The sequence below is a fragment of the Hibiscus syriacus genome, unplaced genomic scaffold (assembly GCF_006381635.1).
Source record: "Hibiscus syriacus cultivar Baekdansim isolate YM2019G1 unplaced genomic scaffold, ASM638163v2 tig00005974_pilon, whole genome shotgun sequence".
Classification (NCBI taxonomy): domain Eukaryota; kingdom Viridiplantae; phylum Streptophyta; class Magnoliopsida; order Malvales; family Malvaceae; genus Hibiscus; species Hibiscus syriacus.
The window spans coordinates 2,520,005-2,592,093 of record NW_024062076.1 but is presented as its reverse complement, the minus strand read 5'-3'; the positions used below and the strand labels follow the sequence as shown (position 1 = coordinate 2,592,093).

The following is a 72,089-nucleotide window of genomic DNA, read 5'->3' as shown; positions in this document are numbered from 1 at the left end:
CCCATCATCTAGGTTCATGAAGTCACTGCCCCATGGGGATAGACTTGGGGCACTTGGAAGGGCCCAGACCAACGAGACTTAAGCTTCCCTGGGAATAGTTTCAGCTTGATGTTGTATAGGAGGACTTGTTGATCAGCATAAAAATGATGCGGTAAAAGTTTTCAATCGTGCCACTTCTTTGTTTTCTCCTTATACAGATGGGTATTCTCGTATTCATATGCACGAAATTCTTTCATCTTATTCAGTTCTAGCAGTTTTTTTTCTTAGCTATCTATTATCAAAGTTGAGTTTCCTGATCGTCCAATAGGCCTTATGCTCGATCTCAACGAGATGATGACATACTTTTCCATAGACAAGATTGAAGGGAGACATCCCCACTGGTGTCTTGAACCATAATGTGATATGCCCATAGTGTTTCATTTAGCTTTTCTTACCAGTCCTTCCTTTTTGGGTTCACTACTTTCTCAAGGATTTGCTTGATCTCATGGTTGGAAACTTTAGCTTGTCCATTTCTCTGTGGATAATATGTTGTGGTAATTTTATGTCATGTCCCATAGCATTGCAATGCTTTAACAATAAATTTATTGTCGAATTGGGTACCTTTATCACTGAAAATAGCTCTCGATGCTCTAAACCTTATGAATATGTTCTTGTGCAAGAATTTGAGCATGGTCTTGGAATCATTTCTCAGAGTTTCCATGGCCTCAACCCATTTAGAGATATAGTCTACCACTAAGAGTATGTAAATATCACCAAAAGAGGATGGGAAGGGTCTCATGAAATCTATTCTCCACACGTCAAAGAGCTCAACTTCTAAAATATTTTACCACAACATTTCATTTCTCTTTGATATGTTCCTAATGCATTGATAGCGATCAATGTCTTCTAGAAGTCGTATGTTCTTTGAACAGGGTGGGCCAGTAAAAACTAACTGCATGACCTTTATAGCAGTCCTAACTCCACCAAAGTGGCCTCTACAAGGGGCATTGTGGCAATGGAATAGAATTTCTCTTTGTTGTCCTTTAGGGACACACCTTCGAATCACTTGGTCAACACATTGCTTGAATAAATAAAGCTCTTCCCAGTAGTAAAATATCACATCTTGTATGAACTTCTTTTTTCCTTGGCTATTTAAATCAGAAGGCAAAACACCACTAACAAGAAAATTAACTATGTTAGTGTACCACAGAATCATCGCGTCAAATAATATTTTCTCATTAGGGAATTCCTCCTTAATTTCTAAGTCATTATCATATGCAACCTTATTTTCTAACCTATATAAAAGATCGACTACTTGATTTTCAATACCCTTCCTATCCCTAACCTCTAAGGATTCTTACAATAAAAGTATCAATCTAATAAGTCTAGGTTTAGAATCATTTTTATTCACTAAGTATTTGATGGTTGAGTGATCAGAATACACAATAACCTTAGTGCCTATGAAGTAGGGCCTAAACTTATCAAAAGCAAATCCCACAACAAATAATTCTTTCTCAACGATTGTGTAGTTTACTTGTGCTTCATTCAATGTGCGACTAACATAATAGATGAGATGAAAAATTTTACCTCTACTTTGCTTTAGCAAAGTGCCGACAACATCATCACTTGCATCACATATTACATCGAATGGTGTTGTCCAGTTTGGAGTCACCACGATCGGTGTTACAATCAATCTTTGCTTAAGCTCCTTAAAAGTGCTATATCATTCTTCATTAAACACAAAGGGAACAGTTTGTTGTAGCAAAGTACATAAAGGATTTAAGATCTTAGAAAAATCTTTTATGAACCTCCTGTAAAAGCTTGCATGTCCTAAGAAACTGTGAATGCCATTTATAGTGGTTGATGAACGTAATTTCTTGCTCACCTCAATTTTTGCGTTATCCACTTTGATGCCATGGAAAGAAATTTTGTGTCCCATCATGATACCTTAAGTCACCATGAAGTGACATTTTTCCCAATTGAGCACCAAGTTTGTTTCTTCGCATCGCTTTAGGACCCTTGTTAATTTTCCAAGGCATTTTTTGAAGTCATCCCCTGAGACGAAGAATTCATCCATGAAGATCTCCAAGAAAACCTCAACATTTTCGGAGAAAATGGCCAACATACACAGCTAAAAAGTTTTTGGGGAATTACAAAATCCAAAAAGGCATCATATTGAATGCGTAAGTACCATAGGGGAACGTGATGGTGGTCTTCTCTTAATCCTCTGGTGCTATGGCAATCTGGTTGTAGCCTGAGTATTCATTGAGGAAGCAATAATAAGCTTTACCTGCCAAACGATCCAGCATTCGATTGATGAAGGGTAGAGGGAAGTGGTCCTTCTTGTTGGCCTTGTTTAGTTTACGGTAATCCATACATATCTTGTATCCAGTCATGGTTCACGTTGATAGGAGCTCTTTTTCGTCATTGCTCACCATGACTGTGCTCCTTTCTTGGGGATACAATGCACCGAGCTAACCCACGAGCTGCTGGAAATGGGGTAGATCACTTGTGTCAAGCCACTTAATTATCTTATTTGTTACCACCTTTATAATAAGGTTGAGTCCTCTTTGTGGTTTCAAAGAATTGTTATGACATTCATCTAGTAGTATCTTTTGTATGCATATCATTGGGTTTATTCCCTTCAAGTCTTCCATAGTCCAACCTAGCACTTTCTTATATTGTGAAAACACATTTAGCAAACTTTGTTCTTGGTCAGGCATAAGAGTTGAAGAGATAATAACCAGCAACGTGTCATTATTACCCAAGTTAGAATAAATTCCTGTATCTTCAAAAGTTAAAGGTTCAAATCGTGTATCTGGTCTAGCTGTAAGGAAGCTAGACTGGTGCACCTCTAGTGGCCCTTTCTTGAGCTACACAGTTTAATCTTCCTTGGGCTATTCATAGTCCTCGGTCTGTAAAAGATTATTGTTGCAAAAAATTTCTACTGTATCTTCCACCATCGATTTTACATTTGTAATGCATTGGCACTCCTCGGAATCATTCACATACTTTAAGGTATTTAACACATTGATGATGACACTCTGATCAGCCTCCCTTATGTTGAATTCACCTTTCTCGCAATCAATCAAGATTCAACCCGTTGCTAAGAATGGTCTCCTCAAAATTATAGGTGTATTGTCATCAACCTCATAATCAAGGATAAAGAAGTTAGGTGGAAACACAAACTTGTCAACTTTTACTACGATATCCTTAACCCCCTTTGGTCAGACATGGGATCGTTCATCTAGTTGGAGAATAACGGTGGTTGATTGTGCATCCCCCATCCCAAGCTTGAGGAAAACTAACTTTGGTATTAAGCTTTCACTCAATCCAATGTCGCACAAGGCTCTACCCACATAGTTGTCACCAATTGAACATGGGATGATAAAGCTCCCTAGATCTTTTTTACTTTGGCAGAAGTTTACTTAGCATAGAAAAACACTCTTTCACAGTAGCAACTGTTTCAACCCTCTCAACCTTCATCTTCTTCATAATGATATCCTTGAGGAATTTTACATACGAATACATCTGATCAATGCCTTTAAAAGTGAGACATTGATGTATAGTTGGTTAATGATACCATTGAAAATTTTGAATTAAAGTTCTTCCTTTTGCTTATCATCCGTTGTGGGAATGGTAGTGTGGGTCTTATCTTTTCTGCAACTTGTGGGGGTGTGATAACTTTTATTGTAGCTGAAATTTTTTGCCCCACAATGGTGTCATTTGTTGACCTTTCACGGTCATCTCTCATTGAAGGTTCCTCCTCATGTGCATTAGAGATGTATTGTGTGCTCTTGGGGGTCAACTTATTTGTCTGATGTCCCCTAAAATTATAATCTTGATTAATCTGAGTACCACTCCTCAACGTGAGAGAACTGTATTGCTCTTTACCATGTGGTTTAGTGACCTCGGTGTCACTAGGTAAACTACCTTGCTGGCAAACAAGTAATGCTGCAATAATTTGTCCAACTTGGATTTCAAAAAACTTCATCGATGAGTTGTGGCTTTGCAACAAAGCTCTTTAGTTCTTGATAGTTATAGAGTGATCTTGCAACAAGGTCTTTGTTGAAGCCATAAAGTCCTTAGTGGTTTCCATGAAATCTTACAAGGAGGCTTCCAATGAGTTGTTGGTTGGTGAAGATGTTGCCCCATGTTAGAGTTTTTCCATGATAGATTTTGTTGGAAGACTGGGGTTGTTCATGTTCTGCTACCGAGTGGAGTTGTTGGCACTGTTATTCCTTTGATTTCCCCACGAGAAGTTTAGATGTCGTCGCCAACCAGGTTTATATGTATTTGAGTAAGGGTTGTTGTTACTTTTATTAAAATTCCTCACATAATTGGTTGCTTCCTAGTTGTCAAGACATTCAGTCACATGATGACTGCTACGACATAAAATACATGCAGAATTGGCCACCTTTACCTCCCTTACTTTGCTAGGACGTCGAAGATTTTTCAACATATTGGTGATGGCAGACAATTGAGCTGACACAGAGTCCTTGGCATCCAAATCAAAGGTCATTTGATCCCTTCACCCTGTTCCTAGCCTTGAAGATATAAACTGATAATCATTGCTTACTATCAAGTCGAGAACATCAAAGGCTTCTTCAGGTGACTTGTCCAACAAAATTCCGTTTGTCGAGGCATCCAACATCATCTGAGTATGATAATTAACACCATTGTATAACATCACAGCTTGGGTCTAGTCGTGGAATCCATGGTTGGTGTACTTTCATAGAAATCCTTTGTATCAGTCCCAACACTCAACATTGACTAGTCATCAGCTTGACGAAAAGATGCTATGTCATTATAGAGTTGAGTGTTCATATTAGGCAGATTATACAGCAGCAAAAAGCTTTTACACATATCAAACCATGAATCTATCGAGCCAGATGAAACTCCACTTAGCCAAGCTCTTGCCCGATCACGTAGTGAATAGGGAAGTAACTTTAGCTTTAGAACATTTTCGTGAACTCCTTGCTGTATAAATGAATCGAATACCTCCAAGAATGAACGGATATGTTGCTTGACATCCTCGTGAGGTGCACCACCAAATTACCCAATAGAGTTCAACATATTGAACATCACAAGTTTTAGTTCAAAGTAGGCTGCCTGGATCTCAGGTGCCACTATACCAGGATTTAGATCATCCAAGATAGGAGCAAGGTGATCTCGAATAGCACATGGGTGTGTGGCAATCCTCGCATTGGGGTTTGGTGCGACATTTGGATCTTCAGGATCCTTCACTTGGTCACCTCCTTCGTTTAAAATTGTATACATATTTTCTTGAATAAGTTGAGCACGTCTATTCTATCTGAAAAACTACTCAATCTTAGGTTCTATAGGTAATAATGGTCCTTCGGTTGCCCTCGGGTCATACACCAATGAAACCTTAAAAGATAAGCTAAATAAAATAACAAGTAAAGATATACAAAATAAGGAAAGAAAAACATTTCTATAGCGTAACTTTTAAAATCACCAATTGCCAATTCCCGATAATGGCACCAAAAACTTTATGTGTGTTGAGAGTGTTATAAGTTGAACAAAAAAATGTATGCAAGTATACACAGTCGATCAAGTAATACAGTAGTGAGTGAGTATCGTCTCCACAAGGATTTGAGGGAATTTAAAAGATGTTAGTAAAAAGGGTGTCACTAGGCATAACTATGTGTAATGATATAAACAATGAAAGAAATTATAGCTATGGAAAAAATGGTATGAACAAGTGAAAAGTAATGTGGTGGCAGGAATTTTTGTGAAGTGTGGACGTAATAGGAAATTTATGATGTAGCAAGATTTTTAATGAATGTTGAATTAAACAAGAAAATATGTGCTGAGGTAAGATAAATCTGAGCTCTGGAATAAGACTTGACAACCTCACACAAACAAGCTTCTATAGGGGTAATTGGATGGATTTGCTATGGAAATAATTTATTTTATGTCTGGAATAATCTAAGTACTTTATGCCTATGCTGCCCAACAAGATTTGCTATCCTAAGCTATCTCTAGTAAGGAACGTAATAAAATTATTGCTATGGCAATACCTCTCAGCGTGAACTGCAGCAGTAGCCTATCGATTAAGTCTTATCCCTTTTAATCGTTTGAAAACTCTCCTTATCTCTAAGATGAATTAGACCTAACCATCCCGATTTAGCTCCCTTGCTTACATAGATCTAACATAACTCTCTCGATATTAGGTATCTATAATTAGAAAATAGCTATCTCTCAAAAGCTCTTAAAAGACTAAGTATTTTAACAAACACACAATTAGCAAACAACATATAAACATGAAAATATTTAATCATCCATTAAGATAAAATAAATATCATCCATAACAAACCCAACGCCAAATAAATTAGTTCATGGAGAGGCTAAGTTTATCCATAATCATCTTTAAGTACAAACCCATTTAAAGTAAAAAAACCATAAAGCACAAGGATAAGAAAACTCCCGAAGGGTTACGGCCGTGAAGCCTAGAGCCACATCAGTGAACCGCTCCAGCAATCTAGCCTCTCAAGGGCCTAGCCGCTACCCCCTTGAAGCTCGGCTATGGAGGACACCACGAAAAAAATGGAGAAAGGAAGAAGAAGATGGAAATGGTGTTGTCGCCTCTCTCCTAAAAGCTCAAAATAAATCCTCCAAAAGCCCCTTTAATTGTAGGGTATCCTTAAGTATTTATAGTATGTAATTTCTATAGTTTTGTGCCCTTAAAATTTCCTCTGTGTCCTAGGTTTCATGCCCTACACATGAATATGAGGCAACTGGCATGTGGTCCAAGAATTATCACCATGGCAAAGCATTCACGTGAGCCTTAGACAGCTGACAGCGTGACATCATCTTTGTTGTCCCTTTCTGCTCCTAGTAATTGTTGCAAAGTTTTGCCGCAACAAAACTTTTTGTCCTTTGCTCTAGAATGCTACAGCGAAAGTTTTCTCGTCACCTACTCCCTTTGATGCACATCACTACAACAAGACCTTCTCCTTAGCAACAACAGTTTAATCAATAAATTTATGTTGCAGCAAGATTTTTCCACCACATGCAACTACATGACTTAAGTGCAACTAAATTATTCTACATGCTATTAAAATGACTATTAGACAATCAATAACTTAAGTAAAATACCTTAAAACATGGTATTTTATGGAGTTATCAATAATGCTAGAGTATCGTTACCAATTTTGCTTATTGGAATTTGGACACTTCGAAAACAACAGGTAGTGTTGATACTATCAATAGAATATCGATACTTCTTTTAACTATGGTATTGATACCTTGAAAATAATATCGATACTGTTCATGTGGTATCAATACTGTAAGCACAATATCGATATTACTTACCCAGAAAAACGATTTTGTGTTCAAATTCACGTTTTTAAGGACTTTGAATTATTTTTGAAAAATTTGAACAAACTCAATTAATTTCAAAATATTTTATCCTTAAATTGTTATATCAAAATAGGTTCAACAACTTAACATCATTTAACACATATTTCTAATAACGTATCACTATCTATACACAGTCATTTTTCAATGAGTTTAGCAAAAAAAAAAAAATCGCTGCATTGACTGAATACATAAAGATGACTTGCAATCACTAGATATATAATTTAGAATTCGATTACGTTGATCAATATTTTGAAAATCATAAAACAAATCATATAGACTTATATAGCTAAGTTTCTTAAAGTACTGAATTTGAATCTCATAATAGTGATAGATAATTTTTTTAAAATAATAATGACTAAATTGATAATACTCTAAAAATTTAGTTAATTACAAATTTTTTCGTGTTAAATTAATAATACCCTAAAAATTAAGTGGTGATTTGAAAAGTTTACCTATAAAACATTGATAAACATAATTTTCTTGATTATTCTACTCCCCCTTCAATCCATGGACAGCCATTTCTCGATAGGCATTTCCCTTTTTATATATGTTTTTTCAAAACCTCTTTATTTTAGACCTTTCGAGGCACCGTATTCAATGAATGTAAACTAATATTGAAATACTTAACAAAATAATATTACTTTACATTAAAAACATACAAAAACAAAATAATAAAAATATTAGATATACAATTTTAAAAACTATCATTTTCTTGAAAATTAGTACATATTAAAAGAAGGGGAAAGAAACCTTATTTCATATCGTAAAACTTAAAATATTTTTCTTAAAAACCAACATAATATAAAATAAAATTCTACAACTTTTAAAAATACTTTAGTTTATGTTGTCGTAATTGTCAAAGTTTTCGGTCCATCAAAATCACGTTATTATTATTTATTATTTATTATTGTAAACTACTTATTTGATGACCTTTTTATTATTTAGTTTATTATTTAATTATTCAATTATTATGTTTTCAAAAAATACATTTAATATTATATTTTAGTTATCCGCTGTTCAAAAATTAATTGTGACATCAATATAACATTTGTTTTATAAAATCAATACATAATTTAACGAATATGGATATTATTAAAATTATAATAATTAATCCCAAAGTAAAATGATTTTTTATAGCGGCTGTAGTTATATGACAAGATTTAGATGGAAATTCTAAAATGAATTAATAAAAGATTACAATCCAAATTCAATTTGAATTTTATATAAATGTAATAATTTTATATATATTCACAAGCATGGACATATGAAAGAAGGTGATAACAAAGAAAGACGAGTAACAAGCTCATAAGTCCTAAATTTGCGTCTCAACTCTTTACTTCAACCATTTGAACTCCTTTTATAACTAAACTATACATTTGATATTAAGCATGATTTTTTAAAAGATAAAGTTTAGGTGCTAAAATAAAATAAAAATAATAATTTAGATACTAAAAGTGTAATTTACCCTTACAACTATTGCAACATCTTTACTTAATTCCTAAGAATATAAAAAATCTTTGAAGGAATAAAAGTACAAATCAACTTTGCCTAGAGCTACCACATTATTAGTTAACACAAATTGACTTGTACAAGAAAAAGGAAAAAAAGAAAACTAATTGATTATAGCATACGTAAATGAGCAAAAAATAAAAGCAATTATTTGGCATTGGAAGTACAGCGTGAAGGAATGTAGGTTCCATTAAAAGGATGGAAATGCAAGTGGCAATCGAGATGACACAAAAACCGAACCGATCCAAGCCGGCCCATTCTCCATCTCGCCCTGGCGCTCCCTTTCAGATCCAACGTAATATAATCACGCTTCAACGCCATATCCACATTCTCTGCTTGTTCTGGATCCAAAGGTATGGGCGATGACTGAACCAAATAATTAAAATCAACCGAACTATTCTTACTCACTTCAAACGGCGGCGCTACCAACCGGGCTATATCTTCCCCGTTCAAGCTGAGCGTGTAATTGGAATGCGAGAAGCTGACGTGCGCCATCTTGTTCCCGTTCTGAGCTCGAACCACTATGGTGGCCTGAATTTGCAGAATGCCTGCGTAATCGATCCGCAAGGGATCGAGGTGAGCGCCTACGACGCTAACGTAGGGCACCCTGGGATGTATGACTAAGTAGCCTATGAAGGTGACGATGCCTGCGATGATTACGGCTAAAGTGATGACGGTGCAGACGATGGCGGCGCACCAGAGCCAGAGGGGCGTCGGGCGTTCACGACCGGATGAGAATTTTGGATTTGTGGGCATTGGCTTTGGGGGTGGATGGATGGCAGCAGCATCCCAAGGGGTTTTTTATTATTCTTCTTGTGAGTTGGGTTTCTGCAAATTGTGAATGGAAAAGGGCAAAGGTGAAGATGAAGGAAAGGTATAAGACTGGGTGTAATTGGTGGGGAAGGGTTTGGTATCTTCCTTTCCTTTTTTTTTTTTTTTTGTTTTGTTTTATGCTTGCTTTTCCTATGTTTTGACATGTACACGCATTTCCATTTTCACCTTCTCACTTCTTTCCTATTTTCTAGAATATGCACTTCAATATCTTATATTTTCTCTTTTTAATTTGCTTTTGCGTTCTTCGTCTTTTTATATCTAATTATTAATCAATTTCTTTTTTATATATTTTTTATAACACATGAACGCGCGCGCATATATATATATATAAGTCTATTGATATCATTTATATTATTTTAATATTTTATTTCTTAATTATTATTTTTTTAATCAAATTATCTGCAAAATCTATAATAAATAATAATTTTCACAACATATAATTTAATATATTTAAGTAATAAGCAAATATATGTTTAGAAAAATTTTAAAAATTTAGAGGAGATAAACTTATAAATTTTTAGTGTGTAAAAATAGTCAAGAGAAAATAAAAATATATTTAGAATATATGATGATATAAAAATTCCACGGAGACGATTCATTCTTGATAAAATATATATAGGGTAAATTATAAATTTGGTAACTGAATTTTACTCTCTATCTTATTCCGCTCATTTTACTTTAGATCTTTTTAATTTTTTCACTGAAATTAATACATTGGATTTTTTTGTCACTCAGTCGTTTTCCCACTAACACCGTTATGACATGGCTTTTCTTTTGTTAACAGAAAAGTGACCAAAAAATATAATACATAAAGTTTAGATTTAAATTGAAAATAATTAAAAATATAGTTAGTGAAAAAAGAGAAAAAGTAAAGTTCAGTGATTAAATTTGTAATTTACCCATTAAAAATTAAATAAAGAGCCTCTTCATAATACCGTTAGTGAAGAAACGAATTAGTGACAAAAATATCTAATATATTAAATTTAGTGAAAATTTTAAAAAATTAAAAATACAATGGGAGAAAATATAAATTTTAGTTACCAAATTTACATTTTACTCATAAATATATTACTACTCAGGATGACTTAAATTGATTAATATGCACGCCTTATGCAACGTGGCAAGTATTGTCCCCATTGTCACATTTTACACTTTCAATCAAATTTAACATTCAATTCATAAGATAATTGCTTTTAAGGAATCATTGATATTTTTTAAAGTTTTGAATTCAAATATTATATATATAATATATAAGTGTTAAATATTAAAAAATTTAAATATATTATTTCATGTTTAATTTAGATTAATAAAAAAACATTCAAATTATACGATAATTGTCTAGATTAAAAAAACCTTTTTAATCACCGTTATATATTAGGTAGGGAAGGCAAAAGGGCGGGTCGGGTGTGGGTACCCCTCCCCCATCCCCATACCCACCTAATATTTTTAAATCCACCTCCTGCCCACTACTTATGATGAGTAAAATTTTTCAAATCCACACCGACTCACGCGGGTACATTCTCAACTCCATCCTCACACCACTACTTAACTTGAAACGTACCCGACTAGACCCGCCTGAAAGCAACCTTAAGTTATACATAAGCAACAAACATAAAACAAATACATCCATTAAGAATGTACATAATAAAATAAACAAAGTATTATCTGAGTTAAGTGTTAACATAGATCTTAAAGTACATAAACACCATAATAAAATATATAATTAAAGTCTAGAAACATAAATGACAAACATATAATATTTTTATTCTTTGACACACATAAATGACAAACCCTAAAATTATACATAAATTCATAATAGTCCAAAATTTAATGGGTATTTAGTGGACAGGCGGATGTGGGGCAGGTAAGGTCTCAAACCCATCACCCGCGCACTACCCGGACGGGTATCACTTTCTAAATCCACACCCGTTTATTATCCACTTAAGTTATCCCCGCCCCAATTGGAGAGGATACGGTGCGGAATCTACGAAATTGTACCAGTTTTCCATCCTAATATTAGGCAAAAGTATTCATTCAATTAAACTAAACTCATTTCCAGCTATTACGATTTTAAAAGTTATAAAATTAACATTAAATGAGAATAATTTTGTTATTTGATTGTTATTAAAGAATGACATAACCTTCCATAAAAAAATGACATAACCTACTACAGTAATGTAAAAATCTTATTAAAATTTTCAATTTAATAAAACATAATTTTAAAACTAAAAAATTCAAAATTTTTAAAAATATATAAAAGAAATTATAATTTATTTTTAAAATTAATTTAAGGTAATCATAAAATAACATCTATTTAGGACTTTTTAACCACTTGATAATTATACATCTTATAAACGCAGCTGTTCAAACTCATAATTTTTCAAAATAATAAAATTATGTTTTATCTTAAATTTTTTTATATGGCATGAAAATAATTATAATCTGAATTGAAATAATTCATAAACGTAAATGCTAACTGGGTTATTTACATATTCGCATGGATAGGGTGAAACTTCACGAGGTTAAGGGGAGTTTTGATCCCACCAATTATTTTTTAAAATATTAATTAATATTTAAAATATATTTTTAAAAAATTAATAATTTTTTTATCAAACTATTAAAAAGACTGGATATATAAAAATAAAAAGTATTTTAATCAGATTATAATAAAATTATAATTCCGACCTGACATAAATGCTAGAAAACTATGAGTATTGTATGTCTCGACGGTCAGATTTTATTGTCAATTGAAATAAGACTTATTTCACACACACACGTGTATATATATATATATACACACACACACACCTTATATTGAATCTGTCTTAACAGTAGCAGAAGGAGTTCAAAGAAATTGAAGTATACACTACAAGGAGTTCAAGCTTATATATCTGCTGGAGAAAGTTGTAATTCTTTTTATTAACTTGGAACAATTATAATATTAGTTTAATTTTTTTTTCAATAATTAAGAATATATATACATATTTTATAAACATTCAACTTAAAATCTTTAAAAATAATAATATTTCTTTTAATTACTGAGATTATTTAATAGATTTTTAAAAATATAACTTAATTATTATTTATCAATTTAATAGATCACAACTATTTTTTTAATATTTTTTAAAAAATTAACAATTAGAAGTTAATTTTATAATAAAATAAAAATTAATCGTTGTTTTATAATTTTTAAAATTTAATAAAAATATTATTTAAAACTACGTTAAGATTATTTGTACATTTTAATTTAATATATTTATTATCTCCTTTCAATCACCGGTCACCACTCAAGAATCTCGATAGAACTCAATTGAACAAATGCATGTGTACGTGGCTGGTTATGTGTGGCTCCCATACTTCCATTTTTGTTTCAAAGTTGGATGCAAAAATCCAAACACCATCTCCACTTGCTTTCTTCACTGCTCCTCCATTTTTCATTTATTTGTATATTTCACCATTATTTCATTCCCTCTTGTTCTTGATGACATTGTCACAGACCATGACGGTGAGTCCAACATCCACCAGCACACATCCGCGCGCACCGAAGCACTCCCAAGCCCAGACGTATCAGGCGGCGCGCTAAGTTTGCCCCAAAATGCACCAAGGGATGCACCAAGCCCGCACCAGAATTGGATAAGGCCGAGCACACCGTGAATCGGGCCCTCTCCCAATGAAAACCATGCCCTCTCAAAGAAAAGGGACAAAGCCACCATCATTGTTTAAGTATGATTCAACCTTTAGACTTTTATCTAAAGTAAGGATATACTTTTAGTTAGAGTATAAATACTTAGTCATTATCTCTTAGAGGATTCTCGTTATAAAAGGGGCCTCCCCACCCCCATTGTATTCATTCATTCTTTCTCTTAGAAATAAGACTAACTCGGCTTTCAAGCCAAATACTCTCTTACATCTCTTATTTCCGTTCATACTCACTTTGTTCTTACTTTCGCAACAAGTTAAGCAACAAAACTTAGGTTTCAAGGCTGAATTAGTGCCCAGCAACCAAGCAAAGCGACTAAAGGCAACACGGACCAGCTAGCCAACAGTCTAGCCCTATGTCAAGTGGTATCAGAGCCAGATTCATGACTAGACGAGATGGCTTCACAATGTGGCGAGGCATCAGCATCCGAGGGCATCGAGACTCGCAACGCATAGAATAAGCGAGGAACGTCGAAAGACATGTTCGCATCGCTCCAAGGTAAGAACACCATACTTGAGGACTCTGTGAGAGAGACCAATGAGGTTTTGGATCTATTACAATCCATCGATCTTGAGAAGCTGAGATCACTAGATCTCGAGAAGCTTGAAGCCTTAGAGAACATCCAGGAAGATGTGCAAGCGACACTCAATAGATTCGATTTGAAGAGTTCTTAATAAAAAGATGTTGTTGAATCCCAAATCCTAGCTCTAAGAAAAGAAGTCAAATAACTTAAGAGTAAGGGTTATGGGACCGAAGTCAAAAACCTGAAGAAGGGATCGAGCAACTCAAGATCGAGGTGGCCTTGTGCAAGCCTGTCGTGGCTGGCAACATGCTGACCAGCGCCCCCTAAAGGTTGGGTCGACGTCCCTAAACCTGAAAAGTTTAAAGGTACCAAATCAACCAAAGATGTGGAAAATTTTATGTGGGACATATATCAATACTTCTGAGCCATGGGCATCGAGAATGATACTGAAAAGGTAAAATTACTTCTATTTACTTAACGGATTTAGCAATCTTATGGTGGCGATGTAAGTACGTAGAGATGAAATGAGACGGCACCATCATTAGTACCTGGGCAGCGTTTCAAACTGATTTCAAAGAATAATTTTACCCTCATCATGCCGATAACAAGGCACGATCAAAACAAAGGTGTCTTAGGCGTGAAGGCCCACTGAGGGAGCACGTGCGACAATTTATCGAGTTAAGCCTTTATGTTCCGAGTCTAAGTAAAAAGGATGGTTCTTCACCTTCATGGATAGGCTGAAGCCATGGGCGAAGAACAAGCTAGAACGTCGAGGAGTCAAGGATCTCACCAAAGCCTTGACTACCGCCAAGTCACTCATAAAACTTGGGGTTCGAAAGTATGACTCCTCCAAATCAAAACGTAAAGCCAAATGTGTAGATAAGGAGAAGCCATTGAAAGGAAAATCAGAAAAAGAATCGAGTGGTCCTGGAAAGCCATCGAATAGAAAAACCCAACAATGGGAAAAGAAAGAAAAACGACCCATCCAATACTACAATTGCAAGGGTATGGGACACTTGACTAGGGAGTTTCCTCAAAAGAATCAACTTTCTACCATTGAAGGAACCGATGAGGAAAAAGAAGAAGCTGAGACTCTTAAACTTGGATCCATCATCAGTACCATAGAAGTCAAGAAAGGTCGAAAGAAAAAAAAGACTAATGTTCGTGGACATCTCCATAAAGGGGAAGAAACTAAGTGCATTTGTGGACACCAGCGCCTCAAAACTATTCATGTCTAATCAAGTCGCAAGTAAACTCGCCCTTCACATAGATAGGGCAAGTGGCTTCATCAAAACCGTGAATGCCAAAGAAGTTCCAATCACAGGAATCTCCAAAGGAGTTGAACTCAATATCGAAAGTTGGACCGGTAAAGAAGTCATCAAAGTAATTCCCATTGAAGATTTCGATGTGGTACTCAAGTTAAGTTTTCTCGACAAAATCAATGTCTTCTCAGTCCCCTTTGTCGATTGTTTATGTATCTTGTACCCAAAGCATCAATGCATTGTCCCAGTTAATCAAGGACCTGGAGTAGGGGCCAAGGTTATATCCACAATACAATTCTCCAAAGCCATGCACAAGAAGGAGCCGACCTTCTTGGCAACACTAGTAAGCGAGACACAAATTGCAACTGAAGATGTCCCACGGTAAGTAGGACAACTTTTGATCGAATTTAAAGATATAATTCCTCCCAAACTTCCCAAGGCATCACCATCGAAAAGGGAAGTGGACCATAAGATAAAACTTCTGCCAAACACAGAACCACCTGCCAAAGCACCCTATCGAATGGTTCCACTAGAATTAGAAGAATTATGCAGACAATTGAAGGAACTCCTTGATCCAGGTTACATCAGACCTTCCCAAACACCTTATGCAGCACCAGTACTGTTTCAAAAGAAACATAATGGAATACTTCGAATGTGCATAGATTACCAATCCATAAACAAGCTCACCGTGAAGAACAAATATCCATTCCCCCTTATTGCAAACTTGTTTGATCAAATTGACGACACAAGGTGGTTCACTAAGATAGATCTGAGGTCATGATACTACCAAGTTAGAATTACTGAAGGAGACGAACCAAAGACATAACATGTCACACGTTACAGCTCCTACGAATTCCTCGTGATGCCCTTTGGCCTTACAAATGCCCCAAAACTTTTTGCACTCTTATGAATAAGGTATTACAACCTTTTTTCGACCAAGTTATTGTTGTCTACTTGGATGACATCGTGATATATAGAAAGACACTGGAAGAATATGTCCAACACCTGAGGCAAGTGTTCTAAGTCTTAGGAGAGAACGAGCTACACGTCAAAGAAGAAAAGTTCTCATTTTCCCAAAAGAAAGTCCCCTTCCTAGGTCACATCACCGAAGATGGTATGATCCAAATGGATAAGTACAAGATCCGAGTCATTAAAGATTAGAAGTCGCCAACCAAGGTAATTGAACTAAGATCCTTCTTAGGATTAGCCAATTACTATCGAATATTTGTCAAAGACTACTCCAGGATTGCCACACCCTTAACCAAAAAACTTAAGAAAGATAAAACATGGATTTGGGAACAAAAATACCAAGAGGCCTTTGACAAGATCAAACTCATTCTAATGAGCAAGTGAGTGTTATGACTGCCAAGTTACAACAAACCTTTCAAGATTCACACCGACGCATCTGATGTTGCCATCGAGAGAGTCCTTATGCAAGATGGACACCCAGTTGCCTATGAAAGTCGAAAACTCAATAAGAGTGAAAAAAGATACTTTGTTCATGAAAAAGAGATGACTTCTGTAATACACTGCTTATGACTATGGAGTCACTACGTACTTGGATCAAAATTCATAGTGTTCAACGACAACATCGCGAACATCTACTTCCTAACCCAAAAGAAGTTTTCCCCTAAACAAGCTCGTTGGCAATAATTCCTTGCCGAATTTGATTTATCCATGGAACACAAGTCAGGAAAAGAAAATTATGTCACTGATTCCTTAAGCCAAAGATACAACATCGAAGTTATTAGCTCACCAAAGGGGAAAATGTTGGAACATATAAAGGAAAGACTATCGCATGATCCAGAAGCCAAATCGCTGATCAAAAATGCCAAATAAAGCAAATCCAGAAGATTTTAGCTCGAGAGAGATCTACTATATACCCGTGGGCACCACATCTATGTGCCTAGGTATTTAAAGCTACGTAAGAAACTCCTTATGGAATGCCATGATTTCAAGTGGGCAGGACATCTTGGGATCTATTGAAAAATGGTCTTGCTAAACAAACGCCGCACATGAATGAAGACGTAGAGGCCTACGTGAAAACATGCCTTGTATGCTAACAAGATAAGATAGAAATAAGAAAACTAGTAGGATTGATACAACCTTTGCCCATTCTCGAACGACCATGGGAAAGCAACTCAATGGACTTTATCATTGGACTCCCACACTTAGATGGACTATCAAGCATAAGGTGGTTGTTAATAGGTTCTCCAAGTATGGAACATTCATTCATGTATCTAAAGTATGCCCAACCAAGGAAGAAGCCCGCTTGTTACTCAAACATGTAGTAAAATATTGGGGCATTCCAAAGACAATCATCAGCGACCGAGACACCTGATTCACGGGTAGGTTTTGGACCAAGCTATTCAAATTGATGGGGACAAGCCTAAACTTTTCAACTACATTCCACCCACAAACCGATGGTCAAACTGAAAGAGTCAATACCCTCCTAGAAATTTATCTTAGGCACTACGTAAATGCTACACAACGCGACTGGCCAAAGCTTCTAGACGTGGTACAATTTTCCTACAACTTGCAAAAGAGCGAAGCCACCAACCAAAGCATGTTCAAGATTATAAATGAGTAGCAACCGCTTGCACCTAACACGGTTATAACCGGGTACCAAGGACCCAATCCATTAGCCTATCAATTTGACAAGGAATGGCAAGACAACCATGAGTTTGCCCGAGCCTGACTATATAAAGCAGGAAAACGTACTAAGAAGTGGGTAGACAAAAATCAAAGGGACATATATTTCCAAGAAGGAAACCTAGTCCTTGTCAAACTCACAAACATCTTACGCAACCAAGAAAAACATAAAGAGTTGGTGCGAAGATATAAAAGACCATCAAAATCAAGAAACGAATAGGCACCATGGCCTACAAGTTAGACTTGCCACAAACCATCAGGGCTCACCCTGTGTTACACGTGAGCTTACTCAAGTCTTTTGACCCAAACAAAGATGATCCCAACTGAAGTATTTCCTATTGAGCTCCAGTTGGAATAAAAGCCTCTTACAAAAGGGAAGTAAAAGCCATCCACGCGGAAAAAGCCAATAACCGAGTAGGGCACAAACCAAGGCACGAATACCTTGTTCAATGGAAGGGGCTTCCCGAAAGCGAGGGGAGCTAAGAACCTGCCGAAGCCCTATGGCAATTCAAGGGAAAAAATCAAGTAATTTCATTCAGGCCAAGCGACGAGGGCCTCACTAGAACTAGTAGGGGAGAATGTCACGAGCCACGACCATGAGGGCGAGTCCAACATCCACTAGCCCACATCCGCGCCCACCAAATCACTCCCAAGCCCAGAAGCATCAGGCGGTATGCCAAGTCTGCCTCAAAACGCCCAAGGGATGTGCCAAACTCGCACCATAATTGGATAAGGTCGAGCACACCGAGACTCGGGCCCTTTCCCAACCATGAACGACCCTTTCAAAGAAAAAGGACAAAGCCACCATCCTTGTTTAAGTAGGATTCAACCTTTAGACTTTTAACTAAAGTAGGGATGTACTTTTAGTTACAGTAGAAGTATACTTAGTCATTAACTCTTAGGGGATTCTCATTATAAAAGGGGGCCTCCCCACCCCCATTGTATTCATTCATTCTTTCTCTTGGAAATAAGACTAATCCGAATTTCAAGCCAAATACTCTCTTGCATCTCTTATTTCCGTTCATACTCACTTTGTTCTTACTTTCGCAACAAGTTAAGCAACCAAACTTAGCTTTCAAGGCTGCCTTTGCGCCCAGCAACCGAGCAAAGCGACTAAGGGTTGCACCGACCAGCTAGCCAACAGTCTAGCCCCGTGTCACCATGAAGATGAAATTACAATCTCCTCTGCATTTCACCCGAAACCCCTTAGAACTAACTCGCCATTGATGCAATTCTACCACAATTCTCATTGTTTGGGACAAAATCCAAAGGGGTATCTCTACTTCACCCTCCTTGTGCCTCCTCAAAATTCCCATACACCAGAACATCTCTGGGTCGTACTCAAGTCCCATCAGTAGCCTTTTCTGCAGCCAATCCCCATTTGGACACCCAAACTTCATCCATCTACTTCGAAGATAAGAAGAGTTCATAGAGAAGGTCTAATGTTCTCTATGGTTTTTAAATAAGATATTGTGTCTAAGACTTATCTCCATTTTTGGGTGTATTTTATAGGTCATTTATCGATCTCGGTTTATGACTCTTTTGGTTGTTCTTGGCTCTTTAACAGGATCAATTCTTTGTTTCATCATGGATGTAAATGTACTATTTTTACTTTGTTCTATACTGCATATTCTAAGCTGATAATATATCCTGGAGAATACATAATTTATCATGTTTTTTATGAATATGTACCACATGTTACACGAGGTGACTTATATTATTGCATTAGTCTGATATCTTAAATGGACTTATGATTTTGCAGGGCTGCACTATTATCGTGTCATCTTTCGTCGAATATTTTGTAGATCGGAGCAAGGTTATTTTGTTGCTGGTTGAGGCCATAGGTGAGGGTTTGTTCATTCCAATATTTTTTCTCTTAAGGTTATGGATGATAGAGTACCAATCAAAGAAACAACTGAGCTTGCCTTTATTTCTTATCAACAATTCAGTTGATGCTGTCTCAATTAACATAGCCATAATCTCCAGATACTACATTGTCAAGTGAAATTATACACTTGTTACTAAACTGCTTCTACAGCATACAACTAATGCTTATGTTTCCAGGCAGAAAGCATGTTCCCTAGTCAAAGTTCATTTAGGTTTTACATCAGCATCAATGTCCATTACATCGTTCCTCTCTTTTTTTTTTCTTTCAATTTTACTTTTAAAAACTGTCTGAAACCATTCGATAAAAAAGAAAATCATGGTATGGATCTGGTGTAAAAGCTGACAGTGGCTGATACCAAATGATCCGTGTAACCACTGCTAGCTTATGTAATTCCCTCCAAAATTTCTTTTCCTTCCCATTGACTTATATTGATTTGGAGTCTGGATTGGCATGCTGATAATTTTCTTGTGTGACAACTTTCTACGTTTTTTTTCATGATTAATAGACTTTAGCATTATGTCATGAATTCCCAAATCATTTACTTCCCACTCCCAAGCATTATTTTCTCTCGACTCTCACACTATCTAACATATTCTTAATGTTCTTGCATATTTACTTTTATAGGTATTATGAGAACGTGCAGGTTGAAGTAAAGTGCTACTTAGACAAATTCATATGAGTTGTCAGTTAATTTGCGTTTAGAAACTTTACTTTTCTATTGATCCTGCTTGGTGAAGGTGGGAAAACATCAAAAGTAGGTAACCCAAGAGGAAATCCTGCTTGGTTGCCAAATTGAGGAAGACGATTACACTAAGCATGAAAGTCTAGATGCTTGCTCGATCGGCCTGCACCTTCAACAATGTTTTTCAAACGCCCTTTGTGCTTTGGTGCCTGAATAGATGGCCTTACCCTTTTTTAATTCAAAGTGATGACCCTATGATTGCATCCTTCCTTGCCTATGATGTACCATGTTACACTTTTTTTATTCAATTAATCATCTCTTGAGGTAGGTTTTGAGGATCCTGGTAAGAACTAGCAGTGAGTCTGGCTGTTATCTTCTCCGTCTCAATCTCACAATCTTTTGACTAGCTATATAACTTGCTTTCTAAGTTTCACAACTTTGCTTGACTTTCAGTGTGCGTTTAGTTGACGCACAGGACCAAAGACAAACCTTTGACGATTCTAATCATTTTGAATTAAATCATTAAGGATAAATTACTGTGCTGCATCACATGTTGTTGAGTATTAGAATCTATGACAAAGGTTTTGAAGGTTTTATCTTTATATGTATGCATGCATGCATGTAAGTATGTATGTTTATGGTTAGATCCTATTGAGATAAGGCCTCTAATTGCCACTGTATTGTTCTTCCAGATGTATATCTGCTAGGAACAGTAATGCTGGTATTCGGAATGGGTCTCTGTGAGCTCTTTGTTTCCAATCTCGATACTGCAAAAGCACAATCGAAGGAGAAGGGTGTCATAACAATTTTTTTTTGAAAAACAAATTAAGTTTAAAAACAATTATGACTTTTGTCGTAACCAGTTTTCGCACGGGTACGAATTTCCTTTGGCAGAAAAGTAAGTGAATAAAAAAATGATTTTTTTAAGGAAATATTTTAGAGTCGCCATCGACTTTTTGGGTTAGGTAGGTCAAATACCTCAAAATCACTTTTTAAGAGAATTTTTTAAGAAAACATCAGTTAAAAGATAAACCTGTCTGCTTTTAACCAAAAATTCATTCTTTTTAGTAATAAAAAGGGATTAGTGGTCGGTTACGTTTGGGGAAGGATTAACACCCCACAACGCCCAAAATTGGTACTCGTCGATTATAAATTGTCTATATTAGTGGAAATCTAAGGATTCGAATATAAATTTAATTTATGATCTAATTATTTCAGATTCAATTATAGAAAAATTTAAGGAAAAATAGAACTAAAGTATATATATATATATATATATATATATTATAAGTAGGTTATTTATTTATTTAAAAATTTTAGAAAATGACATCTAGTTACTTTAAGACAACCCATTTCTTAATATTAAAAAATAAATAAATAAAAAATATGATAATTATTCCTAAAAATCATACTAAAATATTTTTTTTTTGGTTTTTATAAGTAGGGTATTTATTTAAAAATATCAGAAAATGACATCTAGTTACTTTAAGACATCACACTTCTTAATATTTAAAAAATAAATAAATATGATTATTTAATTAATTTGTGAAATTAATCAAATAATATTTACAAATCTTTCATATATATATATATATATTAATATGACTAAAATTAAATAAATATAAAATAAAGAATAATAATTAAAATAGTAAATTAAAATATTGAAAAATAAAGGAAAATAATAAAAATAAAATAAAATTATAATTAAACAATGACCAAAATAAAATAAATTAAAAATATAAGATTAAAATGTAAAAGTAATAAAACTTATGGTCAAAATGAAAATTATATAAAAAATCAATGACTAAATTATAAAATATAAAAATTAATAGACATAATTAGAAATAGCATAAGATATAAGTATTAACAGTGTAATTTGACCATAATCAATTATGTAGGGTTAAAATAAAAGTTATTAAAATTATAGGGGCTAAACATGCTATTTTACCTTATGTATATATAAATATTATTAAGGGACTAAAATATAAATACATAAAATACGAATATAAAATTAAAATAAACTCAAACTCGATTTAGTGATTAAAATAGAAGTTTGCAAACTTCGGGGGGTTGAGGACGTAATTTTCCCATGCAAGAAATTACACAGAGGCCCTTCACCAAAGCTACATCATTTTGGTGAGGGTATAACTACCCTTAACCCAACCAAAAAGGCCATAAGCCTTTCATTTTTCTTTTTTCTCTCTCCTCTCTCTAAAAGAGAGAGATAACAATTCTCTTTGTCTTCTCTCTTGGTTTCCCTCACCGGAGGGAAACTGGTCGCCGGGTGGTAGTCGTACGTCGCCGCCGATGGAAATTACCAAATCACCTCAAAATGAAGCCCCGAACACCCTAAGATAGGATTCAACCTCCGTTTCCCCTAAAAAGCTCCTAATCAGAGTAGATCTACAATAATACCTTCAGTATTTCAAATTTTAGGCGGCGCATAGAGGCACGTGGAGGCTCTAGTGATGTGATAAGTCTCATTCTCTCTTCTCCTTTTGTTGGTTGTTGGTTTTTGCCGCCGTTGCTGTTCGGTGTTGCTGTGTGTTTTTTTTTTTGCTTATTGTCGGTGTCTCGTTTTGGTTTAGGCAGCGTCATGTTTTTTTTCTTTTACAGGTGGTCAATAGCCTTTTATAGGCATCAACGAGGCTCTCCTTAGACTAGGCACAAGATTGGCCCTCGCTGAGTCACCAAACTATGGTGGTGACTCACCCTAGAGTTGCAACGTAGAGGAGCAGCTGGCTTCTGGAGTCTTCTGGAGAGGCAGCGTCGTGGCAACAGTGGGTTCAAGCATCTGGCAGTGGCTAAGGCAGTGCTGGTGGAGATAGGGTGATGAAACCCTAGATGCATTAGGGTTTTGGGCTTCTTGGGTTTGTAGGCTTGGTTCGGGTCTGTTGTTGAATCGGGTTTGTAGGCTTGGATATGAGCCTTCGGGTTTGATTTGTAATAGGTTTGTAAAAAATATTTTTTATTTAATAATAATGATAATAATAATAATATTAATAAAATATTAATAATAATAATAATATTATTATTAAAATAAAATGGCGGAAAATTAGTGTATACAGCTGCCCCTCTTTGCTCATTCTTGTGTTAACAAGAATAGAGCAAAGACGAAAAGACAATAATGTTTTTTGTCTATTTGACTTTCTTGATTAAGATGGAAATGTTGATGATGATCTATCTCCTTCTGCGATGAATCGAGCTAAGGTTGAACAAGTTCTTTAGATTATGAACTTCTTCTTCCTCTCCAGATGAGTTCTTCTTATTACGAACTCCTTCTGGAAATATTGATGTTGCTTTATCTCCTACTACAATAGAGTCAAGCAAAAAGTTGAATAAGTTCTTCAGATTATGAACTTCTTCATCTTCTTTAGATGAGTTCTTCTTATTACGAACTCCTTCTGGAAATGTTGATGTTGCTCTACTCTTTCTGTGATAAAGTCGACCTAAGGTTGAACAAGTTCTTTAGTTCATGAACTTCTTCTTCCTATTCAGATGAGTTCTTCTTATTATGAACTTCTTATGGAAATGTTGATCCATTGAGTGATGGATTCAAATCTTTGGAATTCCTGTAAAATATTCAATATCTGGATAAAAACGTGACATGAAATTAAATGAATAAAATAAATTTGTTTGAAGAAGAACTATCTCAGGTGAGATAAAATTTGTTTTTAAGAGACGTCATTGATTCGAAAAGTCATGAATCAAGCAATGGAAATGTTGAAAACATTCTTCCCCGAGATCTTATGAATGGCCCGAAGGTCTTATCATCTTGCTCAGAAGGCTTATAGATGACCCCAGATGATTTACACATCAAGATCGAAAGACTTACAGATGGCCCGAATGACTTATTAATCAAGAAACCCTCAAAACCTTAGTTTCTTAGTTGTCAAGGAACCCCTTTATTAGGCTTAGCTTTCTTTACCAACTATTTTGAGATAATTAAGAAACCCCGAAAGGTTTAGTTTCTAAAATCTCATTTGAAAACATCCAGCACTGAAGGTCTTATGGATGACCCGAAGGTTTTATCATCTTGCTCGAAAGACTTATAGATTACCCGAAGGATTTAAACATCATGGTCGAAAGACTTGCAGATGACCTGAAGGATTTACAAATCAAGAAACCCTCGAAATCTTAGTTTCTTAGTTGTCAAGGAACCCCTTTGTTAGGCTTAGCTTCCTTTAACAACTCTTTTGAGATAATTAGGAAACCCCTAAAAGGCTTAGTTTCTAAAATCTCATTTTAAAGCATTCATCACTAAAGGACTTATGGATGACCCAAAGGCTTATCTTCTTGCTTGAAAGACTTACAGATGACCCGAAGGATTTAAACATCATGCTCGAAAGACTTACAGATGGCTCGAAGGACTTATAAATTCGGGAATTAGTTTTCTAAGTAAGAAACTTTGGAAACCGTTTTCTTACTATTCAACAATTTTATTTTCAGATAAGATTAAATGAGAAACTTTGGAAATCGTTTTCTCATTTTTTGAAATAACGTGTTGATTGGGTAACATGCCCCACTTCAAAATAATGCTTCACTTATGGATTACGACCATCTATTCTTTAGATGTTTGTGTGATTCTTGCATTTGAGGTTTGAATTCTACCTTCTATTTGTAAGGTATTTGTTATCATGAATCTTCTTTTTTCATTTGAAAACCTGTAAAAACCTTATGTGCAATCAAATGTATCAATGTAATGTATTTTCTATTATGCAGATGATGTTCTTATGAATGCATGAATGTTGAATCCATCTTCATTTGACTTCAAAGTGGAGAACTCGGTCTTCCTTGACTTAGTCAAAATGTCATTTCAAGCTGGCATTCTCTTTTTGGAAGAGCACTATTCGTTTCTTCTTTGCTTCATTAAAGTCTTAAAAGAAATGATTTCTTTGTGGAACTCTTGCTGCAATCAGAATTATGACATGGATGCCCCTATTTTATCTTTGTTAAAAATGACTTTCTTTGTTTGGACTTATGCAGAAATCTAATAAAGCTTTCACCTTTGAAAAGAGAATTTGTCATCTTTGAAGAATGTAGATATAGATATGCCAAACTCAACAGAGATTAATTAGTAGAGCAACGTCTGTTCTAATTTAACTCTTGAAACACATCACAAGGAGGATTTATCCTATTTTCTTTCATGTCTCCACATCTAATCATATCTCTAATAAAGTCATTCGACCATATCATGTCGAGGTTCTTAATAATAACCTATCGTTTAAACTTAGTTGGCTCCACTAGTTTCTTGTTGTTGAAATTCCAACGCCCCTTCTCATGGAAAGAAATCTTCATCATTTCTTACTTCTAACCTTGGGGTTGAAGAATACAAACTTCATCTTAGATCAATAAATGGAAATACCATAAGATCGTAACATTGGTTCAGCACCATAATTACTGGTTCGTAAGATATTTGACAACACATTCATCCATTCCTGTGGCTTTTACCCAGATTTCTCAATCAATGAAGCTCTTTGCATAATGTTCAGAGCTTTTTTAAGACGTCACAAGGACACCAAAAGACAAAACTCAATGGAATACAAGTGAGATGCTTTGGCTTGTCATCATCAATGTAGGTAACATCACCAGAATAATGCAACTGTATGATGAATAAAGCAATTATGTATAGTCAGCTCCACTGTCACTGTTTCACCATTTTCATTCTTCATACCTTTCAGTCTCATTGGATCAAATCAATGATCTTTCCATAAGATAATATGGGCCTTCATCATACCCTAACATTTACTGATACGAACGTTCAAAATGCGTTCAACATTTGCTTTTTGAACAAATTCATATCGGTACCCTAAATGGGGAAAACATTTGCTACAGTAACTTCCAAAAATACATAAAAATACATAAAAATTAACCTTTCATCACTATAAAAATTTCCAAAATTTATTCAACAAATAAATTGAACATTTTCAAATTACATGCCACTATCTAAAATCAAATTTCATCGTAGGATGTCTTACTGATATTGAAATATACCTCTCAATGCTTGATGTTACTTTGAACACTTTAATCCAATATTGGCTTTTTACCTTCTCGTGAAAATCATCACACGCTAAGTATATACTTAGTGAGGCAATTAAAACAATAACAATGCAATACAACTCATGTATGATTTTCAATGTCAAAAATTGTGTTTCCATAAAATCATTTTACTAACATAAACAATATTTTACCATGATCAAAATAATATAAAATCCCTTACCATTTATCCCATAAGCTCGTAAGTTTATTTTTACAAAACATACTTACCATTTAAATCCCATAAGCTCGTAAGATTATTTTATCAATATACTTGCCATTATTCCATAACCATATACCATAGAAAATAACCATAAACAATAGACAATAGCCCAATATACAACCCTGAGGACCCTAGGTACACGAGTCAAATATAAGCATCGTAGTGCTATCCCGAGTATGACACATAAGGTCGTGTCCACCATCTTTACTAGGTATCCTTAAGTACAGTCCCGTATGGTACATAAGGTCGTACCCACCATATACACTAGGTATCCTTTAGTTTATTCCCGAATATGCAGCATGCTGCTGGACTCTATGGCATGGCAAAGTATATTATCAATATTTAACAATGGGGCAGTTCATACCCGAAATAACATTCATGGTAAATAATCATATGCAAAAATCAGTGATCAATGCATTTTAATTTCATACTCTGACATATCAATGTCAATTTATAAAAAATGATATAAAATCATGTCGATATAAACAAGGTCGACTTATTGCAAGTCTTCCTGATGATGTATAAAACATCTATGTATAATTTCATGCATGTATTGCACTCACCTTGACACTTTATAATTTTTCCAAATTTGTGTCTCACTATTGTCCACAATAAACCTTTCCTTCTATACTCGAATCACTTTGAACACTGAGTAAATAATGATATGTACAAAATATAGATTCATACCTATATATATGTTAGTATTGTACTAACATAAATATATTTCCAAAATAAATTCCATAATCATACTTCAAACTCTTCACCACCAAATACTTTAACACTTATTAATTCTTTTTAGTATTGGAACTAACTTTTCCAATTTACTCAAAATAGTCCTTCACCATTTTACCACTTAAATTCTTAATACCAATAATTCCCTCATTGAAATTATTTCCATTCAAATGCTTTCACAAAAGCCTAATTATCATTAAGTACCCCAACTATACAAATGTTGTACTTAAACCATAAATCTTTTTAAACTTCCAAAACAGTCATATATCAAATCTAACTCTCATTTTAATTCCAAAACAACATTTTCCAGCATAGTATATCAATTATACAACACTTACACAACAACCTACCAATTTTCCATATTCAGACAATTCACACTACCTTTAAAGAATCAATACTCTGTATTGATATACACACTGAAATTCAATTCCATTTCTTCCATTGGAAACTAGACTCGAATATGAATCTATCCATATAAATAACTCCTTCTAATTCATTTGGTACAATTTATGGTGAAATTTCAAAGTTGACCAACAAAATCTGTTTTGTAGAATCTGCTGTCCGATTTTTCTGACCTTTCCTTGGTTAAAAATTCATATCATTTTGTATACAACTTGAAATTGATCCCCATTTGTTTTAAACAAACCTAGATCGATATATGAACATAATATATAAAAATAATCTCCAAATTATTTTTATATATTTCTGGTGAATTTTCGAACCTACTGCCAGATTCAAAATCCAAACTGTTTTCTTTAACTTCATTCTTAGGTTCTTCATCAATTCTTACAACCAATTCTTTAAAATCACTTAACTCATCAAAACCCATAAAACACAAGAATCAAAATCCCCTTCATCAATTCAAGATGAACTTGAACATGAAACCCTAGTAATATTCATGTCAAAATGTAGAGAATTGAACGTAGAACATTTTTCCTAACCACACCGACTCAAATTCTCAAGAAATAGCTTCAAAATTCAAACTAAAAATGCTTACCTTTCTTGCTTGAAAGTGTCGGCCCTTGGAGGAAGAAGAAGCTGAAATGTTCCCCCAATATTGTTATTCTAATATTAATTATATCTATCACATGCTAATATAATATCCTAATGGAATTTTTTATTCCATTCCATAAGAATTTCTATTTTTGCCCTTAATGAATCTCCATAATCACCATAAAACCAAGCCATCTGATCATTATCATATTACAAAGTCAAACATGAATTATTTTGACTTTTATTTCCGAAATTCACCTTGAATTTTCAAAATTTGTGTTTTAGTCACTAAATTCCACTGTTTCGATTAAATCTGAAAAATTGCATATTTCCAAACCAAATTTCTCTGATCCAAAAAATTAAAATAATATTTCCAACCATATTATAATATCCTTCAAAATTTCGTAAAATTCCAACTCGATCTGAAATACCGATTTTCTTAACGGCTTTGTCCCTTTTAATTTTTCTTTACCAAAATTCCAAATCCAAAAATATGATTTCTATAAAAACTCTATTCTCAAGAGTAAACCATCTATTTATGAAATAAAATTCTTTTTAGGAAATTATCACTTAATTCCACAAACTTTTTCCAAATTTTCTACTTTAACCATCAAACTTTCCAAATTTTCATTTTGGTCATTGTCTAAATTTTTGGGGTATTACACCCTCTTTGCTCATTCTTGTGTTAACAAGAATAGAGAAAAGATGAAAAGACAATAATTTTTTGTCCATTTGACTTTTCTTGATTAAGATGGAAATGTTGATGATGATCTATCTCCTTCTACGATGAATCGAGCTAAGGTTTAACAAGTTCTTCAGATTATGAACTTCTTCCTCTCGAGATGAGTTCTTCTTATTACGAACTCCTTCTGGAAATGTTGATGTTGCTTTATCTCCTTCTGCGATAGAGTCGAGTAAAAAGTTGAATAAGTTCTTCAGATTATGAACTTCTTCATCTTCTTCAGATGAGATCTTCTTATTGCAAACTCCTTCTAGAAATGTTGATGCTTCTCCTCTATCTCCTTATGTGATAGAGTCGAGCTAAGGTTGAACAAGTTCTTCAGATTATAAACTTTTTATTCCTCTTCAGATGAGTTCTTCTTATTACAAACTTCTTCTGAAAATGTTGATCCATCGAGTGATGGATTCGAATCTTTACTGAAATCTTTGTTAATCTTTGGAATTCTTGTAAAATATTCAATATCTGGATAAAAATGTGACATCAAATTAAATGAATGAAAATAAATTTGTTTGAAGAAGAACTATCTCATGTGAGATAAATTTTGTTTTTAAGAGACGTCGTTGATTCGAAAAGTCGTGAATCAAGTAATGGAAATGTTGAAAACATTCTGCCTGGAGGTCTTATGAATGGCTCAGAGGTTTATCATCTTGCTCGAAAGGCTTACAAATAACCCGGAGGATTTACACATCAAGCTCGAAAGACTTACAGATGGCTCGACGGACTTATGAATCAAAAAACCCTCGAAAGCTTAGTTTCTTAGTTGTAAAGGAACCTCTTTGTTAGGCTTAGCTTCCTTTAACAACTATTTTGAGATAATTAGGAAACCCTGAAAGGTTTAGTTTCTAAAATCTCATTTTAAAACATCCAGCACTGAAGGTCTTATGGATGACCTGAAAGTTTTATAATCTTGCTCGAAAGACTTACAGATGACCCGAAGGATTTAAATATCATACGCGAAACACTTAAAATGGTCCGAATGACTTACAAATCAAGAAACCCTAGAAATCTTAGTTTCTTAGTTGTCAAGGAACCTCTTTGTTAGGCTTAGATTCCTTTAACAATTCTTTTGAGATAATTAGGAATGAAAGGCTTAGTTTCTAAAATCTCATTTGAAAGCATCCAACACTGAAGATCTTATGGTTGACCTGAAAGCTTTATCATCCTGCTCGAAAGACTTACAGATAATCCGAAGGATTTAAACATCATGCTCGAAAGACTTACAGATGGCCCGATGGACTTATAAATTCAAGAATTAGTTTACTAAGTAAGAAACTTTGGAAACTTTTTTCTCATTTTTCGAAATGACTTGTTGATTGGGTAACATGCCCCACTTCAAAATAATGCTTCACTTATAGATTACGACCATCTATTCTTCAAATGTTTGTGTGATTCTTGCATTTGAGGTTTGAATTCTACCTTCTATTTGTAAGGTATTTGTCATCATGAATCTTCTTTTTTCATTTGAAAACCTGTAAAAACCTTATGTTTGAATGCAATCAAATGTATCAATGTAATGTATTTTCTATTATGCAAATGATGTTCTTATGAATGCATGAATGTTGTATCCATCTTCATTTGACTTTAAAGTGGCAAACTCGGTCTTTCTTCACTTAGTCAAAATGTCATTTCAAGCAGGCATTCTCTTTTTTGGAAGAGCAATCTTTTTGTTTTCTTTGCTTTATAAAAGTCTTAGAAGAAATGTTTTCTTTGTGGAACTCTTGCTGCAATCAGAATTATGACCTGGATGCCCCCATTTTGTCTTTGATAAAACCAACTTTATTTCTCCGGACTTGTGCAGAAATCTAATAAAGCTTTCACCTTTGAAAAAAAAATCTATCATCTTTGAAGAATGTAGATATAGATATGCCAAACTCAACAGAGATTAAATAGGAGAGAAACGTTTGTTCTAATTTGACTCTTGAAACACATCACAAGGAGGATTTATCCTAATTTCTTTCATGTCTCCACATCTAATCATGGCTAGAATAAAGCCATTCATACCATATCATGTCGAGATGCTTAACAACAACCTATCATTTATTCTTAGTTGGCTCCACTAGTTTCTTGTTGTTGAAATTCCAGCGCCCCTTCTCATAGAAAGAAATCTTCATCATTTCTTACTTCTTGTAATGCCCCAAAAATTTAGACAATGACCAAAATGCAAATTTTGAAAGTTTGATGGTCAAAGTATAAATCTTGGAAAATTTTTGGGAATTAAGTGATAAAATTCCTAAAAAGAATTTTATTCCATAAATAGATAGTTTACTCTTGAGAGTGGGGTTTTATAAAAATCATATTTTTGGATTTGGAATTTTAGTAAAGAATAATTAAAAAGGGTTAAAGCCAGTAAGGAATCGATAAATTCATATCAAATTGAAATTTTACAAAAAGTTGAAGGATGTTATAAAATGGTTGGAAATATTATTTTTAATATTTTAGATCAGAGAAATTTGGTTTGGAAATGTTTAATTTTTCAGATTTAACCGAAACAATGGAATTTATTGACTAAAACGCAAGATTTGAAAAATTCAGGGGAAATTTCAGAAATAAAAGTCAAAATAATTCAGCTTTGACTTTGAAATATGATAAGGATGAGTTGTCATGGTTTTATGGTGAATAAGAAGATTCATTAAGGGTGATTCAGTCTTATCCCAATTAAATGAATATTATATTCATTTATAGTGGAATATAATTTAAACAAAGATGAAATACACCCAACATTTCATCCAAATTGCTCTCTTCTTCTCCAAAGCTGCGTGGGTTTTCTCCTAAGGTAAGAGAAAGTTTCAATTCAATTTTCAAGCAATTTCCTTAGGATTTTGAGTATGCTGAAAATAGAAAATTGTTGTATGTGAAAAACGCTATCATTTTATACCAATATTGAATGATAATATTGTTAGTGTTCAAGTTCATCTTGAGTTGATGAAGGGGATGTTGATTTATTGTGTTTTATGGGTTATGAAGAGTTAAGTAATTTTAAAGAATTGGTTGTAAGAATTGATGAAGAACCTAAGGATGAGGTTAAAGAAAACAATTTATATTTTGAAATTAGCAGTGGGTTAGAAAATTCACTAGAAATTATATAAAAATAATTTAGAGGTTATTTTTATATATTTGTGTTCATATATTGATCTAGTTTTTTAAAAACAATCGGGGATCAATTTCAAGGTGTATACAAAAAGATATGAATTTTTAAGCAAGGAAAGGTCAGAAAAAAATATGACAGCAGATTCTGCAAAACAAATTATGTTGGTCAACTTTGAAAATTCACCATAAATTGTACAGAACGAATTAGAAGGAGTTATTTATATGTATAGATTCGTATTCGAGTATAGGTTTCAACGGAAGAAACAGAATTGAATTCCAGTGTGTATATCAATACAAAATATTGATTCTTTAAAGGTAGTGTGAGTTGTCTGAATATGGAAAATTGATAGGTTGTTGTGTAAGTGTTTTATAATTGATGTACTATGCTGGAAATTGTTGTTTTGGAATTTAAATGAGTGTTAGATGTGAAATATGATTATTTTGGGAAGTTTGAAAAGTTTGGTGATTTAAGTACAACATTTGAATAGTTAGAGTACGTAAATGTAATTATGCTTTTGTAAAAGCATTTGAAGGGTAATAATTTCAATGGTGGAATTATTGGTATTAAGAATCGAAGTGATAAAATGTGAAGGACCATTTTGTGTAAATTGGAAAAGTTGGTTCCAATGTTAAAAGGAATTGTTAAGTATTGATTATTTTGATAGATAATGAGTTTCAAATATATTATGGAGTTGTTATGAGATATGTTTATGTTAGTAAAATACTAACATTTGTAATCGTTATGAAATTATGGTTTATACAGATCATGATTGATTTGCGATTAAAGCAAGTCAAGTATAACAAGGGTATATTGTGAACAATAGTGAGGCACATATTTTGAAAGATATAAAGTGTTAAGGTGAGTGCAATACATGCATGACATTATACATGGATGTTTTATACATCATCAAGAAGACTTGTGATAAGTCGACCTTGTTTATATCAGCATGATATTATGTCATATTTTTATAAATTGATATGACATTGATATGTCAAAGTATGAAACTAAAATGCATTGATCACTGATTTTTGCATATGATGTTATCATGAACATATATGAGTTTTATCATGAATGTTTTTCAGGTATGAACTGCCCAATGTTAAATATTGATAATATACTTTGCCATGGATGGATCAAATAAAATAAACTGTACGCCCAAGTAAGTCATTAAGGGACAGGGTATAGTTGGCATGCCATAGAGTCCAGCAGCAGGCTGCATACGAGATACACTAAAGGATACCTAGTGTATATGGTGGGCACGACCTTATGTGTCATATGTGACTGTACTTAAGGATACCTAGTACAGATGGTGGACACGACCTTATGTGTCATACGGGTTAGCACTACGGTGCTTATATTTGACTCGTGTACCCAGGGTCCTCAGGGTTGTTTATTGGGCTATTGTCTATGGTATATGGTTATGGAATAATGGTAAGTGTATTGGTAAAATAAGCTTACGAGCTTATGGATAAATGGTAAGTATATTGGTAAAATAAGCTTACGAGCTTATGGTATTAAATGGTAAGTATATTGGTAAAATAAGCTTACGAGCTTATGGGATAAATGGTAAGAGATTTTATATTATTTTGATCATGGTAAAATATTTGATATGAAAATAACATGATTTTATGGCATTTTGAATATTGTCATTGAAATTCATGCATGAATTGTATTGCACTGTATATTGTTTTAATTGCCTCACTAAGTTTATACTTAGCGTGTGTTGATTTTCACGCGTAGGTAAAAAGCAGTAATGGAATAAAGAGTTCAAAGTGACATCAAGCATCGAGGAGTATATTTCAATATCAGTAAGACATCCTATGATGTAATTTGACTTAGATAGTGACATGTAATTAATAATGTTCATTTATTTTATTGAACAAATTGTGAAATAGCATGATAAATTTACAATGATGAAAGTTTAATTTTTATATGTATTTTTCCGAATTTACTGTAGTAGTGCATCCATACACATTTTAAGTTTGAAATTTTTGTGCATCGATACACTGTTCACATACTATAGCAGTGCATCGATACACTGTTCATTATTCATAAAAAATATTTTGTTTTAAATTTGTTATAATGAAACACAATTCATATGATATGATATTTTTATAATATCAACTACTATTTTAAGAAAATAAATTTTGAATCACTTTTGGAAAGAAAATGGCTTTTAAATATCAGGTGACATCTATAATCTGTATAGTATAATTACAAGGGTTATGGGTGTTACACTTCTAACTATGGGGTTGAAAAGACAAACTTCATCATAGGCCAATAAATAGAAATACCATATGATCGTAACATTGGTTCAGGACCATAATTACTGGTTTGTAAAACATTTGACAACATATTCGTCCTTTACTGTGGCTTCTACCTAGATTTCTCAATCAATGAAGCTCTTTGCATAATGTTCAGGGCTTTTGTATGATGTCACAAGGACACCAAAAGGCAAAACTCAATGGAATACAAGAGAGATGCTTTGGCTTGTCAGCATCAATGTAGGTAACATCACCAGAATAATGCAACTGTATGATGAACAAAGCAATTATATATAGTCAGCTCCACTGTCATTGTTTCACCATTTTCATTCTTAATACCTTTCAGTCTCATTGGAAATATTTGTTCAAATCAATGATCTTTCCATAAGATGATATGGGCCTTCAGCATGACCCAACATTTGTTGATACGAACGTTCAAAATGCGTTCATCATTTGCTTTTTGATGATATGAGCTTTCAAAATGCCCCACATGGATCTTTTCTGTTTGGAATGGGCCTTCAAAATGTCCAAACTTTCATGCTAAAGTGATCTTTCAAAAACGCCCCACATGGATCATTTCTAGTTGAAATGAGCTTTCAGCATGCCCTTTTAGAACTAGGCAATCATTCTTAATGAGTTGCTGATAATGTCACAAGAGCGTTTACAAGTTTAAATCTCCAAAAATTATGGCTTCTTGGACCACTTGCTTTCAACAATGTGAAATGCTTCATGATTCTGGCCTCATTTATTCGTTTTCTACAATAGAGGTAGAATAGGCAATAACTTGCTTCAAGGACCTTCCTCATTTGAGACTGTCCTGTTTAAAAATGTTTTTCCTCATTTCTTTATCAAATAATGAAAGCATTTTGTAAAATATTGCCTCTTACAGGTTCACAATAGAATCAAATCATAAGCATGAATTCAAAGAATATCAAAAGAATTAACAACTCTTTAATGTTTGAAAAGTATAGCTCTTTGACAAATATCAAATTTTGGTTTGGTTTCAGGATGGATTTCCTATTTTCTATGGGTACATCTATTTAATATGTTACTCCTCTCTCGCTCTTTGTGAACGTTGTCACATGCCTCACTTTAAGGACTTCGTATTTTAACCGGATGTGGACAAAGTGATGCAACTAGGATTTCCAATCACTAGACTTTATAGAATACCTCTATTTCAGTTCTCTAGAATCTTTCATTTAGACTCATCTAACCAAAACAGTGCGAAAATATCAGTCTAAAATCTAAATTTCTGAGTGCTTATGTAAAGTTGACTATAACAGGTGTTTATTAACTCCCTTAGTCCCTCTTTATAACCTCTTTTTTTTCTTTTTCCTTTTTCTTTTTGCTATTTGAAACTTATCCATAAAGCCAAGGTGATTAACCAATTGTTTTAGAGGGACAATTCAAGCTTTATTGTATACAACTCCAACTTCTTAAGCTTGTTAAGAAGAACATATTATAGTCTAGGTTCTTTGGGTGGAAATAAGAAAATCTCTTCGTTAGAGTTCAATTTTCAAACAACTGACTTAAACTAGATTTATCTATTTGTGAAGATTACGTTCATCATCAAACGTCATCAATAGAAAAGTAGTCTAATCGATTTTGCAATGTAATACACAAATGATGCCCCATGTTGTAAGCTCATATATATAAATATCAAGCCTTTTTGCAATAGGAGAAGACTATCTCATATTTGTAACAGGATAGTGTTTGGGTATATTTCTTCTGAAGTAAGGTCAAGGGTCCTTGTTTTTCCAGTTTTCAATCTTGATACTTTGTCAAAGATGTGTAACTCTAATCATGGAGAGTTTTTAATCTCGTTAATATTCAAAGAAATGTAACATTGCAAAATTGATTCAATACTCATAACCTTAAAAACAACATAAATTTATTCATTACACAAAAGGCGGAGAAATGAACAAAAAACATGTTAAAACAAGATGTTGACAATAGAAAGTACTACAGTGGTAGATAACAACTTCCACTTGTTTATTAGGCTTGCCCAATCATTCCTTGAATGTCCATGCCCCTGATTCAATTAAATTATGAACCTTGCGCTTAAATGCCCCAAAATTCTCAATAGTATGTCCCGAGCTTCCCATGTGGTAGCTACATATTGCATTAACATCATTCAGTTCAGTAAATGGAGGTTCTTTCGGTTTAAACTGAACTGGAGTCACAAGATTCTACTGAACTAGTAATGGGATCAGTTCTTCATATATCATTGGAATTTCACTGATATGAGTCTTCTCTCTGGTCATTCTATAAGATTTGGTCCCATGATTAGCTGAGTAAAACCTCACTGTATTGATCTCGGTTTCTTTCTCGATGTCTGTACTGCCAAAGCCTCTTATACTATCATTCTTGATAGCTATTTCAATCATTTCTCCACACATGAAGATGTCAGAGAAATTATTAGTGGAAGCCCCTATCATGTGATTAATATAAGAAAATTTTAATGTACTGATGAATAGGGTAGTGATCTCCTTTTCAGTAACTGGTGGATGCACTTGAGAAGCCATGTCTCTCTATCGTTGTGAATATTGTCGAAAGCTCTCTTTGCACTTTATATTCATGTTTTGCAATATTATTCAATCAGGGAACATATCAACCATGTCTTTGTTTAACCCAAAAAGACTTGAGCTAAGTCTTTCCAAGAATAGATTTGAGAACGTTTTAGTTGATTATACCATATGGATGCAGGTCCAGATAAACTGTCTTGAAAACAGTGAATCAATAATTCTTCCTTCTCCACATATTCAGTCATGTGATGATAGTGTATGGTGATATGAGATGAAGGGAATGTGGTCCCATTATACTTCTCGAAATCTGGAACCTTGAACTTTGGTGAGAGAACTAGGTCGGGGACCAAACTTAGCTCTTCGGCGTCAAACCCATAAAATGATCCAACCATCTCTCTAGATTTTATCACCTCTTCTATATTTTTCAGTCGTTGGGTAAATTTTTCCTTCTCAATTAATTCATTTGGGTCAGGGACCTCATTATCAGTAAAAAAATTATTTGGCTTCGACCCAGAAGTAGTAGGACAGTCAGTGAAAAACGAAGCTCCAGCCTGATATTATGGGTTCTTAACAGTGAAATGGACTGTCGGTTGGATTTACTGATGCGCAAAGGTGTGCCCAGGAATGTGAACAAGTGTAACACCAAGAGGATATGTGGGGTTTTCAGCAAGACTCTTTCCAGTGGTCAAATGCTTCTCAAATATTTCTTCAATCTTTTTCAGTAGATCGATATGAGAGTTTGCGATATTAGCTTCAATTTGTGCCAACTTTCTCCTTAATTCTTCTTACATCTCTTTTTGCTCTATCTCAAATTTGACTAGCGTATCCTCAATTTCTTTAGACATTTTTCTTGTGTCGTGCGGATGCTATGCGTTTTTACTACAAGTAAGAACCAAAATCACTTCAGTTAAAATCCTTTTTTTAATAAATGAATGCTTTAATGCATGATTTAGAAATGTATTGAGCAATACATGCAAACAAAAGATATTAATATTAACAAGTTAGAGCAAAATAAAATGTATGAAAAATAAATAAATAAAAAATAAGAAAAAAATAAAATGGTTAATACCAATTAATAGAAAGAAAATATTATATATCCTAACCCCATGCTTTCTAGTTCCATGCTTTGTTTGGAAAAGTTAACCTAACCGCATGATTTCTAGGTTCGCATGCATTTATTCAGAAAAAATCAAATAAATTAAAAGTCAAAAGTTAGAGTTTATTTCACCTTTGTGTACACCTACGGACAGAGTTTTAGCATTGTCTTAGATCAGGTAAATTTCTACGGTTTATTATATGCAGGGTTTTAGTTCTAGTAGTAAAGGTACTTGAATTGTCCTTGTTGGTGTCCCCTTGGGTGGACAAACCCTCAATCCTAGTCCATTACAAACTTAAGCGGATCGAGTTTAATTCGAGATGGCACATTTCCATGTGCTTGACACGGAGAATAAATTCTCACGAAGATATAGGGATATGAACCCCTAAAGTTACTTGCTAGGTCTGACAAGGAAAATAAATTCTCACGAAGACGTCGCTTTCACTCCCACTTAAAAGGGAAAAGGGAAAAGAACTATAGTATATAGCATATGTTATGCAATGCAAGTGTTTGTGTGTGAGGAGAAATTCTCAAACCTTTGACAAAGCATCACAAAAATTGAATCCTAATATCTAAAAGTCAATCAAATATTAATATACAATAGTATAAAATAAATTGAAAGAAATCGAAAGAGTCATAAATCAAATAAAAATCAATTCTCAATTTCCAACTATAGAGACAATATATAATTGATTTAGGTTTGACCAGGATCCCCAGAGGAGTCGTCAAGCTGTCGTAACTGATTTTCACCTGGGCACGAATATTTCATTGGCGGAAAAGTAAGTGAATAAATAAATGGTTTTTTAAGGAAACGTTTTAGAGTCACCATCGACCTTTTGGGTTTGGTAGGTCGAATACCTCAAAATCACCTTTTAAGAGAGTTTTTACGAAAAAATTAGTTAAAAGATAAATCGGTCTACATTTAACCAAAAATTCATAAAAAAGGATTAGCGGTCGGTTACGTTTGGGGAAGGATTAGCACCCCCACAACGCCAAAAATTGGTACTCGTGAATTATAAATTATCTCTATTAGTGGAAATCTAAGAATTTAAATATAAATTTAATTTATGATCTTATTATTTCAGATTCAATTATATAAACTTTTAAGGAAAAATAGATCTAAAGTAAACACACACACAACACACACACACACACACACACACACACACACACACACACACACACACACACACACACACACACACACACACACATATATATATATATATATATATATATATATATATATATATATATATATATATATATATAAGTAGGTTATTTATTTATTTAAAAATATTAAAAAAGAGCATCTAGTTACTTTAAGACAACCCATTTCTTAATATTAAAAAAATAATAATAAAATATGATAATTATTCCTAAGAAAATCATACTAAAATATTTTTTTGGGTTTTTATAAGTAGGGTATTTATTTAAAAATAGCAGAAAAGGACATCTAGTTACTTTAAGACAGTTCATTTCTTAATATCTAAAAAAATATGATTATTTAATTAATTTGTGAAATTAATCAAATAATATTTACAAATCTTTCATATATATATATATATATATATTAATATGAATAAAATTAAATAAATATAAAATAAAGAATAATAATTAAAATACTAAATTAAAATATTGAAAAATAAAGGATAATAAAAAAAATCATAATTAAACAATGACCAAAATAAAAGAAATTAAAAATATAAGATTAAAATGTAAAAGTAATAAAACATATGGTCAAAATGAAAATAATATAAAATTAATGATTAAATTATAAAATATAAAATTTAATAGACATAATTAGTAATATCATAAGATATAAGTATTAACAGTATAATTTGACCATAATTAATTATTTAGGGTTAAAAAAAGTTATTAAAATTATAGGGGCTAAACATTCTATTTTACCTTATGAATATATAAATATTATTAAGGGACTAAAATATAAATACCTAAAACAAGAATATAAAATTAAAATAAGCTGAAACTCGATTTAGTGATTAAAATAGAAGTTTACAAACTTCGAGGGGCTAAGGACGTAATTTTCCCATGCGGGAAATTACACAGAGGCCCCTCACCAAAACTACGTCGTTTTGGTGAGGGTATAAATACCCTTAACCCAACCGAAAAGGCCATAAGCCTTTCATTTTTCTTTTTTTTCTCTCTCTAAAAGAGAGAGATAACAATTCTCTCTGCCTTCTCTCTAGGTTTCCCTCACCAGTGTCTCGTTGTTGCTGGTCATCGTGTTTTTTTCTTTTGCAGGTGGTTGATGGATTTTTATAGGCATCGACAAGGCTCTCCTCGGACCGGGCACAAGAGTGGCCCTCGGTGAGTCACCGAACTATGGTGGTGACTCACCCTAGAGCTGCAATGTAGAGGGGCAACTGGCTTCTGGAGTCTTAAGGCGAGGTAGCGTCGTGGTAGCGGTGGGTTCAAGTATCTGGTAGTGGCTGAGGTGGCGCTGGTTGAGATAGGGTGATGAAACCCTAGATGCATTAGGGTTTTGGGCTTCGCGGGTTTGTGGGCTTAGATTGGGTCTGCTGTTGAACCGGGTCTGGATCAGGTTGGGCTTCTGGATCTGGGCCTTCGGGTTTGATTTGTAATGGTCCTGTAAAAAATATTTATTATTTAATAATAATGATAATAATATTAATAAAATAAAATGGGGAAAATTAGTGTCTACAACTTTGATTTGAAAATTTGATGATTTTGAATTAATTTGGATTAAATTGAATAGGAGTCACCATCGACTTTTGGGCTAGGTAATTTTTAAGACAAGAATTGGTCCGTTTTTACCAAAAATCTGATTTTACGGTTTCGTGAGTCATTTATGTGTGGGGAAGGATTAACACCCTACAGCGCCCAAAATTGATACTTAGTCGCTTATACGTTGTCGTAATGGTGAAATTATGAATTTGATGTAAAAGTTAAATTATGATCCATTCATTGAATATTAATTAATTCACTCTGAATTGATTAAATAAAGAAAAATCTGTAACTTGACAAGAAATCTCGAGATTCGTAATCCTCCATCGGGAAAGCTTTCTCACCTATGTCTTATCTGTAAACAATATTCTATCTTTGAATTATATATTTAAAAAATTTATATCAATATCACAATTTTGCATGAAACAAAATGTGACTCATTTTCCCAAAACATTCATCATTAATATCAACATTAAATATAACCACATGAAAGTAAAAAAAAACATAAAACATTATAAAGATTAATAAAAATAAAACTACGATTTTTTTATAAATTTATAAAAAGGCTTGTGTTTTCAAGTTCATATTTCATTTGAATATCATATCAAATTACACCCCTTCGATCAAGTAGTGCTTTCCATGCCCGTTCTACAAATAAAGTTCTTGAAAATGGAGTAATATACAATAGATAAAGAAACATGGGAGAAATAAATGCTAATTAAAATATATATAAAAGCATATATATATACAACAAACATGGATAATATATTTTTTAGTATAATTCATATATATGATATATAAAATATATTCATACACGAAGGACTAAAAATAAATTACAAACCATGATACAAAGAAAAGAAGGCAAGCACTTGGTGATTCTAAGGACCAAAATGATATTAACGTTGATTTGAAAGACCAAATAGTAAAACCATAAATAATCAAGGTAACTATTGAAGATATTAAACAATAAAGCTACTAGAAATAGAAATAAACCATAAACAATATTCGAAACTAAAATAAAATGAACCATAAATTCTAAACGGTAAATAAGAATTATACCTAAGAGTAGCAATATACAAAAAAGATTACTGAAATGAAAATTTTGAAAATATTATAACCAGAGTCAAACATAAACAAAAATGGTATAATACACAGGATGGTGACTAAAAAATAAACATGGAAAGATAAAGGCTCGAAGTAAAATATCATAAAGTTTCATTAATGACTAAGACATAATATTACAAAAGCAGAAGGACCTAAACTGCTATTATACCCTTTCTCAAAACACGCGGCCCCTCCCCTTGGAAAAATGGCATCCCATCACTATGTGGTTATATACCACATTAAGGGGTTTGGGAATCCTATTTCATTTTTGTTTTCTGTCCAACAAAAGGAAAAAGAGAGAGTTTTGAACTATCTCCCCAAAATCCAAACAGTCGTCACTCAATGACGCTTCCAACGATCATTCTTGATGGTCGGCGTTTAAAATAATGACCCAAAGACCCCTCTTTGCTCTCCAAAGCCTAAACCCTAAACTATTTCAGCCTAAAACCGACCTCAAAAGCCTATATCTAAAAAAAAACTGAAATGCATACCTTCCACCGCCGCTAAGTCTACCATCTGATGGAGTCACGACCGAGTTATGATGATCTCCTTATAGTGACCATCCTTTTCACCGGTCCAATTTGTCGTCTAATCACCGGAGTTGCTGTCATCAAACACCCGAAGGTAAAACTCTCCCTTTCTTTTTTGTTGATTCGGATTTTTTTGTTCAAATGGATTTACTCTCTCTGGTTTCTTTTTTTCAATTCTCCTCTCAGGTTTCTCTCTCTCTCTGTTTTTCTTCTCTCTTTTTTCGAGAAACCCACCCAAATCCCTCTTATGTGTATTGCTTCCTCCCATTGTAATTTTCCACCTCATTGATTTTTGGTGATTGATAGTACAAGATTTTCTTGGGATTTGTTGTTATTTTTTTATTGTTTAGTTTAGACTAATCTGATTGGCAATTGACTAGTGTAGATGGTCAACCGAGACAGAGTTGAAAGGAGCAGATAATGGCAGTTACGGGAGTGATGTGGCTCCAACGATGGCGGTTGCAGGACCGGGCATGGCTCGGCTTGAGTGGTGGCAAAGATAATTAGGGTTAAAACCCTAATTTTGTATCTCTAATCTGTACCTTTGGATGGATCCAGATCGTGTCATTGAGGGGCTGCAGTGCATGGAGAATGATGGAAAACCCTAGCTCATTTGATCATATTGATATTGGGACGTGTTTGGGTCCAAATCAATCTGGATCTGGATTTGGGTCAGGTCAGGTTGGTTGTTGGGCCTCGGGTTGATGGGTTTGTTTCTTTCTAGGCTTGAAATGAATGTCCTTGTGTAATCTTTGGGCTCCATTTTTAGGCCTACAAAAATATGTAAATAAATATTAATATAATAATAATAATAATAGATTAATAATAAATGAGAACCCAGACAAAAACGAGTGTCTACAGCTACCCCTCTTTGCACATTCTTATGTTAACAAGAATAAGGCAAAGACAGCAAGACATCAAGTTTTTGTCTAGTTCTCCTTTTCGCTTTTAAACTTGATATTAAAGACGAAGCTGCTCATCCATGTTGAAGAGATATGGTCGCTTTTAGGTAAAATGTTTGTTAAAGATGACATTGTCCCTTCTCGTTGAGGAAATCGGGTCAATCTGTGGATGATTTTGTTGCTGAAGACGGCAGTGCTCATCCACGATGAAGAGTTCTGGTCATTTTTAGGTAAATTTGGAGAGAAAATAGTTCCTATGTGATGAGGAAATCTGGTTATCTAAGGGTGAATGTCCGCGAATTATGATTACTATACATGGTCGCGAAAATATGTGTAAGTATACACAATCGAACAAGTAATACAGTGATGAGTGAGTAATGTATCCACAAGGATTGAAGGAAATTTATAAGCTTAATCACAACAATTTACTATTTCACCTAAGTATTGTTAGTGATGTTATTTACAAATGAGAATGTTGTGGGAAGATGAAATAAATGCTATAGAAATGGTTTGATGGTAATATGGTAGCAAATGGAGATGTTGTGGCAAATTATATTGTGTCTAGTGTAATCAAATGAAAATATAAAGGCAAAACAAAATGTAAACACTGGATTTGATTATCGTGACTTTAGACTCCTCACACAACAAGCTACTATGGGAATGAATGATAGGAGTCACTTAGGAAATTTAAGTCTACTTCTCAGGATTGTCTTACTTGTGTGCTTTGTCTGCCCGACAGAGTTTACTATGGGTGCCCTATGCTATTTCTAGTCAAGATACTCGACAGGTTAAAGATGCTATGGCATATCTATTGGTGTTAGCTAATGTAGGGATCCTATTTGTCGTTATGTCACGACAATACCTTTTAGCGGCAACACTAACATCTAACCTTTCGATCAAGCACTACTCCTTTTAGTCGACTGAAATCCTTGCCTTATCTCTAAGGGTGGATTATGCCTAGTTACTACCTAGAACCCCTTCCTTATGTGGATCCTCCCTAGTTTCTCTCGAACACTAAGGACATCCTACTCAGCAATTCTCTCGAACACTAAGCAATCTCCTAAGGAATGACTACTCTCATAGCTCCTACAACCTTAATGCATTACATATCATAAACAAAACAGATAACAACATACAAAAACAAACATCAATTAAAGAAATCTCAAATATCCATAAGGAACTCCCACGAAATAAGACTAGTTCATGGTGGGGTTCAAATGTTCCAAGAAATAAAGCAAGACATTAATTTGTTCCATACAACCCAAATGATATAAATGAAAGCAAAAAGAAAAGGTAAGGAGGAAAAGCCTTTGACGTGTACTACCGGAGCCTCCCTCAGTCACCTCGGAAGACCTCAGCTCGCTAACTCCTATCGGACGCCTAGCTCGCCACTCCCTCTAGCTTGTCAATGGAGGAATGCCACGACAAATAAGATTGGAAGAAAAATGAGGGACATTTTTCTCCTATAATTTCTGGCTTAAGGTGGCGTGTGTAAAGTCTCCTCTCATTGTGGCTTCATATCCTTTTTATAAGGGGAGAATAAACCTACGAATTTGTGTTAAAATTCGTAGGATACTCCGAACATGTATTCTTCACGTGAGAGAGTGAGCAGCTATGGCAGTGGTCCTTTCCAGGCAACTGGGCCTGGACCAGACAGGATCAGGATGTAGTAGGACGTGGTCTAGTAGAATCAACTACAGCTGGATGTGGTCCCGACAACATCAGGAGTCCCAGGTGGCAGATGTGTCCTCTGGGGTAACTGGTGGTAGAGGACACGTGAAGATAAGGACAACTGGCTCTGAAAATATCTTCTTCTGTCTTGTTCGCTCTTGAAATGCCAACCAATTCAGCATTTACATTTTGCTCAGTAATCTCATCATGTCACAACACATCCCCTTTTCTTATCCTTGCTCCCAAATCCTGCACATCACCAAACAAGCACCTTCCCCATAACACAGCACTGTTTACAAAATAAAATGTTTTGACAAACATATTTCCACCATATGCAACTATATGCTCCTAAATACATCTATATGATCTTATATGGGCTATTAGACAGTCAATAACTTAAGTGAAAAGGCCCTAAATATAACATTTCTACGGAGTTATCACACCCCTAAACTTAAGCTATTGCTTGTCCTTAAGTAATTGATAATATTAAGCAAAATAAAAGATACCATGGAAAGTTCAGAGCATAATAGTTATATGGGATAAAATTTCATCCCTCAAAACATTTGGCTTCAACATGCTAGACTAGTTTGAGAAATCAAATACTGTCTCATAGGGCAAGATCCTTTGTATGAGTGTGTGCGTGTGATTGTATCAAGTCCATGCTTAACAAATATAAAAATTTTCTAAGCAAACTCTCTTGTTTTTCCATGACATTTACAAGTTTTACTGCCAAATTATTTTATTTTCTTTCATTAACATTGATACGAGGGGAGTCAACCCATCACACCAACCATCCCACACTCTAGGTGAAAATAAGCATCCCTTCCACCCCCGAGCTAGTAAGGTAAAGTCATCCCTTTACTACTTTCATTCACTCATATGTCATAGTTGTCATTTATTTAAATGCAATTTCTAGACAATGCCATGGCATAGCGGAGTGTCCCTTTATAGATATGCCAAAGCATTTATTTGCAATTTCATCATTTTTTTATCCTGGGTTTAAATCATTCATTATCAAAGTTTTATGCCAAGGAATTCAAGAGTTCTCTTACAAAAAATTTCTAAGTTTCTTAAGCATGGAAAACATACAATTGTTTATTCAAAGGTTTCAAAGAAGCAAGTCCTAGAGTTGGTTCTATCATCCTCAACAGTCATGTACATTCAATTCTAGCCATAAAGAGTTCATCATCATCCGACATCCTTAATTTATTCCAGAAAACTAATTTTAACACTTAGTAATATCATGGTATATTCATTATACTAATACTATCATGCAATGATTTGAGAACCCTACCTCCCCCAAATTTGAGAGAAACATTGTCCTAAATGCTTAATAAAAACTAAGGTAAAACTAGACTGCATGCTATAAAATGAAATGCAATGCAAGGTCCCTTGACTTTATACTGGTGGTGGTACGGCGGTCGTACGACGTGGGTGCTTGCATAATTGAGTGGGGATGGAATGTTCAGAATCGGATGTTGGTGCAGCAGGGGGTACTGGGTCCTTCTAAGACTGGGGATAACTGAGGCTCCTCACACCTAGACACCTTCTTCAATCGGCGTCTACTCCTTCTCAGAGGAATTTGTTACGGCATTTCTAATTGTTCATCCTCCAATTGGTCTACGGGCTGTGGGGGTTATTGTATAGTTGAAAGTTGTAACTCAGCTTCTTGTCATTCAATTGGTGACATAGAGTGACATAGATTATGATCTGCGGGTTCCTCTTTATCAGTGGGCTTGTGAACATCTTCTGATGCTTCAAAATATTCAGATGGTTGCAAGAGAGTAGCAGGGAAGACTGGGATATCAAAGTTAATGTGTAGGGAAATCTCCATGAAAACATTCGTGATAAACTCATCTCGACGCTTGACATAAGCAAAGAAGGTCATAATGTTGCTGGTCAACTGCTCGATATGCTCTTGGGTTCGCTTAGTGACCTCCTCTAGGGAATCTAGTTTTGCCATGGCATTTGGTGTTGTATCAGCACGAGAAGTGTTGTCCTCTTTTTCTTTTCCTTTGTTCTCCTTGAATCCAAGTAACATAGGAATCTTGGCCTTTGTAATAACAGCCAGCCCATATAATATCTCATCAAATTGTTCCTCGGGCACTTTCTTCTTACGGTAAAGAGCCGTAATGAGGGTTGGAAATACCAAATCACTAGCAGGTCTCTTCAAACAAGTATGAACTTGTTCCGCAATTATTTTTCGTATGTCAATGGAAAACCCTACTAAAATATAGTGTAATAGAAGCATCCTCTGCAATGAAACCATGTTATTGTGGCCAGTAGAAAGAAGTTTGTGCTTTATGAAGTGATTCCACAACTTAGCCCTCGATTATAGCCTCTCACGGTCCACCGTTCGTCGACTTACTTGCTGGCCATTCCACTGTGTGTTTGAAAATAGATGTTTTCCAAAATGCCATGATAAATTTCATTGTCTGTCGTTTTTGTGAAAGTGTCATGGTTATCAATAACATCCTGCAAGTTAAAATAGCGATTAATAGTCGAAGAAGTAAAGTGAATAGAAATACCACGAACCACCATGGTATGTTGATTTGGATCAGTTAGGTTGGCGTAAAACTCCTTCACCAGTGACGTGTTCATATTCTCCAGATGCTTGGCAAATTTTTTCCACTAGTGCTCGTGTACGATGTCCATGACATCACTATGTATCTTCCTCGTCGGAGAAAACAAAGCCTAACTCAAAGAACACCCGACAGTTTTTAAGGATTTGAAATCTTTCTTGTGCTACTTCATCAACGAAATGTGATGGAGATGATGGAGTCGTGCTGGAGGGATGTGATCGCACCATGATTAGTTGAAAAGACAAAGAAAATATGAAAAAGCTTGAAGATCACTGCAAAGGTATGCATCTTCCTCGTCGGAGAAAACAAAGCCTAACTCAAAGAACACCCGACAGTTTTTAAGGATTTGAAATCTTTCTTGTGCTGCTTCATCAACGAAACGTAATGGAGATGATGGAGTCGTGCTGGAGGGATGTGAGCGCACCATGATTAGTTGACAAGACAAAGAAAAGATGAAAAAGCTTGAACTTTTTTTAGTTATGGCGTTCGGTGCTAAGGAGGGAAGAAGAATAAGAGATGAAAGCTAAGTGAGAAAGTAAAAAAAAGATGAGAACAAGATAAAAAAAAAGTAAAAAAATGTGAGGGTTATGTAACGTGTGGATAGGGTGTTAGTGGGAAAAAAGACAAAAAATAATTAAGTAAACCCTAAAAAAAACTAAAAAAATAAAAATATGAAAATGTTTCCCTCCTCTTTTTTTCTTGTTGCCACATATTCTCTTTTGCTTCAGTCGTACAGTCATCACGTGCCTGCTGCGTCGACCCTAACCTTGCAAAGAAAAATAAAATAATCACTTAAAAGAAAACTAAATAAAAAAGTAACAAAATAAATTGTTATTTATGCACAGGAGTAAATCCAAAATATAATGGTATCTTCAAGATACTTAGCAGGTTTAACATCGTACAAGATGAGTGCAGATTTGTCATGCATGGGCGGAGCTCCTTGATAAGCCTTCAGAAACTGGCCATTAACTTTGAAAATGGATCCATCATCCATATTCTTGATATCCACAGTGCCATGAGGGTAGACACGGTGTACTTCAAATGGTCTTGACCATCGTGACTTCAGTTTTCTAAGAAAGAGCTTCAGCCTCGAGTTAAACAAGAGCACCTTCTGACCAATATGAAAATGTCATGGTAAAAGCATTTGATCATGTCACTTCTTGGTTTTTTCTTTATAAATCTTGGCATTTTCATATGCTTGTGCTTGAAACTCTTCTATTTCATTCAGATTGAGTAACATTTGCTCCCCAGCTAATTGTGTGTCGTAGTTCAGCTTCTTGATTGCCTAATATGCCTTATACTCTAATTCCAAAGGTAGGTGGCATGCTTTCCCATATACCATCTTGAAAGGTGACATTCCCAGAGGTGTTTTGAATGCCATTCGATAAGCTCAGAGTGCTTCGTCCAGCTTTAGGGACAAATATTTCCTTCTAGGGTTCACCACCTTATCTAGGATTTTCTTGATTTCCCGGTTTGACACTTCATCTTGCCCGTTAGTTTGTTTGTGATATTTCGTGGCAATTTTACGTCGTGTTCCATATTTTTTAATGCCTTGGCAATTAGCATGTTACCAAAATGAGTGCCCTTGTCACTGATGATGGCTTTTGGAGCTCCAAATCGGGTAAAGATGCTCTTGTGAAGGAACTTCAGCATGATTTTAGAGTCATTTTTCAGTGTGACAATGGCTTCGACCCACTTATATACGTAATCCACTACAAAAAAAATATACAAGTCTTCAAAAGAAGAAGGGAACAGTCCCATGAAGTCAATGCCCCAAACGTCAAAGAGCTCTATCTCCAGAATATTTTTCCAATGGCATTCCTTGTCGTCTGGATGTTCCCAGTGTGTTGGTATCTATCACATGCTTTGCAAAACTCGTGAACATCCTTAAAAAGTGATGACCAGTAAAATCCAAATTGGAGGACCATTAGCAGCAGTCCTCGCACCTCCAAAATGTCCTCTACAGGGGGATATGTGGAAATGGTGTAGAATGTCTCTTTGCTCCTCTTCAGGGACATATCGTCGAATCATTTGATCAACGTATTGTTTTAATAAGTACGACTCGTCCCAAAAGTATAAATTGGCATTATGCTGGAACTTCTTCCTATCCTGACTGTTCAATTCATAAGGCAAAATACCACTAACAAGAAAATTAACGATGCCAGCGTACCACGGGATTGTCGTGACATATAATATTTTCTCATCAGGGAATTATTCTTGAATATCTAACATGTCATGGCATATGTAATTGTTCTCTTGCCTATATAAATGATTTGCAACCTGGTTCTCAGTACCATTCCTATATGTTACCTTTAAGTCAAATTCTTACAGTAGTAATATCCACCTAATGAGTCTAGGCTTGGCATCTTTCTTGTTCACTAAGTATTTTCTAGTTGAGTGATCAGTGTGAACAATGACTTTGGTGCCTATCAAGTATGGCATAAACTTGTCAAATGCAAATACCATGACAAGTAATTCTTTCTCAGTGGTAGTATAGTTCAGTTGTCCTTTATTGAAGGTGTGACTAGCATAATATATAACATGGAAAATTTTACCTCTGCGTTACCCAAGCACAACTCCCACGGCAAAATCACTTGTATCACACATTAACTCGAACGATGACGTCCAATATGGGGAAACCATAATAGGTACAGAGATAAGTCTTTGTTTCAGCTCGGTGAATATGCCATGGCAATTTTTATCGAACAAAAAGGGATGATTTTATTGAAGCATGGTGCATAAGGGCTTGGATATCGTGGAGAAGTCCTTGATGAATCTTCTATAAAACCCAGCATATCCAAGGAAATTCCTAATACCCTTGACAGAAGTTGGTGGGGGTAGCTTCTCGATCACCTCGATTTTGGCTTTGTCCACTTCAATGCCCTTTTTAAAGATCATATGGCCTAGAACATTACCTTCGGTCACCATAAAGTGACATTTTTCCCAATTCAATACAAGATCAGCCTCCTCACATCGCTTGAGTACCTCTTCCAGATTGTTGAGGCATTACTCAAAGTCATCTCCAGAAACAGAGAAGTCATCCATAAAGATTTCTAGAAAATCCTCAACCATGTTAGAAAATATGGCTTGCATGCAGCGCTGAAAGGTTGTCAGGGCATTACAGAGTTCAAAAGGCATTTTTCAGAAAGCATAAGTGCCATAGGGACACGTGAACATTGTCTTCGCTTGGTCCTCTAGTATGATGGCAATTTGATTATACCCGACTATCCATCCAAGAAACAATAATACGCCTTTCCAACCAATCGATCCAGTATTTGATCCATGAAAGACAAAGGGAAGTGGTCATTCTTGGTGGCCTTATTGAGTTTGTCGTAGTCCATGCATATTTTCCACCCGATGATAGTGCGTGTTGGTAACAGCTCATTGTCTTCACTTATCACCACGGTTATGCCTCCCTTCTTTGGCACACATTGGACGGAACTCACCCAATAACTATGGATTTAATCTTCTTTGCGGTTCTATGGATTTGAATGGTAGGACTTATTCCCTTCAGATCCACCATAGTGCATCCTAACGCTCTTTTGTGTTGTGACAAAACTCTTGACAAATTATATTCTTGGTTAGGAATAAGGGCAGATGAAATAATCACATGTAAAGTTTCGTTACTACCCAGATAAGCATATTTAAGATGTTGTGGCAAATTCTTTAACTCTAGGGTAGGTACATGTTGTAATGAGGGCTTAGGAGGAACAAACTCTTTAAAATCAAGAGGTTCAAAATGCATACCTGGGCTAGCTTTGAGGAAGCTAGCCTGTTGCTCCGCTAAAGAAATAACAGTGGGCTCTTCGGCCTTTTTGTCTTCAGATACCCTTTCATCATTTTCCAGCTGAATGAAATTGTCATGGTAAAATTGATCTACTTCTCTTGCTATCAATGAATCCACTTTGAAAATGCTCTGGCATTCTTCAGACTCATCTATGTACTTGAGAGTATGGAAGACATTCATAGTGACACATTGGTCTACCACTCTCATGGTTAGCTCACCCTTCTCTCAATCGATAAGAATGCACCCATTAGCTAGGAAGGGTCTCCCCAAAATTATGGGTGTTGTGGCATCTACCTCGCAGTCCAGGATAGGAAAATCTACTGGAAATACGAATTTGTCCACTCTTATAATGACATCCTCGATTCTCCCCTCGGGATGAACATGGGAACGATTTGCTAATTGCAAGGTAACAAAGTTGGGTCTCACATTTCCTATTTCAAGCTTCACGAAGATCAACTTAGGCATTAAGTTCACGCTTGAGCCAAGGTCACATAGTGTCATTCTAACATAATTTTATCCTATCGAACATGGAATGATAAAATTGCCTGGATCTTTTTTTTGGTGGCATCTTGCTTAAGGCAGAGCAATATTCTTTTGTTGTGACAATTGTCTCGTACTTCTCAACATTTCTTTTCTTGGTAACAATCTCCTTGAGGAATTTAGCATATGTCGGCATTTGTTCCATAGCTTCCAGAAAAAGAACATTGATGTGAAGTTGACTCAGAATGTCAATAAACTTCTTGAATTGAATGTCATCGTTATGCTTCTTCAGTCTTTGCGGGAAAAGAGGTGGGGGTCTGACTTCATGTAATAAAGGGGCGGGAGCAGAGTTGCCTAACATTTTTTGTTTTTGTTTACACGATGAACAGAGGTTTGGTGACTTCAGTGTCACTGGACAAATGACCTGGTTTTCTTTCTTGTAATGTCACGGCAATTTGACCAGGCTGACCCTCTAACTCCATCAGAGATGAATTGTGGTTCTGAAGCAAGGCTCATTGGTTTTTTATGGAGGTTGTATGATCTTTCAGCATGGTTTACATGGTTGCTATAAATTCTTGCATTGTGGCCTCCAACGAACTTGTGCTAGATGAAGATGGCCCTCCCTTATTAGAATTATGCCATGGAATATTCGTTTGAAAACCTTGGGATTCATTGAAATTCTGCTGTCAAAGGGGTTGACTAGCATTGTTGGTTACTTGATTTCCCCATGAGAAATTTGAATGTTGACGCCATCCAGGATTATATGTGTTAGAATATGGGTTATTGTTGCCTCGATTATAGTTTCCCATATAGTTGATGGATTCTTGATTGGTCGGGCACTAACTCTCATGGTGATTGCCATGGCATAATAAGCATGCTGAAACGGCTTTCTTCACTTCTTTCACCTCACTTGGTCTTTGCAAATTCTTCAGCATATTGGTAATAGTAGCAAGTTGGGCGGACACAGAATCCTTAGTGTCTAAATCGAATGCTCCATGTGATTTTCGACCAATTCCAAGCCTTGTAGATGAAAATACTTAATCGTTGTTGGTAATTATGTCCAGAATGTTGAATGCCTCTATAGGTGATTTATCAAGTAATGTCCCATTTGTTGAGGCATCTAGCATCATCCTCGTGGGTGCATTAACTTCGTTATAGAACATTACCACTTAAGTCCAAACTTGGAAATCATGATTTGAACATTTGTGAAGCAATCCTTTATATCGATCCCAACATTTATACATTGATTCGTCATCAGTTTGACGAAAAGAAGTGATGTCATTTCTCAGTTGGATGTTCATGTTCAGAGGATTATACCATAGCAAAAAACCTTTTGCACAGATCAATCCAAGACTCCATTAAACCCGCTAGAATGCCACTCAACCAAGCTCTTTCTCGATCATGCAGAGAATATGGAAATATCTTTAACTTTAATACATCTTCGTGCACTCCTTGTTGACGAAAAGAATCGCCCACCTCTAAGAAGTTACAAATATGTTGTCTGCCATATTTATTTGACATGCCCCTAAATTGCCCTATGGAATTTAGCATATTGAACATGACAAGTTTGAGCTCGAAATGGGCAGCCTGAATCTTGGGTGCTATAATTCCAGTATTTAAGTCATCTAAGATAGGGTTTAAGTGATCACGAATGGAATAAGGTCTGGCTGCATTTCCAACATTTGAAATTACCTCGACATTCTGATCTTCCTCATGACCAATGGCTTGATTTCCAATTTAATACATATTTGCACATTGAGCACGTCTTCTTTGCCTAAAAAACCTCATAATCTAAGGTTCAATTGGTTCTAATGGCTCGTCAGAGTGTCTTCTGGTCATACACCAAGAAAAAAACCTGAAATATATAATGGAAATAAAAAAATAAAACTATATATATAAAAAATAAACAAGTAAAATACAAATGTTATGAAAAAACTAATTAACTTCTAGTTGCCAATCACCTGCAACAACACCAAAAACTTATTCGTGAATTGTGATTACTATATATGGTCACGAAAATATGTGCAAGTATACACAATCGAACAAGTAATACAGTGATGAGTGAGTATCACATCCACAGGGATTAGAGGAAATTTATAAGATTAATCACAACAATTTATTTCACCTAAGTTTAGTTAGTGATGTTATTTACAAATGAGAATGTTGTGGCAAGATGAAATGGATATTGTGGAAATAGTTTGATGGTAATATGGTAGCAAATGGAGATGTTGTGGCAAATTATATTGTGTTTAGTGCAATCAAATGAGAATGTAAAGGAAAAACAAAATGTAAACACTAGATTTGATTATCAGGACTTTAGACTCCTCACACAACAAGCTACTATGGGAATGAATGATAGGAGTCACTTAGTAAATTTAAGTCCACTTCTCAGGATGGTCTTACTTCTATGCATTATCTGCCCGATAGAGTTTACTAAGGGTGCTCTATGTTATCTCTAGTCAAGGGACTTGATAAGTTAAAGATGCTATGGAAAGCCCATTAGTGTTATCTAATGCAGGGATCTTATTTATCCAGATAACAGGATATGTCACGACAATACCTTTTAGTGGCAACACTAGCATCTAACCTTTCGATCAAGCACTACTCCTTTTAGTCGACTGAAATACTAGCCTTATCTCTAAGGGTGGATCAGGCCTAGTTACTACGTAGAACCCCTTGCTTATGTGGATCCTCCCTAGTTTCTCTCGAACACTAAGGACATGCTACTTAGCTATTCTCTCGAACACCAAGCAATCTCCTAAGGAATGACTACTCTCTTAGCCCCTAAAACCTTAAGGCATTACACATCATAAACAAAACAGATAACAACATACAAAAAAATTATCCATTAAAGCAAACTCAAATATTCATAAGGAACTCCCACCAAATAAGACTAGTTCATGGTGGGGTTCGAATGTTCCAAGCAATAAAGCAAGGCATTATTTCGTTCCATACAAACCAAATAATATAAATGAAAGGAAATAGCAAAGGGAATGAGGAAAAGCCTTCAACGTACACTGTTGGAGCTCCCCTTGACCACCACATACTGCCTCATTTCGCTAGCTCCTCTTAGACGCCTTGCTCGCCACTCCCTCTAGCTTGTCAATGAAGGAATGCCACAGTAAATAAGATTGGTGGTAAAATGAGACATATTTTCTCCAGGAATTTCTGGCTTAAGGCGGCGTGTGTAAAGTCTCCTCTCATTGTGGCTTTATCTTTTTTTTATAGGGGAATAAACCTAGGAATTTGTGTTAAAATTCCTAGGATACCCTAAATATGTCTTCTTCACGTGAGAGAGTGAGCAGCTGTGGCAGTGGTCCCCTCTAGGCAATCGGGCGTGGACCAGACAAGATCAGGCTGCAACAGGGCGTGGTCCAGTAGAATCAGCTGCAGCTGGGTGTGGTTCGCTCCAGGTAGCTGGACGTGGTCCCGACAGTATCAGGCATCCCAGGTGGCAGATGTCTCCTCTCGAGTGACTGGTGGTAGAGGACACGTGAAGATAAGTACAATTGGATCTGAAAAATATCTTCTTTCATCTTGTTCGCTCTCAAATTGCCAACCGATTATGCATTTGCATTCTGCTCAGTAGTCTTATCATGTCACAACACTTCCCTTTTTCTTATCCTTGCTCCCAAATCCTGTACATCACCAAACAAGCACCTTCCCCATAACGCAGTACCATTTACAAAATAAAATGCCTTGACAAACATATTTTCACCATATGCAACTATATACTCCTAAATGCATCTATATGATCCTATATGAGCTCTTAGACTGTCAATAACTTAAGTGAAAAGGCCCTAAATATGATTTTTTTATGAATTTATCAGTAACACTACTCTTACGTGATGAGGAGGTCTGGTTGGTGGATGACATTGTTCCTATGTGATGAGGATATCTAGCCATATTTAGGGATAATTTGGAGATAACATGGTTCTTACGTGATGAGAAAGTCTGGTTATCTAAGGATGATGCTGCTACTACGTGATGAAGAGGTCTGGTCGGTGGATGATGTTGTCCTTACGTGATGAGGACGCCTAGTTAGCTTTAAAGATAATTTAGAGATAACACGGTCCCTATGTGATGAGGTAGTCTGGTTATCGAAGGATGACGTTGCTTCTACGTGATTATGAGATATGGTTTGTGGATGACATTATTCCTACTTGATGAGGACATTTAGCCATTCTTAGGGATAATTTGGAGAAAACACGGTTTCTACGTGATGAGGAAGTCTGGTTATCTAAGGATGACGCTGCTCCTACGTGATTAGGAGATCTGGTCAGTGGATGACGTTGTTCTTACGTGATGAGGACGTCTAGCCATTTTTAAAGATAATTTAGAGATAACACGGTTCCTATGTGATGAGGAAGTCTGGTTATATAAGGATGACGCTGCTCCTACATGATGAGGAGATATGGTCGGTGCATGACATTGTTCCTACATGATGAGGACATCTAGTCATACTTAGGGATAATTTGTAGATAACACGATTACTACGTGATGAGGAAGTCTGGTTATCTAAGGATGACGCTGCTCCTACGTGATGAGGAGATCTGGTCGGTGGATGACGTTGTTCTTACGTGATGAGGACGTCTAACCATTTTTAAAGATAATTTAGAGATAACACAGTTCCTATGTGATGAGGAAGTCTGGTTATATAAGGATGACGTTGCTCCTGCGTGATGAGGAGATATGGTTAGTGGATGACATTGTTCCTACATTATGAGGAAATCTAGTCATACTTAGGGATAATTTGGAGATAACACGGTTACTACGTGATAAGGAAGTTTGGTTATCTAAGGATGACGCTGCTCCTATGTGATGAGATATGGTCGGTGGATGACATTGTTCTTACGTGATAAGGACGTCTAGCCATCCTTAGGGATAATTTGTTTCAAGAGAAACTATCTTAAGCGAGACAAAATTTATTTCAAGGGAAACGATCTCAAAAGTTTTTATTTCAAGAGAAACTGTCTCAAGAGAGACAAAATTTGTTTCAAGGGAAACAATCTCAAAGATTTCTATTTCAAGAGAAACATTTTTAAGAGAAAAAAGTTGTTTCAAAGGAAACAATCTCAAAGATTTCTATTTCAAGAGAAACTGTCTCAAGAGAGACAAAATTTGTTTCAAGAGAAATAATATCACAGGTTCATGTTTCAAGAGAAACTGTCTCAAGAGAGACAAAACTTTGTTTCAAGGGAAATGATCTCAAAGGTTTCTATTTCAAGAGAAATTGTCTCAAGATACACAAAATTTGTTTCAAGAGAAACAATCTCACAGGTTCATGTTTCAAGAGAAACTGTCTCAAGGGAGACAAAACTTTGTTTTAAGGGAAACGATCTCAAAGGTTTTTGTTTCAAGAGAAACTGTCTCAAGAGAGACAAAATTTGTTTCAAGGGAAACAGTCTTAAAGATTAATTTTGTTTCAAGTGAAACAATTTCAAAATTTGTTTTTCGAATGAAATTGTCTCAAGAGAGACGAATTTCGTTTTGAAAGAAACAATCTCAAGTGAGATCAATTTTGTTTAAAAAATTTCAAAAATTTCAGAAAACCATCTCAAGTAAGATGGAATTTGTTTCGTGAAAAACAATCCAAATGCTTATAGACTGTCTACTCCTACATGTTGATGAATTTTGCCATTAGAACATCTAATCGTTCTCTTCAGGATGTCAAATTTTTGGATGACATTGTTCCTATGTTGAGGACGTTTAGTCTTCACCAAACTTTTATTTCTTGAAAGGCCAAAATGATGCATTTATGAATGCTTATCTTGAATGTTTTTATGGATGTCAAGATGAAGTTTATTTCATGTGTTTAATTTGATGAATTTTTTAATTTTTCATCATGAGAGGGGATAAATGTCTTTAAGAAATACAAGATTTCAAGTAATTTTTTAAAAAGTATCATCATGAGAGGGAAAATAAAAGTCTTTATTGCACATGATGAATGTATGGTGCAAAGATACAAATTTCATGTAACATATATGTATGTGTTAATGTATGTTTTCTCGATTTGTGAGGGGAATGGTTGTGTGAGCAGCCTTCATTCTATCCCTGATTCAGTTTCCTTCATTTTCCACCAGGGTGTATTCTTGTAAACTTCGACCAGCGATAATTTGTTTTTCTTTCCCCATCAAATTTTGCCAAAAAACATTCAGCTTCCCTTGCCCCAACTTCGATCATGAACTTCGGAGAGATATTTTTTGAATTCCAAGATATGCTTCCAGAGAGATTATTTTTGTTTGAAAATGTTTTTCTTCCTTTGAAAAAAACTTAATGAAGAAAGAATATATGAATTTTCATTGTCAAATGAACTAAAATGATGCCCCAACTTCGACCTCGCAATTGAAGCAAATCACAAAACATGAGTTCATTTAATATAAAAAGAATCAACTACTCTTTTAATATTTCATAATTAGAAATCTTTGACAAATGTCAAGATTGACAGGTTGGTATTGAGCTTAGCTACCTATATTTTGAGGTTTGTTTCATTGATTTGTCCTTTTTTCCTTTTCTTGGTTATCGTAAAAATTATGACATGTCCCTCTTTCTTGGTTTGGCATTTTAATTGGAGGAGGACAAAATGATGCAACTAGCATAGTCAATTGCTAGCCTTTTTAGAACACTTCTATTTCAGTTCTCTGAAATCTTCCATTTCTTCAGGCTTCGTAGACTTCTCTAGCCAAGGCAATGCAGAAATATCGATCTAAATATGAGATTCCTGAGTACTCATGTGAAATTGACTATATCAGGTGTTCCTCAACTCCCTTAGCCCATATTCACCGAAACTCCTTATTTAGTAAATTTAATTTAATTTGTCATGGTTTGGCTAGTTGAATTCAACTTTATTATACATATATATATATATATATATATATATATATATATTAAAATTGCTTTTATTTGGCTAGCTGAAGGATTCATGTCGTCACAAAGTATTTGAATTAACAATCACAATGGAGAAAACATCGAATTGCCGAGTACCCAATCAATGTCATGGTTTGAATGTAATTTATTCATAAAGACAAGGCTTTCGAGTTTCCTCTATAACCAATTGCTTTAACGGAATAGGTCAACTGTATTGTATACTTATATAATTATATTATGGGTATACAGATTCTATTTCTTAAGCTTGTCAAGAAGAACCTGTTATAGTCCAAGTGTCGTTGAAGGTAAAAAAATCTCATCGTTAGAGTTCAATTTCCAAGCAACTTACCTAAACTAGATTCACCTACTCGACCATTCTATTTGTGAAGATCATGATCATCATTGAACGTCATCAACGAAAGTGGAAACCAATTACCTTTTCAATTTCATGTGCCAAATGCTCCATTTTGTTTGCTAACACATACATGAATGCCAAGCCCTTGATTGACTCTACCTATGAGGAGAAACCTAGCTTGGTCCCTACAAGAGAAGGGTATGTATTCTGGTGTATATTCTGGAGTAGGATTAGGGGTTCTTGTTTTACAAAGGATTAATATTGTCATTTGTCAAATATTTACAACCTCAATTATTAAAGAGATTTTAATTTAGTTGACATTTAAATAATTTCAAGATTAAAATTTGCTCATTGCTCATTACCTCAGAATGAAGTTTTTTTATTTAAAATGTTCGAATGTCAAATGACTTACAAACATTCAAACATATGAAAACAAAAAAAAAGTTCAAACAAGATGGCATGCTTTTGATGAGAGTGCAAAAAAATTCCTAATGCATGTTAAAGCCTACTCTTGATCAGAATGCTCCATTACTCATCGAATGTCCATGCCCCTGAATTAATCAGATCTTGGACCTTGCACTTCAATGCCCCACAATTCTCAATGGTGTGCACTGAGCACCCAATATGATAGTTGCATATGGCGTTAACATCAACGCCTTCAGGATAGGGGCCTTTCTTGGTTTAGATTGAACTGGAGTCACAAGGTTCTTCTCAACTAGCATTGGGAGCAATTCTTCATACGTCATTGGAACTGGATTGATGTGATTCTTTTTACGGAATAACTTATGAGGTTTCGTCCCTGATTAGCTAAATAAGATCCCACTATGTTAATCTCAACTCTTTCCTTAATGTCAGTACTACTAGTGCTTTTTACCCGACCATTCTTAACAGCTCTTTCAATTATTTCTCCACACATGATGATGTCAGAGAAACTCTTAGTAACAGCTCCTATCATGTGGTTAATATATGGAGATTTCAATATATCGCTGAATAAAGTGATGAACTCTCTTTCAATCAATGGTGGATGCACTTGAAATGCAACATCCATCCATTGTTGTGCATATTGTCAGAAGCTCTCATCACTCTTCATCTCCAAATTTTGCAGCATTGTTCGATCAGGGGCCACATCAGTCATGTGTTTGTATTGACCCAAAAAGGTATGAGCGAAATTCTTCCAAGAGTGGATTTTAGTACGACTTAATAGATTATACCACTTAGAAGTTGGTCTAGTCAAACTGTCTTGAAAGTAGTGGACCAACATCTGATCATTGTTGGTGTATCCAGTCATCCTTCGAATAAACATCATGAGATGGGCATTAGGGCAACTGGTTCCATTGTATTTTCAAAATTGGACATTTTGAATTTGGGCGGGAGCACCAAGTCAGGAACTAAGACTAGTTCTCTTGCATCCATTTCATTATGAGAGCTTTGTCCTCTCATTCCTTTGAATGTCTCTCGACATCATTTTTTTAAGTTCTCAGGGATCTCATTCTTGGCTCTTTTCATCTAAATAGGATTTGGCATGTTATGATCAGTAGGATTATCCCAACGATCTAACAAGGTTGCGTGAGTTTTAGTGGCGGAGAAGCCTACTTGGTGGCTTGGAAGCTTGTCAGGTGAAATAAGTATTTGTGGATTAGTGTGTGCCATCACACATTCAGAGGCTTCTCTGGTCGAGGAAATATTCTCTTTTCATCTTTCTTGGTTGAGCCCTGTCAGTTTTGCTACAATTTGGTCAACTAGATTGTCTTGGTTTTGCAAGATGCGATCCACAGTGGCCTTTTGCGCTTGCTCCATTTTAGCTTCCCTATCTTTTTGCATTCTTTGCAAATTCTCTTCCAATTCTTTCTTTAGTTTCTCAAGTTTTATTTCCATTCTTATTATTGTGTGAATAAAGTTGCAAAGTTAGAAACACCTCCTCAGAGTCCTCCACAAGATAAATCCATGTATCCATGATTAATGGATGTAAAAAAGCCTAAATGAATGCCATGTAGAATGTAAAGATGCAAATGCATATGCACAAAGTCTTGGTCCCAAATATGAATATCATAGAACAATTTTCACCAAAGATCAAAGCCTTCACATTACAAGATAGTCCATTTTATAAACATGCTTTTACTTAGATGTTGAATCTGAAGTGGGTTGATGCTTCATCTCGAATCTTCGTCCTTGAAAATTATGCACCTCAAGCTCTGTAACCTTACTCGATTAATGCCTATCCGCTGCTGGAGACAGTGTGTCACTCTTTGGTGGTTAGCAATGGAATGATTTTATATAAGACTCTACTACTGGATTACTTCTCGGATCAATGGATCATCTTTCGAGTCTCGAATATTTCATGATCTTCGAGCAAGTCTCCTTCTTGTAGTCTTTGAACTTTGTTTAGCCCTTGGTGCATGCCTGCGTACACGACTTCTTGATTGAAAACTTTTATCTCTCCTTGTGAAAATTTTCACTTTAATATTACCATACGAATCAACACTTTCGCATTATGTCATGTCGATGAAATGCAATGCAAAAACAAGATGAAAAATGATACAAAACGAAAAGAAATGAGTTAGTACATGCAAAATAGTCAATAAAATTAAAAGATACTATTTAAATATAACACCTACCCAATCATGGTATCTACCTGATCATGCTTTCATTAAATAGCATTCCTACCCGGACATGTTTTCTACCCAAGATGATTTGTTTTCAATAAATTGATCATAACCGCATGGTATCTAGTTCGCATGCTTTTATTCAACAAAATTTAAAGAAAAAGGTAAAGATTTAGAAATGCTCCTCCTTTGTGTACACCTAATTTGGCACCTACTGACGGACAGAGGTTTGGTATGGCTATACCTAGGGTGACTATTTCACGGTTCACTATATGCATGGTTTTGGCTCTATAAGAAAGGTAATCGAATTGTCCTTGTTTTCGGTGCCCCTTGGGCTGCCAAACCCTCGATCCTCACCCATTACATGTTTCAAAGAGAAAGAGTACAATTCGAGGGGATTCACTTCCTGATACCCATACAAGAAATAAATCCCTACGAAGGTATAAGGTATGTGTACCCCAGAGGTTATTTGCTAAAAATCATACGAAGAATAAATTCTTACAAGAGTAAAGCATTCACCCCGACTTATTTGGAACGAAGCTCGGGTCTAGAGCTTATGTCATGTAAATGCACGTGATGTGTGTGAGGAGGATCACACAAACCTTTAACTAAAAAAGGAAAAGTAAAAACTCTCAATAGAAACTTTGACAGAGGTGAAAATAAAAATTAAATCGTTAGTATGAAAAAAATAAAGAAATTAAAAACTTCAATAAATGGATCATAAGTTAACTATAGACTCAAACTCATAATTTCCACCACTACGAAAATGTGTAAGCCACTTACAGCCTAACTCTCTAAAAAAGTCTCCATCGGAGTCGCCAAGCTGTCATAACCATTTATTTTTAAAATAATTAAGTTTAAAAAACAATTATGACTTTGATTTGAAAAATTGATGATTTTGAATTAATTTGGATTAAATTGAATAAGAGTCTTTATCGACCTTTGGGCTAGGTAGGTCGAATACCTAAAAACGTCTTTTAAAATAATTTTAAGAAAAATCGTTTTTAAGACAAGAACTGGTATGCGTTTACCAAAAATCCGATTTAACGGGTCTGGGAGTCGGTTATGCGTGGGGAAGGATTAACACCTTATAGTGCCCAAAATTGATACATAGTCGCTTATATGTTGTCATAATGGTGAAATTGTGAATTCGATGCAAAAGTTAAATTATGATCCATTTATTGAATATTAATTAATTCACTCTGAATTGATTAATTAAAGAAAATTCTTTAACTTGACAAGATATCTCCAGATTCGCAATCCTCCATCGAGAAAGCTTTCTCACCTATTTCTTATCTGTAAAGAATATTCTATCTTTGAATTATATATATTTAAATATTTTATATCAATATCACAATTTTGCACGAAACAAAATATGACTCATTTTCCCAAAACATTCATCATTAATATCAACATTAAATATAACCACATGAAAGTAAAAAAATTAAAATAACATAAAATATTATAAAGAATAATAATAAAAAAAAACTATGATTTTTATAAATTTATAAAAGGACTCGTGTTTTTAAGTTCCTATTTCGTTTGAATGTCGTATCGAATTACACCCCTTCGATCAAGTAGTGCTTTCCACGTCCCTTCTACAAATAAAGTTCTTGAAAATATTCGAGTAATATACAATAGATAAAGAAACATGGGGGAAATAAATGCTAATTAAAAAATATATAACAACATATATATACAACAAACATGGAGAATTATTTTTAGTATAATACATATATATGATATATAAAAATATATTCATACATGAAGGACCAAAATAAAAACAAAGAAATATTACAAACCAGGATACAAACAAATGAAGCCAAGCACTTGGTGATTCTAAGGACCAAAATTATATTAACGTTGATTTGAAAGGCCAAACAGTAAAATACTAAATAATCAAGGTAACTATTGAAGATATTAGCCAATAAAGCTACTAGAAACATAAATAAACTATAAACAATATTTGGGACTAAAATAAAATGAAACATAAATTCGAAAGGGTAAATAAGAATTATACCTAAGAGTAGAAATATACAACGCAGTGACTGAAATGAAAGATTTGCAAATATTATAACCAAAGTCAAACATAAAGAAAATGGTAGAATACATAGGATAGTGACTAAAAAATAAACATGGAAATATAAAGTCTCGAATAAAAATATCACAAAGTTTCATTAATGACTACTACACAATATTACAAAAATAGAATGACCTAACCTGCTATCCCCTTGGCAAAAAGACATCGCTTCACTGTGTTGTTATATACCACATTAAGGGGTTTGGGAACCCTATTTCATTTTTGTTTTCTTCCCAAAAAAAGGAAAATAAGAGAGTTTTGAACTCTCTACCCAAAATCCAAACATTCGTCACACAACGGCGTTTCCAACAGTCGCGCTTGGCAATCGACATTTAAAATAGTGACCCAAAGACTCCTCCTTTCTCTCCAAAGCCCAAACCCTAAACTCTTTCGACCTAAAATCGACCTCAAAAGCCTAGATCTAAAAAACGAACTGAAAGGTCTACCTTCCGCCTCCGCTAAGTCCGCCGTCCGATGGAGTCACAACCAAGTTATGTTGATCTCCTTACAGCCACCAGCCATTTCACTGGTCGGATTTGTCTTTTGACCACCAAAGCTGCTGTCATCAAACACCCGAAGGTAAAACTCTCCCTTTCTTTTTCGTTGATTTGAGTTTTTTTGTTCAAATGGATTTGCTCTCTCTGTTTTCTTTTTTTATTCTCCTCTCTGGTTTCTCTTCTCTTTTTCTTCCGTGAAAAACCCCCTGAATCCTTCTTTTGTGTGTTGCTTCCTCCCCTTTTAATCTGCCCCCTCGTTGATTTTTGGTGACTGGTAGTCCCAGATTTTCTTGGGATTTGCTGTTCTTTTTTTTCTTGTTTAATTTAGACTGATCTGCTTGGTGATTGACTGGTGTGGACGGTCGGCCGAGAGAAAGTTAGCAAGAGCAGACAGTAGCGGTGACTGATGGGGCTCCAATAATGGCGACAGCGGGAGCTAGGCATGGCTCAGCTTGAGCGGTGATAGAGATAATTAGGGTTAAAACCCTAATTTTGCATCTCTGATATGGACTATTGGATGGGTCCAGATAGTGTGCTTGAAGGACTGCGGCGCATGGAGAATGATGGAAAACCCTAGCTCATTTGGGCCTGTTGATTTTGGGTCGTGTTCGGGTCCAACGTAATCTGGATTTGGGTCGGGTCAGGTTGGTTGTTGGGCGTCGGGTTGATGGGTTTGTTCTTTCTGGGCTTGTGTAATCTTTGGGCTCCATTTTCGGGCCTACCAAAAATGTAAATAAATATTAATAAAATAATAATAATAATAATAAATGATAACCCAGACAAAAACAAGTGTCTACAAAGGATACATCAACGTCGAATCTTTTTGGCATCTTTGCTTTAAAGGTCAGACAAATTTTCTGACTATGTTTTTCTTTTCTTTTTTTGGGATCTTTTCTACTTGCAGTCTTGAAGATTTTTTTTTTTTTTTTGCATGTATTAGCTTGTCAATATAATTTTGATTTCTGATGCAGCAGAGTTGACGACCAGGAACGACCAAGATGGTTGGAAATAAAATCGGTGAGTGAACTAAAAACCAAACTGGGTCATGTAATAGTGATGCTTCTTCTGATAGGATTTTTCGACAAGAGCAAGAAGACTGCCATAAACTCGACACATGATTTGCTTTGTTTCTCGGCTTCTGTCCTACTATCCTCCGGTTGCCTGTTTTGCTATCTAAGCTCAATGGCTCTACATAAGACTTTAGTTGTTCTCTTCTGTATATTTTAGAAACAAGGGGTTGTTCCTGCTTTGTTATGTATGTATTACTCGGAAACTATAGATATAATGCATGCTTAAAAGGTTATCATTTATATTATATGATTGTTTGAAGAGGTTGGGTGTTGCATTTTGGATCACATTGAAAGATTCATAGTTAATTGACGGACGGGCAGACGACAGTAATAAAAATAAAATAGTCTGTTGGATGGAATATTTTATTGGGTAAACTATGTATTTAGTCACCAAACTATTCGATCGGTTTCGTTTTGTTATTCAACTATGTTTTTTTCAAAATCATATCTAATGTTACGTTTTGGCTTCATTTTGGTCCTCCATAGTTAAAATGATTAACAAAACTATTGACATGGTGTTTTTTTGTTTTTTCAATGATGACGTGACACTATCGTATAAAGACACATAATCGTCACTGTTAATTTTTAACGGTAAATGACCAAAATATAACATTAGGTATGATTTAAAAAAAATAGTTGGATGACCAAAACAGAACTGCATGAATAGTTAGATGACTAATTATCTAGTTTACCCTATTTTATTTATAATTTGCCTTTGCTGTGCATTCTGTTATGCAATCAAAGTACTAAAGGACCACAATTTTACTTCAACATTTGTTCCAATTCCATATAAGAGAAACTACAATAGATTTTAACTGTGTAATTTGTCCTAAATATTATTTAGATGTATACGTATGTTCCTCGAATACTTATAATTTATTAATTTTATATATATTTATACTATTGATAGTTTGTGTACCGCCAAGAGTGATTTCCTCAAAATATACCATACATATGTTGAGATATTTAGTTAGGATGTTAGTTTGCATATTGTTAGCACGGTTAGCAGGGTAAGTAACCGATGTAGTTACATTATAATTGTATATAAATGACGTATTTTTGTCACTTGATTTATATGAATGAATGAACATTTTCTGTAAATTTTTTCTTTCTCTCATAAATTCAACATGGTATCAAAGCCTTTTTTTTCTTTCCCGATCTTTGTCTCCTCACTGTATGGATGTTATGTGTGGTTGCTTTCTGCATCTTTAAGCTGATGGTAAACTAATCTGAAGAAGAAGTTGAATTCTTAGTGAATTTTGCTTTTGGATGCATATAGATTTCTTTTACTTTTGGGCTTGATTGACCCATTTTGCTTCAGCGGCATGATTGTTTGGTTTGCAAGGGTCTGTTTTTTTAGAACCTATTTTGATTTCTAAGTTTTTTCCCTTCTTTCCTTCGATCTTGTTGAATCTTTCTCATCGCTTGTAGGCTTTATACTTCATTTCTATGTTGTTTCTACATCTATCGGCTACACCGGGAACGACATTTGTCTCTCATTAGCTTGTAGGATTAGATGACTATAGTGTTTGGAGCTTGGTCAATGAAAATTGCGCTGATGGCAAAGAACAAATTAGAGATAACCGATGGAACTGGCACTCGAGAAACTTATAAGATCCTCTACACTCATCATGGGATCAGTGCAACGTAGTGGTGCTTTCATGGATTATCAATACCGTAAGTAAAGAACTCTCTCTTAGGATTGTATTTGACTCAAGCACGGAGATTGTGTAGAGAGATTTAAAGGAGCATTTTGATAAGGTTGATGGATCAAAAATCTATTTCTTGCGTCGCAAGATAGCAGTTTTGCATCGAGGTGATTTGATTGTCTTAAACTATTATAATCATTTGATGCTATTATGGGATAATTATGATATTGTAACACTCTAATCCAGTTCGACCCGAAATTTCATGGATTGCAATGTTACACGGGACTACCGAAATAGTGACCTAAAATTTTCTTTTAAAACTGCTTGTAAATTTCTGAAATTTAGTCATCCATGATATAATATAAAAACATAATAAAATTTGGGTCTACAAATTATGGGGAGCTCTCAAAATGCATCCGCAAAATAATACAAATATTGAGTTTCAACAAGAGTTACTAATGAATACATAACAAGGTCTATAATAGTACATGCCCTCTAAAGATGACTCAAGAAGTACTCTGAAAGGTCTCTGGAAATCTGCTCTATTGCACTGAAATATATGATGATGATAGCTCCCCACGACTTGCTCCCTAAGAACCTGTAGATGGAAACACAATTCGAACGTTTATCTTACGAGCTCAGTGCTTGACTAAAAACTATACTATATGCATTCACTAAATGAAATGGAAAGTGGCACAAGTCTGAGTATACAACTACAAGACTGATAATTTGTGGCTGGCATCATGGTACGGCTGAGGGATTATGCATCTCGGAGCTCACGCACCCCTCTAGGACTGCTAAAGCACCATCGGGTACTCCTGGGTGAGATTCGAAATTCTACATCGGAACGTGCACCTACCGACTTACTCCGTTGAGTCTTGGGGCATTTGGTACCCGTCGGCTGTTGTAGTGCCATGGCACTGCCTTGGATCCAATGACTGTCTTATTTATGCTAAAAGAAACTCGGGTGTCCTGATTGTTTCTCGAACGTCAAACAATGCTAGTTTTAGGTAAACCTAGTTATTTATGTTTCTACTATTCTGATATTAATTATTGTTCTCGCTTGAAGTCTTATTTGAGGATATACTGAAGTGTTGGGGTACCTCGAGTCTAATTCCCTTAAAAACTAGCTTTTTTGTTCAAAACATACTGAAAGTATAGATACTAGCCCAGGAGTATCAATACTCCTGCAAAAGTTTCGATGCTTTATACAAGTATCGATACTTTTAAACATTCTGAACCGCATAGTTTTGATACTTTATGGGAGTTTCGAAACTATGACCCAAAGTAGCGGTACTTTTGAAAAAGTATCGCTACTCTTGCCCAGAAACTCACGAGTTTGCTTGAGAAGAAGAACAAGTTTTGATATTATCACTTTAATATCGAAACTCAACCTGCAGAAAGCATAAAATAGGTGCAAAAACTCCTATTCTACTATCCCAAAGACTTTAGTGAGGTCCCCAAACATTATTAATGTTTTATGAAGATACAAAGGAACATAAATAGGGCTTTAAACATGTTTATAACTCTAAAAATGACCATGATAATGCTTCAAGCTTATGCAACCAACAACATTTCATATAAACGGCTTACATATGGTATAGTTGAGTCAAGAGTGAGTTACCTTTGATGATATACTACTAGAAACGTCAAAGGTTCAGCCCAAAGTAAACTTTTCCTTCTCTTTAGCTTAGGAGTCTTCTCCAACTTCTTGCACTAAACAAAACCAAATGCAAGGGTTACTAACTATTGCTAGGGATTAAGGAGCGTTTTAAAACACTTCCTAAGGCTATAAATATCTGAAAAATAGGTTGGAACCATCTAGTTTCTTAAACTTTTCTAAAGCCCGTTTTTACAACCATGACCAAAACTTGGTCTTAAGGTCTCAAATGAAAGCTCAAGAGGTGTTGATTTTTATTATTGCCTTGGTTTGATGAAATAGATTGAAACTAAACAAAACCTTCCACCTTTGCTCAAGAGAAGGATGAAGAAGAGGAAGAAAACTTGGGAGAAGAAGACAAATGTGAAGAGAAGAGAAGTTGGAATTCAAACAGTGATATCACCAAATTTTAATGGAAATCAGCTTTATTTTTTAACAAGGGTATAATTGCTTCCTTGGTCCCTCCAATTCTGAATGCAAATTAAAAACACCCTTTTTATTTACTATTGTGCTTACCTCAAGTCCAAATCCTCTTTAATTTGGATCAAGGCTTCCTACAAGCTAAGGAATTAAACCAAGATCTATCTCGGGTTAGCCCAATACTTCTAACACGGGATTCGGGGCGTTATAGATATATTGACTCCTTGCACTTCTTGTGGATGTGTGATCTCATAGCAAAATTTTACACGACTATTGTAGCAAAGTCTCTTTCAATTCTTAATGGGATTGAATGAGACCTTTTCATCTGTTCATAGTCAAATTTTACTCATGCAGACTTTGTTAATCAGGCGTATTCTATGATAATTCAAGAACAAAAACAACCAGTTCATTCGTCTTTTTTCCTTAGCTTAGAGGTGACAATTTTTTATTTAGTTAGTTTTCATGATCGTGATCATCGGCCGTTTACAAGGATATGAGACTATTGCATAAAGAAAGGACATATACAAGAGCCCTGTTACTGATTAATAGGATTTTCTACTGATTTTAAACTTATTAAAGGAAAAATGGGGCAAGGAACACATGTAGCTATTGTAAAATTAGTAGATATAACTGATGAGGTAAAGGTGCGAGAAGACTCAGGTGTTGCAGCTCTGATATTTACTCGAGCAATATGGAAAAATTATTGGTCTGCTTAATGTTGTATATTCAGTAACCTCTGTTGTGAACATGACAAGTATTGTTGATAAAACTTCATTTGCTTCTAATAAAGGTCTTCACTAAAGAATTGACACTGAAATCACGGATCATGCGCTTGTGACTTTGAAAGCTTGATTCACTTATAGCTTGTTATTATCCTCGATTAGTTCACTGGTTCGATGGTAAAATAACCCCTGTAACTTTCCTCGGTTCATGTTGTTTTTCCTTTACTGATACTTTAAATAATGTGTTGTTTGTTCCTTAGATTAATCATAATTTGCTTTCAGTTTCTAAACTCATCCGTGAATTAAATAATTCTATAAATTTTTACCCTGATTTTTGTATCTTTCAGGATCTTTGGGATGGAAGGATGAAGAGAAATATTAGGGAATCAAAGAGACTTTACTACTTTAAGTAAGTATAAATTCTTCTGTTACTTTACCCAGTTTATTATTTTCTATTTTTGATAAGTCTTGTATACCTTCATTTGATACAAGACCATTGGACACATCTTTTTTCACGGTTATTTCTCACAACTCTAATATTGAACATTCTGCTTACAATAATAAATATAGTTTTTGGCATGTCAGATTAGGACATGCATCTTTACCTAAATTGAGCATGAAGATACTATTTTTTTCTCTATTTTCTATTATTATTTATTATTATTATTATTTTATATATTATTATTATTATTATTTTATTATTATTATTATTATTATTATTATTACAAACAGGCCAAGTCCGGCCCAATTACAACCCATACTGGCCCAGACCCAACAGACCCAACTTGGTCCAGGCCCAGTTACAAACAGAAACCCTAAATTGATTAGGATTTGTATCACAAGCTCCCAGCCGCCATTGCTCACCACCGTTGGATCTATCCTTGATCCAACGGTCCCTAGATGCTCCATCAAGAAACCCTAGGGTTATCATAACCCTAGGGACCACGCGACGCCGCCCCTGAAGACAACCAAACTCACCAAGGCTTTCATCCTCTGGACCGGTCTGAAGCCATCACCGGTGGTGGCTATAAAAGCCACCGGATCCTGCAAAACAAAAAAAAAAGAGAGAACAGAGAAAAAAAAAAGAACAGAGATAGACACGAAGAGAAGGCAAGCAAACCAGCAACCACAAACACCAAAATAAGAAAGGAAAATACGGAGAGATACTTACTAAGGAAGCTGCAACATCACCGGAGCCTTCACACGTCACCGGAAACCTTCGAAACCGAAGGTATTTTTGTAGATTTGCTCCGATCGGGAGTGTTTTAAGAAAAACGGTCATCGGAACCATCAATAGGATGGTCCGATCTATATTTTGGGGTAAAAAAAAATTCCGACCACCGAATGCGGTGGCTGGCGGCGGGGTTGGCACCGAAGCACGGCTGCCAGCCGGAACTCTAATCCCTCCGATGAGGGATTTGAAGAGAGAGGCGAGAGAGAAAAATTTTCTCTATCAGATTTGAGAGAGAATAAGAGGAGAAGAATGAGGTTGTTGGCCCTTCGGGCCAGCTATGAAGGGAAATATATATCCCTTCCCGAATGACGTCGTTTTGAGAAGGGGTATATGCGTAATTTACATACATGGTTAAATCCCGTCCGCAGTCCATTAGATTTGTAATTTTCTAATTTAGTTACAAAATCAATTTATGATCCTTTTAATCTTGTTTTATAATTTTAATTTTATTTATTTTAGTCCTTTGCATAATAATAGATTTTTTAAGTAAATAACCAATTTAGTCCTCGTAACTTTATTAATTAATATTTAAACCCTGAATAACATGTTTTAATTTCTTTTAAATTGATATACGAATTTGATATAATTTTAATCTAGTCACTAAATTAATAAATGAGTAAAATAACATGTTTAATCCCTGTAATTTTAAATTAGGTATTTAATTCTATTAGGTTCTAATTTAGTCACTAATTTCAATTTTTATTTATTTGTTTTACAAGTTTTATATATAGTTTTAATTTTATTTATTATTTATATGTTTACTCTTAATTATTATTACTATTATTTATTATTATTATTTAGTCATAAATATATATTTATCTAATAAATAATATTTATTTTATTTATTAAAATCTTATTTAATTATTTTTAACCTATTTTAATCTTGTTTTAATATTTATTTATTTTTCAATATTAAGAAATGGTAGTCTTAAAACAACTGGATGTCCATTTTCTGATATTTTTAAATAAATAAATATCTTATTTTATAAATTATATATTAATTGTTTTAATTATTTATTTATTTTTTAATATCAAAGAAAATAGCTGTCTTAA

At 34.8% G+C, this 72,089-nt stretch overlaps 1 protein-coding gene and 1 pseudogene across 1 annotated transcript; one reads left to right on the top strand and one right to left on the bottom strand.

The window, feature by feature from the left end:
• Positions 1-9,021: 9,021 nt before the first annotated feature.
• On the bottom strand, positions 9,022-9,630 carry LOC120200413. The gene has a single exon (XM_039201277.1). It carries the CDS (start codon positions 9,628-9,630, stop codon positions 9,022-9,024), a length of 609 nt encoding a protein of 202 aa, XP_039057208.1.
• Positions 9,631-18,441: 8,811 nt separating this feature from the next.
• Positions 18,442-65,477, top strand: LOC120200412 (annotated as a pseudogene).
• Positions 65,478-72,089: the final 6,612 nt, after the last annotated feature.

What these genes read in the sequence shown, in the direction of transcription:
- LOC120200413 (XM_039201277.1), bottom strand. Translation starts at nt 9,630, where the DNA reads ATGCCCACAAATCCAAAATTCTCATCCGGTCGTGAACGCCCGACGCCC.